Source organism: Neoarius graeffei, chromosome 11 (assembly GCF_027579695.1).
Source record: "Neoarius graeffei isolate fNeoGra1 chromosome 11, fNeoGra1.pri, whole genome shotgun sequence".
NCBI classification, from domain to species: domain Eukaryota; kingdom Metazoa; phylum Chordata; class Actinopteri; order Siluriformes; family Ariidae; genus Neoarius; species Neoarius graeffei.
In genome coordinates, this window is record NC_083579.1 from 80,619,144 (window position 1) to 80,691,232 (window position 72,089).

At 40.3% G+C, this 72,089-nt stretch overlaps 2 protein-coding genes across 2 annotated transcripts in view; one reads left to right on the top strand and one right to left on the bottom strand.

The window, feature by feature from the left end:
- Positions 1-1,973: 1,973 nt before the first annotated feature.
- Positions 1,974-48,313, top strand: ncmap (non-compact myelin associated protein). The gene is made up of 4 exons (XM_060933190.1): positions 1,974-2,179; positions 37,680-37,771; positions 44,168-44,252; positions 47,453-48,313. The coding sequence occupies exons 2-4, from the start codon at positions 37,693-37,695 to the stop codon at positions 47,712-47,714; spliced, it is 426 nt and encodes a 141-aa protein (XP_060789173.1). The 5' UTR covers positions 1,974-2,179; positions 37,680-37,692; the 3' UTR covers positions 47,715-48,313.
- Positions 48,314-55,722: 7,409 nt separating this feature from the next.
- jade1 (jade family PHD finger 1) overlaps positions 55,723-72,089 on the bottom strand; it is a 28,149-nt gene continuing 11,782 nt past the window's right edge. Inside the window, exons 8-11 of the mRNA XM_060934780.1 lie at positions 69,657-69,773; positions 68,562-69,035; positions 59,627-59,744; positions 55,723-59,233 (exon numbers count right to left, since the gene is read on the bottom strand). Coding sequence (XP_060790763.1) covers positions 58,374-59,233; positions 59,627-59,744; positions 68,562-69,035; positions 69,657-69,773 — 1,569 coding nt within the window. The 3' untranslated portion in view covers positions 55,723-58,373. The remainder of the gene's footprint in view (positions 59,234-59,626; positions 59,745-68,561; positions 69,036-69,656; positions 69,774-72,089) is intronic.

The following is a 72,089-nucleotide window of genomic DNA, read 5'->3' on the forward strand; positions in this document are numbered from 1 at the left end:
GATTCAGTTCATGGACAGATGTCCTGACATTTTCCTTTAGAATTCGCTGGTATAATTCAGAATTCATTGTTCCATCAATGATGGCAAGCCGTCCTGGCCCAGATGCAGCAAAACAGGCCCAAACCATGATACTACCACCACCATGTTTCACAGATGGGATAAGGTTCTTATGCTGGAATGCAGTGTTTTCCTTTCTCCAAACATAACACTTCTCATTTAAACCAAAAAGTTCTATTTTGGTCTCATCTGTCCACAAAACATTTTTCCAATAGCCTTCTGGCTTGTCCACGTGATCTTTAGCAAACTGCAGATGAGCAGCAATGTTCTTTTTGGAGAGCAGTGGCTTTCTCCTTGCAACCCTGCCATACACACCATTGTTGTTCAGTGTTCTCCTGATGGTGGACTCATGAACATTAACATTAGCCAGTGTGAGAGAGGCCTTCAGTTGCTTAGAAGTTACCCTGGGGTCCTTTGTGACCTCACTGACTATTACATGCCTTGCTCTTGGAGTGATCTTTGTTGGTCGACCACTCCTGGGGAGGGTAACAATGGTCTTGAATTTCCTCCATTTGTACACAATCTGTCTGACTGTGGATTGGTGGAGTCCAAACTCTTTAGAGATGGTTTTGTAACCTTTTCCAGCCTGATGAGCATCAACAACGCTTTTTCTGAGGTCCTCAGAAATCTCCTTTGTTCGTGCCATGATACACTTCCACAAACATGTGTTGTAAAGATCAGACTTTGATAGATCCCTGTTCTTTAAATAAAACAGGGTGCCCACTCACACCTGATTGTCATCCCATTGACTGAAAACACCTGACTCTAATTTCACCTTCAAATTAACTGCTAATCTTAGAGGTTCACATACTTTTGCCACTCACAGATATGTAATATTGGATCATTTTCCTCAATAAATAAATGACCGAGTATAATATTTTTGTCTCATTTGTTTAACTGGGTTCTCTTTATCTACTTTTAGGACTTGTGTGAAAATCTGATGATGTTTTAGGTCATATTTATGCAGAAATATAGAAAATTCTAAAGGGTTCACAAACTTTCAAGCACCACTCTATCTATCTATCTATCTATCTATCTATCTATCTATCTATCTATTTTATAAGATGTAACAATGTTCAACAGTACAATACTACATTTTTAACTGACCTCTATATCTATGTTCAATATTTTCAGAAAGAACCATAACTCAAAATACAGTATCCTTAAAGAAATACTCCAGCATCTTTACGCATCAAAAATGGTACAGTATTCACATTTGTATTTGTATATTTCTGTAGCACAAATTTTTGTATTTGTATTCATATGCTGAGTCCACCTGATGCCATTTCCTATTCTTTTCTCATATCCTCTTTTTTAGCCTCAGTGTTAGAAAGAACATCAGTCAGTTACTAAAAAAAAGCAGACTAAACCTGTAGTGAACTGAGTGTTTTAAAATAAATATGTGAAAAGATTAAGGTAAAAGCCAAACAATCCAACAAGAATGTCTGGGCAGGTGGCGTGCCATGTAAATCCCTGTTAGATTAACAGAGTTTTTTAACACAATTACTGTCCATCTGTTTTGTGTGTGTGTGTGTGTGTGTGTGTGTGTGTGAGAGAGAGAGAGAGGGAGAGAGAGAGATGACCACAGATATTGATTAATATACTGTACTATGCCAACAATCACAGTAAACCTGTTTACACAGTGACCCTGACCAGGATAACGTGTTCCTGAGGTTGAATGAATGCATTGATCCAATGAACTGGATCCAATTCAGGGTGCATTCCTGCCTTGTGCCCAATGTTCTTGGGATAGGCTCCCAAGGTAGGTGAAATCTGTGTGAGATCAAGAAGTGCGTGTGTGCCGGTGAGAGCACTATGAGATCAGCGTGTGTGTATTGTATTTCCAGTGTGGCACGCCTAGGGGGCCAGGCCAGACCTGAAAAACCAGCCACCTCCTTCTTTCCGATTCACCACGGCAGAGTACACCACACACACCTGTCAGCCAGGTAAACACGACACGACAGACACACAAACACACTTTTCTCCGTGCTTCTCCTGGTCCTTTTCTTTGGAGTTCTTCTGTCATCAGCCACGCAGTCTTGCTGGACTATGCCCTGCTCTGTGGACTGAGGGGCTTGTGCTGCAGGGAGACGTTTTTCCACAAGCAGGTGTGATCGAACAGGTACATTTACCCAACTTATAATTACAGTCTAATCTAGATCTAACCGCCTGTTAGATCTGTTCTGCATGTATAGTGTGTTTGATTATTCAGTTCAACAGCAGTGTTGAGGGGCTGTTCATGCTGCTTACGTGTGTGTGTGTGAAGACAGACACTTTGGTAGAAGTGAATAGCTAACATTCCTATATGCTGACTTTAACAGATGTGTATTCATGGCTTGATTACGTTTGATGCTGCTCCTATTCTCTACTCGACAATGCACTTTTTCAGCCTTGATGCTAAAAAAAGTGTCTGAACTTGCACTGAACCTTAAAACCTTAAGACCAAGTTTTCTTGAGGGATTAAATTCTGAACAATCTGATACCAATGTCCTTTTGTGACATTTTGGCACTTCCAGTTGGTACAAAAGTAGGTCCGGATTATTTACACCAGTGGGATCCAAAAGTCTGAGAGTACTTGTGAAAATGCTTCTATTTTGCATTCTTTTCTAATTTAATACAACACATTTAATTACAAATTATATTATTGACAACAATAAGTTGTGAAAAGTAGAATATGTGAAATATTTACATGAATTTTAGAGTTTATTAGTATTTGGTTCATCCCCTTTTTTTTTTTTTGCTTTAATGATAGCATGGACTCGAGTTGGCATGAACTCCACAAGTTTGTACCAAAACTTCTGATCCATTTTAGATCAAATCCATCAAGTTGTCATCTGATCACATGCTTTAATACAAGGGATTAGACACAAGGAAAATCTGATCAAAGCACTTAACATGGTCAGTATCATACATTTACTTACATTTAAAGAGGAACCTAGAAATAATTCCTATTTATTTGTTTGAAATATTTCAAAATTCTAAAACCTTCTGTTTTTATTTCCAATTCTAGATGACAAAAAATCCTAGATTTTCAATGTGAACTCAGACTTTTGGACCCCACTTTACACAGCTAAAGTCCGAGAAGACCACCCTTATGTCTTTCATCAGACGCTCTTTCAGTGCTTTGTTTCCTTAACAAAGGGGAAAAAATCTATAACCTGTAACTGTTTTATTTGTAATATTGAAATTTGTTGTTGAACTGTATAAATATGGGCTGGAGGGTGGGGTCAGGGCAAAATGAGTCCTGTATAGCAAAAGTTCATTGTGAGATATAGTGATATGAAATAAGAGTGCGTAAAAAAACCACATCTTTTTCTAATTTTGCCATAAATACATTCCTTAATCTCTAATGTATCCATTACCAAAATATTATACTGTAGAACAACCTATAAATATGACTTCGTAGGCCAATAAATGTGAGCTATGCATTAATTTCAGTTCACAGGTCACAAAGATTACAGCTGATTTTCTCCAAACTTGATTTTCTGTTAAGATGATGATATGATACATTAAACGTTTTCACTAATTTCTCTGGATTGGCTGCACCAAATTTAACAAATGATTTTTCCCTTGGGCGGCACGGTGGTGTAGTGGTTAGCGCTGTCGCCTCACAGCGAGAAGGTTCGGGTTCGAGCCCCGTGGCCGGCGAGGGCCTTTCTGTGTGGAGTTTGCATGTTCTCCCCGTGTCCGCGTGGGTTTCCTCCGGGTGCTCCGGTTTCCCCCACAGTCCAAAGACATGCAGGTTAGGTTAACTGGTGACTCTAAATTGAGCGTAGGTGTGAATGTGAGTGTGAATGGTTGTCTGTGTCTATGTGTCAGCCCTGTGATGACCTGGCGACTTGTCCAGGGTGAACCCCACCTTTCGCCCGTAGTCAGCTGGGATAGGATCCAGCTCGCCTGCGACCCTGTAGAACAGGATAATGAGATGAGATGAGATTTTTCCCTTTAAAGATGATTAACTGTAGATTTAGAATGTCCAATAAAACAACTTTTCTCTTTTTTTTGTCCAAATGAAAAGGGAATTAACACTGAACACTTTCTCCTCATTATTGTTTGTCACACAACAATTAACAGGCAGTGTTATGGCCATTTGATTGAAAACAAAAGAGCGGTCTCTGACTTTTGCACAGTGTAATAGCTATTGAGTTTTTAATTACAAAAAGGTTTCTGGTGGCAGAAATGAGAGAATGTGTTACCAAAACTGTACATATGGACGTCTGTTTAATTGAAGGAGCAGTACGCTAAAAAATAGCTCTGGCTTTATACACTTTCTCACAGATTCTGTGGTGTCCACGTGCCACCAGTCACACTGCGACACTGCTAAACAAAAATCTTTCCCTCTGAAAAAAGGAGTCCTGTCTCTAAAAGACAGATTATACAGATTTCTAAATTCATTTATACAACTTCAATAAACTTTAAAAAGAGGTTTAATGGCAGGATTCAGCAGCTGACCGTACACCCCCATTATCAGAGAGTTATAATATGCGGTTTCTATTCATTAAATAGGATTTCTGTTCTTTTGTCAGTAAAGAAAAATGTGTTAAGTACGTGTTAAGTGCATTTTTATGAAAACTGTCATTCAATTCATTTACCTCAATATCAATATGATAAGATCGTTCAAGGCTGTCCTGAGTCAAATGTAGAAGTTCTGATTTTAACAGTATTGAAATGATCTGTACTGAAAAGGAAACCATTCAAATCATTCTAAGGAAGCCGGTAAATATTTCTGCTCAGGGATGATTATTAGAGCTGCATATGTAAGATGAGAACCTTTCCTGTAAATGAATGCAGTAAATCAAGTCAATCAAATTACTATATACACACACAGTCCTGTACAAAAGTCTTAGCCCTCTATTTTTTTCATACAAACTTTGTTATAGATTTCTATTTTATGACTTCGACATTATTGAGTCAAAACATTACAAAAAAATTTTAGAGTTCCAAATGTTTGTGTTTTTTTTTCCAGCCCAAAATTAAATGTTACAGAAAACAAAAGTTTGTATCTGAGCAGCATATTCCATAAGAGAGCACTTTTCAGATGAAAAAAGAAACCATAATGAAGGCTGCTGGGTTTTGGTGTAAAATGAAGAAGTGAGTGTGACAGTCAAAGTGTCCAGAAGAACTGTGGCTGGTTCTGTAAGATGCTCAGGAAAACCTACAGATCATTTCCACATAAAACTGACCTCACTGGACCTGAGACGGATATTTTATTTTAAAGCAAAGGGAATTTCGTCTCACACCAAATACTGACTTTGTTTCATTTATTATGGCTCACTGATTTACTGTTTATAGTATTTTTTAATGATGTTGAAATGTTTCGTTTCATTATTTTTAAGCCATTTTTGATCTACAGCATTTCTTTGTGTGTGCATGCGCGCTTCAGGCTTGTAAGTAGCTCAGTAAGGGCTTTTATCATTAGAACATTAGGATACTCTACTCTTACTGAGTGCATGTTGCTGATATCCAGAAAGGAAAAGTTCAGGAGTTACAATACTTTAGTTTTGTTCCTCAAGGTTTTTCCTCATGTTGTCTCAGGGAGATTTTCACTGCTACTATTGTAGCTGGTTTGCTCATTAGAGAAAAATCTACATCTATATCTGGATATCTGTAAAGCTACTTTGTGACAATGTCCATTATTAAAAGATGTACAGAGCCCTCCACGATTATTGGCATGCCTTATAAAGATTAATTTTAAAAAATGGTTAGAAAAAAATCACACTGAAAAAAATGTGAAAAATCCAACCTTTAATTGAAATAAATTTATTCAGAAGAAAACCAAATCCCTCATCAAGAAATAATTATTTTCAACAAAAACACATATGCCACTATTATTGGCACCCCTGCATTTAATACTTTGTACAACCTCCCTTTGCTTAGCACTAAGTCTGTCCTATAACCTTTTATAAGGTTGGAGATCCAGAGCGGGGCATTGAGCCCATTCCTCTTTACACAATCTCTCCAGATCATCCAGGGTCCTTGACCCTGGGGACCGAGATGGCCAGGGCAGAAACTTTATTTTGTTTACCCCCCCCCAAAAAAAAACAAAACAGAGGTGTTAAAAACCAAAATATATTTAATATTTTAGATTCTTTAAAGTATCCTGCGTTTCCCTTGATGACACTTTGCACACTTGGCATTATCTTAACCAGCTTCATGAGGGAGTCGCCTGGAATGCCTTTCGATTAACAGGTGTGTCTCATCAAAAGGTAATTAGTGCAATTTCTTGCATTCTTAATGCATTTGAGATCAAACAGTAAATAATAAAAATACAGTAAATAGCCCTATTCCACAACTATAGCGATTCATATTATGTCAAGAACCATTCAACTAAGTAAAGAGAAACGACATCCATCATTACTTTAAGACATGAATTGACTTTTAATTAATAAAAATAAAGAAAAAACATTGAATTCAAAGGTGTGTCCAAACTTTTGACTTGAATTGAATTTTTCTTTCACCTAATACTTTTTGACTTTTTCATTTACTCTATCTCAAAAGAAAAATGTCTACTTTCTACTCACTACGTTCCTCTATAATCATATATTTGTAGAGTCATAAAGCGACTTTTCAGCATCAGAAAGCTTCAAGGAATTGATCACGAATGAGCAAGAATGAGACCCAATGCTCATCACTGTGATCTGTGTGCTGATATGCATACTTTGTATTTATCAAGACAGCTTTTATTGTGACTGCTAGCTTTCATCATTCAAATAATTTCTGTCATTATAAAGATCATTCTAGATAACATTTGCGAGATAAGGAATACAGCTGCTGTTTCATGTTTTGTTTGGCTTCTCTGTGGTTTTTCCATTACCTACTGAAAGGTGTGACAGAAACTGATCTGACACTACTGATTAATTTGGCCACATTCTTGTCAATTTTCCACTTCAGCTAATCAGCACAGGTTGATCATAATTGCCCTTTTAACACTCCGTAGTTTGTGTAACAAAGACAACAAGCCAGTAAGCAATTTACAGAAACCCTCTGGCAAAAACATGCTGTGGTTTGGATTTTTTAGTTTGTTATAAGAACATCTAGTCACATGATGTATAATTTGTGTATTCACAATTTTCTTTCCTGTCAACGATGTTTCCATTACAGGTTTTTTTTTTTTTTTTTTGCAATTTTGCACATATGAATAGAAACAGGTTTTGTCAATGAGCTTAGGTTACAATCTGCATAGTTCTGCGTGTCCTCTTGGGTTTCCTCTGCATTCTCAGAAAATAAAGTACATTATTGTGCCTTTAGGGTTACAGCAGCTTGTCACTGGGGCAGGACCCTCTAAGATACTTATTTGTACCCTTTATATACTGCTTAACATATATGCACATTTTTGGCCCAAAAAAGGTACACAGTTACCCTCCTCTTCTTCTTTTGGTTGCTCCCGATTAGGGGTCGCCATAGCGGACCTTTCGTCTCCATTGCTCCCTGTCTTCCGCATCCTTCTCTACCACACCTGCCACTTTCATGTCCTCTCTCACCACATCCATGTATCTCCTCTTTGGCCTTCCTCGTTTTCATTTGCCTGGCAGCTCCATCCTCAACATTCTCCTTCCCACATGCTCTGCATCTCTTCTCAGGATGTGCCCGTACCATCTCAGTCTCATCTCTCTTAGCTTCATTCCCAAGCTCTCCACATGTACTGTCCCTCTGATGTGCTCGTTCCTTATCCTGTCCAACCTCGTCACTCCCATCGCAAACCTTAACATCCTCAACTCCGCCACCTCCAACTTTGCCTCCTGTCTCTTCGTTAAGGGGACGGTCTCCGATCCGTACATCACAGCTGGTTTCACTACTGTCTTATACATCTTACCTTTCACTTCTGCTGGGACTTTCTGATCACTAATGACTTCTGAAATCCTTCTCCAACTGCTCCACCCTGCCTGCACTCTCTTTCTCACCTCACTATCGCAGCCCCCATTTTCCTGCACAGTTGACCCCAGGTCACCAACTTTCTTTACGTCTGCTCCTTGCATCTTCACTACACTCTCATCCCCATTCTCACTGATGCACATGTATTCTGTTTTGTCTTTTCATTCCGCATGTTAGATTTGGCACAGTTTTACGCCGGATGCCCTTCCTGATGCAACCCTCTCCAATTTATCCGGGCTTGGGACCGGCACCAAGAGTACACTTATGCATCCCCAGTGGCTGGATTGTACCAAAAAAGGTACACAGTTACCCTGAGGTCCAATAATGAGCCCTAGGGGGTACATTAGTGTAGACTGTACCTTGGGGGACAGAAATAGACTCCTACTGTACCCCGTTTCTGACAGTGTGGGCTCTCTTCTTTCCTTCTGCCTCACAATAACATGAGAGGTGGCTTGGCTATATTAAATTGCCCAAGGTGTCAAGTCAAGTCAAGTTTATTTTTAACAATAGACATTGTCACAAAGACTTTAAATATGAGCTAATTTTATTGCTAATCTATCCCCAATGAGCAAGCATGTGGCGACGGTGGTGAGGAAAAACTCCCTCAGACGACATGAGGAAGAAACCTCGAGAGGAACCAGACTCAAAAGGGAACCCATCCTCATCTGGGTGATAACAGACAGCATGATTATAACATTTTTTAACAGTTTTAACATGAAGTCAGTTTCACTGATGTTATAAACTGTTCATTGATAGAAATTTGAGTGCAAAATTGTTCATGACAACTGCAGTCCTAAAGTCAGCAAGTTAACTGTAGTCCTTGATGTGTGTGTGTGTGTGTGTGTGCGCGCGCGCACACGTGGTGCCCTACTATGGACTGTCATCCTATCCAGGGTGCATTCCAGATCCACCATGACCCTGACCAGGATATGGGCTTGCTTTATTTATTTATTTTTACTTTTCTTTGTAATTCTAATATACTGTATGTGTGTTTTGTGTCAAGTCTAATGCTGCCACTGTAACACTACAATTTCATTACACTCCATCTGTAAAGCAGTTACAAAAGAATGTATGAATCCCTCAAATGAAAACTAATTTATTGACTCTGTAACCTTCTGAACTGAATAATGGCCTTTGTGCACTATGGTGAAAATAGAAATGTAATTCAAGCCACCTGAAAGTGCAAAAAAGCAAGACTCAGCTTCTTGTGTACGCCCATCTAATCTGTTTCTCCGTCTCTTGGTTTAAGAGCTAATACCTTAAAGGAGCATGGCACAATATGCGCAGAATGCTAATTGTTATTATATATATATATATATATATATATATATATATATATATATATATATATATATATATATATATATATATATATATAATTATTATTTATATGCATTTGAAGAAATGCATCAATATGACCATAACAGAACTACAGTATTAGGATTCTCTGTCTATTATATACTCACCATTCACTTTATAAGGAACACCTGTACATTCATGCAGTTACCCCATCAGCCAATCATGTGGCAGCAGGACAATGCAAAAATTCATACAGATACAGGCCAAGAGCTTCAGTTAATATTCACATCAAGCATTAGAATGAAGAAAATCTAAAGTGTAATCTCTGTGATTTTGATCAGAGCATGGCTGTTGGTACTAAATGGGCTGGTTTGAGTATTTCAGAATCTGCTGATCTCCTGGGAGTAACACATAACAGTCCTATGAGCAGAGGGTCTGCGAGTTGAAACATGTTGTTGATATGAGAGATCAGAGGAGAATGACCAGCCTCATTTAAAAAAAAAAATCTACAGTAAGTCATATAATCATTCATTACAACCATGGTGAGTAGAAAAGCATCTCAGAATGCACAACACATCAAACCTTGAAGTGGATGAGCTACAAGAGCAGAAACCACATCAGGGTCCACTCCTGTCAGCCAAGAACAGGAGTCTGAGGCTATCATGGGCACACGTTCACCCAAACTGGACAGTTGAAGAATAGAAAAAGACCAGGTGATTTTTTTTCTTTTTCTAATCATGGGTATAGACTCACCCAAGCTGTCCAGTTTAGGTGAGTCTATACCCATGATAGCTTCAGATTCCTGTTCTTGGCTGACAGGAGTGGAGCCTGATGTGGTTTCTGCTCTTGTAGCTCATCCACCTCAAGGTTTGGTGTGTTGTGCATTCTGAGATGCTTTTCTGCTCACCATGTTTGTGAAGAGTGATAATATATGTGTTACTACTGTATATCCTTCCTGACGGCTTAAAACAATCTGTCCATTTTCCTCTGACCTCTCTTATCTATGAGGTGTTTCCACCCACAGAAATGTTGCTCTCAGTGTTTTTTGTTTTTCGCACCATTCTGTGTAAACTCTAGAGAGTGTTGTGCATGAAAAACCCCAGGAGATCAGCGGTTTCTGAAATACTCAAACCAGTCCATCTGGCACCAACATCTATGACATGGTTAAAGTCACAGAGATCAGCTCACTTCGAGTCTTGGAACTAAAGTCTAAAAGACATCCCACAGGCTGGAGGTGTCCGATGAATTGGATCATTGTCTGATCAAGGGTGAATGAAGGTAGAGAGGCAAGTTAATCGTTGCTACTGAAACAAATTCAATGTGATGACAACACAGTGGCTGAAAACACTCAGCACACCTCTTCTGTAATGAATTTCCCAGCTAGAGATTTACTAGTTAAATATTGACCAGTGGGAACGTTATTCACATCGTGTGTGTGTGTGTGTGTGTGTGTGTGTTAGTTGAGCAGGAACCCACAAAAAGGAACTCATTTGCTGCTTGCACAAGAGATAAAGGAATACAAGTCAGATGGATAAATACACGTGGTTGTGAAAATCGATATCACGTTTATAGGCTATATAATGGCCAGACAGTTTCCCACACCAAGAATAATTATAATCTCAGAATAATTTCTACAATTACAGACAGACTTTACAGAAGTTTAATCTGTTCTGTAAATGAACTGTAGTGAAGATCCAGCAGACTCGTAACCTCAGATCAGACAGCAGAGATGGAAAATTAAAGCTAAAATGAACCTGTCAGCCCAGTAAAGATGTATATGAAGTAGTAAATGAAGAGAAAAGCATGGCCACAGTCACAGCATTACAGGCAGATATTTATTCAACTTCTATGTAAAGATCCTATTTTGTGCATTTTTTTCTCCTCAAATAAGGAAATGTACCCTCAGAGGTATAATTATGGTTCTTGAGGATTAACTTTGTACATTGAATGAATTTCAAAGTTACGTTATATCTTTTCTCTTAACATACAAGAGACATGCCCTTAAAGGTAACACTCACTATGTTTATATGCACAAAATATTCTGGTTTTTGCCCTTGTTCAGAAAAATACAATATTCCTTCTAAGCTGTTTACATGGCTAATGAAAATTAATATTCCACTAATATTCTCATTTAGATGCAGTTCGTTTGTGTACAACACACAGAATTGACCGTAAACAGGCAAGAGGCCGGGTGTCGCAAACTGCCGTAAAAACCCCCAAGTGAGATACGCATTCCAGTTGCGCTGTATACATGTCCAAAGAATGATCCTAAAACCCAACTAATATCAGCATATCCCACATGTCTTAATTGCAATTCGGATTAAGGCCAAATTCAGAATATCCAAACGGAATATGCTGTTTATATGATCTGTATCCTCTTCAGGATATTGTAATATGCTGAATAATAGAAGAATATTAGTGTGCATGTAAAAGTGCTGACTGTTTAAGAGCTAATCAGCTAAATTATAGCTGGACATTTTGGGGCCTGTCAAAAAAAAAAGACAAAATAGTGTATAAAGATTTAAACACACACACACACACACACACACGCTATCCTTGTGAGGACCTTCTACTGACTAATTGGACTCTTACAGTAATGCTTTTATGGCTGAGGACTACAGTTGACTTGCTAACTTTAGGACTGCAGTTGTCATGAACAGTTTTGCACTCAAGTTTCCATCAATGAAGAGTTTATAACATCAACGAAACTGACTTTATGTCAGGACTGTTAATGTTATAGTCATGTTGTCTGTTGTTGCCCAAATGAGGATGGGTTCCCTTTTGAGTCTGGTTCCTCTCGAGGTTTCTTCCTCATGTCGTCTGAGGGAGTTTTTCCTTGGACCGTCGCCACAGGCTTCATCATTGGGGATAGATTAGGGATAAAATTAGCTCATGTTTTAAGTCGTTGAAATCCTGTAAAGCTGCTTTACGACAATGTCTATTGTTAAAAGCGCTATACAAATAAACTTGACTATACATCTAAATCAAGCCAAAAAAATTTTTAATAAAAGCTGCAGGGTTTTTTTTTTTTTTTTTGTGTGTGTGTGTGTGTGTGTGTGTGTGTGTGTGTGTGTGTGTGTGTGTGTGTGTTTTCCTCATGGGAAGCAGCCAAATGTCCTCACAAAGACAAAACAGTCATTCTATCGTGGTGGTGACATTTGTTCACCATCAAGATATAAAAGCCTGCACATGTGCACACACACGCACACACAAAGAAGACTGAAGAGGCCAGGTGTCAGAATGATTCTTCTATAAGGGAGTGAGAGAGAGAGAGAGAGAGAGAGACTTGTTCAATTGTATAACACAAAGTTTTAGTTATCAGCACTTGCGTATTAACTTCCTGTTTGGGAACTCCAAGGGTGTGTGTTCAAATTCACCCATTAAATATAACGAATCTTTTTTTAAATGGAAAAGAAAAGATGACTCACCTGTTGAGGGCTTTTTCCTTTACACACACCAGTCATATTAATTACTTAGAATGTAACACAAAACATAAAGACAGATGAGTTGATGTGGTAGCATGCCGGAAATCACCTGAGTGATAAACTAAACTAAAGAAATTATTTGATGTGGTGAAATTCTGATCCTACTGATTACAAACTAAATACTGCATATAACACACTTCTTACAATAACAATTTATGTTTAGTAGTGTACTGTATGTTAATGCATTACATGTTCTGTAGGTATAAATCAACTAATCAGTTGGGTTGATTTGGCAGGATGTTGTGTAAATTATTCTAATTACTACATTACTTTTAAATATTTCTTTAGTTTTATTTGAGATATAAGATAGTGTGAAATTATTTTCGTTTTTAGGCAAGTGAATAAACATATGATGTATTGCACACGGTTCAAGCGTTAATGTATTCATGACACTCACTCTTTGGTCAGTTTATTAGGAACACTTATTAATGTTCACTTCAAACATCGGGGGGTCGACTGTAATCATAGTGACTTTAGCTGTGGCATGGTTATGGTTATTGGTATCAGGTGGACTGGTTTAAGTACAGTATTTCAGAAACTACTGCTCTCCTGGGATTTTCACACACAGAAGTCTCTAAAGAATGGGGTGAATGGTGTGAAAAACAGAAAACATTCAGTGAGAGACAGCTGTGTAGGCAGAAACACCTTGTTAATTAGAGAGGTCAAATGAAAATGACTGACACGAAGGCTACAGTAACTCAGATCACCACTCTTTACAAATGTAGTGAGAAGAAAAGTATCTCAGAATGCACTACATGCTGACCGTTGAGACAGATGGGCTATAACAGCAGAAGACCACATCGGGTTCCACTCCTGTAAGACAAGAACAGGACTCTGAGTCTACAGTGGACACACACTTCCTCAAACTGGACAGTTAAGGATTGGAAAAACATTGCCATTTTTTCAGTCTTCAGCTATCCAAATGAGATGCTTTTCTGCTCAGTGAGATGCTTTTCTGCTTTCTGATTTAATCCCCAGCACCACCAAGCTGGCATTAGTTAGCCCTTAACTGTATCCGAAACCGTAACCGAAAAGATGTAAAAAGAAGATGTTGAGTTACTATAGCTTTCCCATCAGATTGAACCATCTCATTAACATTGTACAACCCCATTTCTAAGAAAGTTGGGACGCTGTGTAAAATGCAAATAAAAACAGAATACGATGATTTGCAAATCATAGAAACACTATACAGTGGTGCTTGAAAGTTTGTGAAACCTTTAGAATTTTGTATATTTCTGCATAAATATGACCTAAAACATCATCAGATTTTCACACAAGTCCTAAAAGTAGATAAAAAGAACCCAAATAAACAAATGAGACAAAAATATTAGACTTGGTCATTTATTTATTGAGAAAAATGAGCCAATATTACATATCTGTGAGTGGCAAAAGTATGTGAACCTCTAGGATTAGCAGTTAATTTGAAGGTGAAATTAGAGTCAGGTGTTTTCAAATCAATGGGATGACAATCAGGTGTGAGTGGGCACCCTGTTTTATTTAAAGAACAGGGATCTATCAAAGTCTGATCTTCACAACACATGTTTGTGGAAGTGTATCATGGCACAAACAAAGGAGATTTCTGAGGACCTCAGAAAAAGCGTTGTTGATGCTCATCAGGCTGGAAAAGGTTACAAAACCATTTCTAAAGAGTTTGGGCTCCACCAATCCACAGTCAGACAGATTGTGTACAAATGGAGGAAATTCAAGACCATTGTTACCCTCCCCAGGAGCGGTCGACCAACAAAGATCACTCCAAGAACAAGGCGTGTAATAGTCGGTGAGGTCACAAAGGACCCCAGGGTAACTTTTAAGCAACTGAAGGCCTCTGTCACATTGGCTAATGTTAATGTTCAGGATTCCACCATCAGGAGAACACTGAACAACAATGGTGCGCATGGCAGGGTTGCAAGGAGAAAGTCACTGCTCTCCAAAAAGAACATTGCTGCTCGTCTGCAGTTTGTTAAAGATCACGTGGACAAGCCAGAAGGCTATTGGAAAAATGTTTTGTGGATGGATGAGACCAAAATAGAAATTTTTGGTTTAAATGAGAAGTGTTATGTTTGGAGAACGGAGAACACTGCATTCCAGCATAAGAACCTGATCCCATCTGTGAAACATGGTGGTGGTAGTATCATGGTTTGGGCCTGTTTTGCTGCATCTGGGCCAGGACGGCTTGCCATCATTGATGGAACAATGAATTCTGAATTATACCAGCCAATTCTAAAGGAAAATGTCAGGACATCTGTCCATGAACTGAATCTCAAGAGAAGGTGGGTCGTGCAGCAAGACAACGACCCTAAGCACACAAGTCGTTCTACCAAAGAATGGTTAAAGAAGAAGAAAGTTAATGTTTTGGAACGGCCAAGTCAAAGTCCTGACCTTAATCCAATCGAAATGTTGTGGAAGGACCTGAAGTGAGCAGTTCATGTGAGGAAACCCACCAACATCCCAGAGTTGAAGCTGTTCTGTACGGAGGAACGGGCTAAAATTCCTCCAAGCCGATGTGCAGGACTGATCAACAGTTACTGGAAATGTTTCGTTGCAGTTATTGCTGCACAAGGGGGTCACACCAGATACTGAAAGCAAAGGTTCACATACTTTTGCCACTCACAGATATGTAATATTGGATCATTTTCCTCAATAAATAAATGACCAAGTATAATATTTTTGTCTCATTTGTTTAACTGGGTTCTCTTTATCTACTTTTAGGACTTGTGTGAAAATCTGATGATGTTTTAGGTCATATTTATGCAGAAATATAGAAAATTCTAAAGGGTTCACAAACTTTCAAGCACCACTGTATTTCATTGAAAATAGTACAAAAGCAACATATCCAATGTTGACACTGAGAAATGTTATTGATTTTGAAAAATTTTGCTCCTTTTGAATTTAACGTCAGCAACACATTTCAAAAAAGTTTGGACAAGGGCAGGTTTAACATTGTGCTGCATCACCTCTACTTTTTTTTTCTTCCAAACTTTGTTTATTAAGTTTCACAAGAAAATACAACTGCGTCACCAGTACCTTACAAAAAGTAGCATCACCTCTACTTTTAACAACACTCTGTAAATGTTTGGGAACTGAAGAGCAGTGTTGTAGTCAAGTCACTAAACCTCGAGTCTGAATCCAGTCTTGAGTCCCCAGTGTTCAAGTTCGAGTCAAGTCCAAGTCATTAAATAAAATTTCGAATCGAGTCCACTATTGATCCAAGTCGAGTCAAGAACAAGAGTCCACCCGCACCATGTGACGGTGTCTGTTGCTGCCTTTATGTGAAAGCGTCTCTGCTACTGTCGGACTAACGTTCCTGCTCCACTGCCTCATTTTAGTTAACAGGCTACAGATAAAAAGCTAGTTCATCGCTCAGCAAGCCCCGCCCACTATCAACAGGGCAATGAACACAGTGTGTCACTTCCTTCTCTGGATGGAGTCTTACCAAATGACGATTGAAGTTCGAGGTTGTCCTCGTCGTCTCCTCGATAGTTCTTCTACATATGGAACGCATAGCAGTGCATTTTTTTCCCACTGCCCGAAAAGTCTGTAGAAGCAAAGCGGACAATCCTAGGCGCGTTCTCTCCAGGCATTTTAACATCATTAATGTTAGTTTGCTCCTGAACATGATGTACAGTGGTGCTTGAAAGTTTGTGAACCCTTTAGAATTTTCTATATTTCTGCATAAATATGACCGAAAACATCATCAGATTTTCACACAAGTCCTAAAAGTAGATAAAGAGAACCCAGTTAAACAAATGAGGCAAAAATATTATACTTGGTCATTTATTTATTGAGGAAAATGATCCAATATTACATATCTGTGAGTGGCAAAAGTATGTGACCCTTTGCTTTCAGTATCTGGTGTGACCCCCTTGTGCAGCAATAACTGCAACTAAACGTTTGCGGTAACTGTTGATCAGTCCTGCACACCGGCTTGGAGGAATTTTAGCCCATTCCTCTGTACAGAACAGCTTCAACTCTGGGATGTTGGTGGGTTTCCTCACATGAACTGCTCGCGTCAGGTCCTTCCACAATATTTTGATTGGATTAAGGTCAGGACTTTGACTTGGCCATTCCAAAACATTAACTTTATTCTTCTTTAACCATTCTTTGGTAGAACGACTTGTGTGCTTAGGGTCGTTGTCTTGCTGCATGACCCACCTTCTCTTGAGATTCAGTTCATGGACAGATGTCCTGACATTTTCCTTTAGAATTCGCTGCTATAATTCAGAATTAATTGTTCCAGCAATTAAGGCAAGCTGTCCTGGCCCAGATGCAGCAAAACAGGCCCAAACCATGATACTACCACCACCATGTTTCACAGATGGGATAAGGTTCTTATGCTGGAATGCAGTGTTTTTCCTTTCTCCAAACATAACGCTTCTCATTTAAACCAAAAAGTTCTATTTTGGTCTCATCTGTCCACAAAACATTTTCAATAGCCTTCTCGCTTGTCCACGTGATCTTTAGCAAACTACAGACGAGCAGCAACATTCTTTTTGGAGAGCAGTGACTTTCTCCTTGCAACCCTGCCATGCATACCATTGTTGTTCAGTGTTCTCCTGATGGTGGACTCATGAACATTAACATTAGCCAATGTGAGAGAGGCCTTCAGTTGCTTAGAAGTTACCCTGGGGTCCTTTGTGACCTCGCCGACTATTACACGCCTTGCTCTTGGAGTGATCTTTGTTGGTCGACCACTCCTGGGGAGGGTAACAATGGTCTTGAATTTCCTCCATTTGTTCACAATGTGTCTGACTGTGGATGGGTGGAGTCCAAACTCTTTAGAGATGGTTTTGTAACCTTTTCCAGCCTGATGAGCATCAACAACGCTTTTTCTGAGGTCCTCAGAAATCTCCTTTGTTCGTGGCATGATACACTTCCACAAACATGTGCTGTGAAGATCAGATGTTGATAGCTCCCTGTTCTTTAAATAAAACAGGGTACCCACTCACACCTGATTGTCATCCCACTGATTGAAAAACACCTGACTCTAATTTCACCTTCAAATTAACTGCTAATCCTAGAGGTTCACATACTTTTGCCACTCACAGATATGTAATATTGGATCATTTTCCTCAATAAGTAAATGACCAAGTATAATATTTTTGTCTCATTTGTTTAAGTGGGTTCTCTTTATCTACTTTTAGGACTTGTGTGGAAATCTGATGATGTTTTCGGTCATATTTATGCAGAAATATAGAAAATTCTAAAGGGTTCACAAACTTTCAAGCACCACTGTATGAACAGGTGAATGTGCATTCTCTTGCACAAAATTAGTATAAAAATTAATGTATATATACATACCTTATGCCAAATTATCATGGCATGTTACAAAAAAAATAAAGAAAAAATCTGAGTCCTCGTCTCCAATTTACGAGTCCGAATGCAGTTAATGCACGAGTCCGAGTCCAAGTCTGAGTCATCAGTGCTCAAGTCCAAGTCAAGTCACGAGTCCTTAAAATTAGGGCATGAGTCAGACTTGAGTCCGAGTCCTGGACTCGAGTATTACAAGCCTGCTGAGGAGACCAATTGCTGTAGTTTTGAAAGTGAAATGTTGTCCCATTCTTGCCTGATTATAGGATTTCAGTTGCTCAACAGTTCAGGGTCTCCTTTGCCATAGTTTTCATTTCATAATGCATTAAATGTTTTCAATGGGTGACTAGTCTGGACTGTAGGCAGGCAGTTTAGCACCCAGACTCTTTTAGTACAGAGCCATGCAGTTGTAATACAGCCATGGCCATGAGAATGTATTCTGAACAAGGGATGCTGAAAAAGGGAGGGGGGAGCGGGGAGCAAGTGAACTGGGCAGAACTGGGCCTGGTAAGAATGACATTGAGTGCACATATAGATGCCTAACAAACAACATTTGATAAAATATACCAGAGCGGCTTGACTATATGGAGTGCTTGTATGCTGTCTGTGGTGTTGAACACCATGGCAACAGTAAAGAGACCAGAGGTTTAAGCTGTAACATGTGGAACGTGGGGTGGATGTGTTGCATGGTGAGTGGTAGTGCCAGTCTGACAGAACATGGGTTGATTACCTTTTTGATGAGGAAGGGTCCTAGGTACCTGGGAGCCAGCTTGCGGGAGATGGTTCTGAGTGGCAGATGGTGTGTGGAGAGCATGACTTGTTGCCCCACCTGGTAAGTGGGCTCCTTAGAGCGGTGTTTGTCGGCCTGCCTCTTGGATGCTAGGGTGGAGCGAATGAGTTTTCTCCGGGCCAATGCCCACGTCCTCCTGCAGCAGCGTATGAAGGTCTGGGCTGAGGATACGGCGACCACCTCCTCTTGGTTGGGGAAGAGTGGTGGTTGGTAACCTTGGGAGCACTGGAAGGGTGAGAGACCTGTGGCAGATGAAGGAAGAGTGTTATGAGCATACTCGATCCAGGGTAGGTACTTACTCCAAGAACTGGCATCCCGGGACACCATGCACCTGAGTGCAACCTCCAAAGCCTGGTTCGCCCATTCTGCCTGGCCGTTGGTCTGTGGGTGGAAGCCTGAGGTGAGACTACAGGAGGCCCTGATGAGTTTACAGAAGGCCCTCCAGAACTGTGCAGTGAACTGAGGGCCCCAGTCAGAAACGATGTCGGTGGGTAGTCCATGTAGGCGGAAGACGTGGTGGACGAGTAATTCTGCGGTTTCTTTGGCTGAGGGGAGCTTGGGCAGAGGAATGAAATGGACAGTCTTGGAGAAACGGTCAATGACAGTGAGGATCCATGTGTTGCCACCTGAGTTGGGGAGTCCTGTGACGAAGTCCAGGGTGATGTGAGACCAAGGTCGATGTGGAGTCGGGAGGGGTCTTAGCAAGCTGGCAGGGGGTTGATTGGCTGTCTTGTTCTGGGAGCATGTGTCGCAGGCTGCCACGAACTCCTGGACGTCCTCCTTGATGGATGGCCACCAAAAGCGTTGCTGGATGAGTGCCAGGGTTCAGGCAGCTCCCAGATGACAGGCCAGCTTGGAGCCATGACCCCACTGCAGCACCTGGGTTCACACAGGACAGGGAACAAACAGATGGTTAGGAGGAGTGTTGTTGAGGTTACCTTCACCGGGATCCTGCGCCAGGGCTTTCTGCACGAGGGTCTCAACCTCAACCAAATGAATAATCAAAAGGCATCCATACCAGACTTGGAAAAAACGTAACACATATAGCCAAAGCCCAGTCTCCAAAGACAAATGCATGCTGCATGGTGACAGTATTTTAAAAAATACCATTGTCTTACTGCCTGCATCATAGAACTCCAAATGTGGCCTTTCCCTGTGGCTTAGATAGACCATAGATAGTGTCAGCCCATGCACTGAACGCCACTGGCCTGAAACTACCATTAAACTACCATTGTGAAACTGCTAGTATAAAACTGCAGCTCTGCAGACAGATATTATAATAAACTGTTACTCTTATTAATGGCTTATTTTGGGTAGATAAATTTTTGGGTGCTGCAGCACCCCCTGCACCCCTACTTTCCCCAAATACAACCCTGCTTCCAGAAAAGTTGGGACACTGTGTAAAATTTAAATAAAAACAGAATGCAATGCTTTGCAAATAATGGAAACCTGATATTTCAGTGAAAATACTACAAAGGCAACCTATCAAATGTTGAAACTGAGAAATGTAATTATTTGAAAAATATATGTTCATTTTGAATTTGATGCCAGTTACATATTTCAACTCATCACATTTTGGTTTTATGTATGGTTTACACAGCATCCCAACTTTTTTGGAAATGGTGTTGTAAATTCTAGAGACACTTGTGCAGGAAATGCTCATGAAATACAGTTTCTGAAATATTCAGACCAGCCATCTGGTGCCAGCAACCATGCCACAGTCAAAGTCACCGAAGCCTTTCTGCATGATTTTTATACACTGGGCTGCTGTCACGTGATTGGCTGATTGGATAACTGCATGAAGGTTCCTAATAAATGTGGATAAACAAACACACACACTACCACCAGCAACCAATACTTCGACGCTAAACATCTCATCTCATTATCTGTAGCCGCTTTATCCTGTTCTACAGGGTCACAGGCAAGCTGGAGCCTATCCCAGCTGACTACGGGCAAAAGGCGGGGTACACCCTGGACAAGTCGCCAGGTCATCACAGGGCTGACACATAGACACAGACAACCATTCACACTCACGGTCAATTTAGAGTCACCAGTTAACCTAACATGCAAACTCCACACAGAAAGGCCCTCGCCGGCCACGGGGCTCGAACCCGGACCTTCTTGCTGTGAGGTGACAGCGCTAACCACTACACCACCATGCCGCCCCAATGCTAAACACAGGATTAAAAAAATCATCTAGTAAAGGTCTGCCAGTGATGCTATCAACTCTGTTAAATACAGAGTATTGTACAAAGTGGCACTGACTGTTTTTAAAGCCCTAAATGGTCTAGCACCACTGTATGTTGTGGACATGCTATGTCCATACACCCAAATACGATCCTTAAGATCTGCTTCACAGGCACTTCTTAATACTCCACGATCCCGTTTGACACAGAAAGGGGACTGTGCTTTCAGTGTGTTTGCTCCAAAGCTATGGAACAGTCTACCAAGCGAACTGAAGTCTGCAACATCTCTAACTAGTTTTAAATCTTCACTTAAAACACATCTTTTCTGCCTTGCATTTGACTGCCTCTGATTCTGTATGTGATTTCTGGTTGGAGGTCTCTCCTTTCTTGTATTGTATTATCTGTCAGTGTTGCTGTTATTTTCCTTGGTTGTTCTTTGTGTAGCTTTTGGCTAAAATTCAATGTGTCTTGTATTTTATTTTATGTCAATTTTAATTCATTTCATACACTGTTAAGCACAGGCGGCACAGTGGTGTAGTGGTTAGCGCTGTCGCCTCACAGCAAGAAGGTCCGGGTTCGAGCCCCGTGGCCGGCGAGGGCATTTCTGTGTGGAGTTTGCATGTTGTCCACGTGGGTTTCCTCCGGGTGCTCTGGTTTCCCCCACAGTCCAAAGACATGCAGGTTAGGTTAACTGGTGACTCTAAATTGAGCGTAGGTGTGAATGTGAGTATGAATGGTTGTCTGTGTCTATGTGTCAGCCCTGTGATGACCTGGCGACTTGTCCAGGGTGAACCCCGCCTTTCGCCCGTAGTCAGCTGGGATAGGCTCCAGCTTGCCTGCGACCCTGTAGAACAGGATAAAGCGGCTACAGATAATGAGAATGAGAGACTGTTAAGCACTTTGGTTGCAAATGTGCTATATAAATACATTTTACTTACTTAGCTGATAACTAAGGTTTATAAGTCAGTAAAGGTTTATGGTGTCATCAGGTACACAGAGAGAAAGAGAGAGAGAGAGACACTAGACCTATGGCTCACCTTTACAGTACATCCAAGTTGTCTTTTATGACTGTTTGATGTTCAGCTGCTTTGTAGCTCATCCCAAAAAACAGAACAAATTAGGAGTGCTGTGATGATAGGTGCAGACCACTAAACACTGTAAGAGGGGTGAATTATCTCATTAGGCTAATACTAAGTTAATGCTTCTACTTTTTTTCTACCACTGTTCATATCATCGTGTAGAATCAATGCTGATTTTCTTCATTATTAATATAAACATCACAGTACTGTTCAAAACACATCAAAATAAATTCACTAAACAGAAGATGCCTTCAAAATAGCTTGGAAACATTTTGTGTTATCCAAATGATTACTTTTCTGAATAGTAAACAATAAAACAACCAATAAAAATGAATTAAATCATCCAGATTTTCCTTTTGCATTTGAAATAACTAAAATAAATTCTCTCCAGTATATTGTGTTACAGTTCATCTCATCTCATTATCTGTAGCCGCTTTATCCTGTTCTACAGGGTCGCAGGCGAGCTGGATCCTATCCCAGCTGACTACGGGAGAAAGGCGGGGTACACCCTGGACAAGTCGCCAGGTCATCACAGGGCTGACACATAGACACAGACAACCATTCACACTCACATTCACACCTACGCTCAATTTAGAGTCACCAGTTAACCTAACCTGCATGTCTTTGGACTGTGGGGGAAACCGGAGCACCCGGAGGAAACCCACGCGGACACGGGGAGAACATGCAAACTCTGCACAGAAAGGCCCTCGCTGGCCACGGGGCTCGAACCCAGACCTTCTTGCTGTGAGGCGACAGTGCTAACCACTACACCACCGTGCCGCCTGTGTTACAGTTTTCTAGGGAAATTTAACTGAGAGTTTGTTTCAGGCTTCTTGAAGAACTCACTACAGTTCTTCTGTCTTTACAGGTAAAATCCCAGATACTGCCGATGATGTCTGATCAGAAACCTGATCTGTTACGTACCAACAATGTAGAAGAAGAAGCCTTTATTTGTCACATATAAATTATAGCACAGTGAGATTTGTTTTCATATTTCAGCTTGTTAGGAAGCTGGGTTCAGAGCCCAGGGTCCGCCATTGATACAGCACTCCTGGAGCAGAGAGGGTTAAGGGCCCAACAGTGTCAGCTTGATGGCACTAAAAGCAGCTCGTATTGGTGGCACTAAAAGCAGCTCATATTGAGCAGGATTCTAACCTGTGTGGGGAGATCTCAATGTATTTCTACTCCATCGCCTTAACCACTCGACCTCAACTACTGACACAATCTCGTCTCGTCTCGTCTTCTTCCGCTTATCCAGGACCGGGTCGCGGAGGCAGCAGTCTAAGCATGGAAGCCCAAACTTCCCTTTCCCCAGACACCTCGGCCAGCTCCTCGGGAAGAACACCGAGGCGTTCCCAGGCCAGCCGAGAGACATAGTCCCTCCAGCGTGTCCTGGGTCTTCCCCGGGGCCTCCTCCCGGGGGGACATGCCTGGAACACCTCCCCAGGGAGGCGTCCAGGAGGCATCCGAAAAAGATGCCCGAGCCACCTCAGCTGGTTCCTCTCGATGTGGAGGAGCAGCGGCTCTACTCCGAGCTCCTCCCGAGTGACTGTGCTTCTCACCCTATCTCTAAGGGAGCGCCCAGCCACCCTGCGAAGGAAACTCATTTCAGCCGCTTGTATCCGCGATCTTTTTCTTTCTGTCATTACCCAAAGCTCATGACCATAGGTGAGAGTCGGAACGTAGATCGACCGGTAAATTGAGAGCTTCGCCTTTTGGCTCAGCTCCTTCTTCACCACGACGGACCGGTAAAGCGACCGCATCACTGCGGAGGCTGCACCGATCCGCCTGTCGATCTCACGCTCCATCCTTCCCTCACTCGTGAACAAGATCCCGAGATACTTAAACTCCTCCACTTGAGGCAGGACTTCTCCACCAACCTGGAGAGGGCAAGCCACCCTTTTCCGGTCGAGAACCATGGCCTCGGACTTGGAGGTGCTGATTCTCATCCCAGCCGCTTCACACTCGACTGCAAACCGCCCCAGTACATGCTGAAGGTCCTGGTTTGAAGAAGCCAACAGGACAACATCATCCGCAAAAAGCAGAGATGAAATCCTGTGGTTCCCAAACAGGATTCCTTCCGGCCCCTGGCTGCGCCTAGAAATTCTGTCCATAAAAATTATGAACAGAACCGGTGACAAAGGGCAGCCCTGACGGAGTCCAACATGCACTGGGAACAGGTCTGACTTACTGCCGGCAATGCGAACCAGACTCCTGCTCCGTTCGTACAGGGACCGGACAGCCCTTAGCAAAGAGCCCCGAACCCCATACTCCCGAAGCACCCCCCACAGAATACCACGGGGGACACGGTCGAATGCCTTCTCCAGATCCACAAAGCACATGTGGACTGGTTGGGCAAACTCCCATGAACCCTCGAGCACCCTATGAAGGGTATAGAGCTGGTCCAGTGTTCCGCGACCAGGACGAAAACCGCATTGTTCCTCCTGGATCCGAGGTTCGACTATCGGTCGAATTCTCCTCTCCAGTACCCTGGAGTAAACTTTCCCTGGGAGGCTGAGAAGTGTGATTCCCCTATAATTGGAGCACACTCTCCGGTCCCCTTTCTTAAACAGAGGGACCACCACCCCAGTCTGCCACTCCAGAGGCACTGTCCCCGACCGCCACGCGATGTTGCAGAGGCGTGTCAACCAAGACAGCCCCACAACATCCAGAGACTTGAGATACTCAGGGCGGATCTCATCCACCCCCGGTGCCTTGCCACCGAGGAGCTTGCAAACCACCTCAGTGACTTCGGCTTGGGTAATGGACGAGTCCACCTCTGAGTCATCAGCCTCAGTCTCCTCAGTGGAAGACATGACGGTGGGATTGAGGAGATCCTCAAAGTATTCCTTCCACCGCCCGACAATGTCCCCAGTCGAGGTCAACAGCTCCCCACCCGCACTGTAAACAGTGTTGGCAGAGTACTGCTTCCCCCTCCTGAGGCGCCGGACGGTTTGCCAGAATTTCTTCGAGGCCGACCGATAGTCCTTCTCCATGGCCTCCCCGAACTCCTCCCAGTTCCGAGTTTTTGCCTCCGCAACTGCCCGAGCTGCAGCACGCCTGGCCTGCCGATACCCGTCGGCTGCCTCAGGAGTCCCGGAGGTCAACATGGCCCGATAGGACTCCTTCTTCAGCTTGACGGCATCCCTTACTTCCGGTGTCCACCACCGGGTTCGGGGATTGCCGCCACGACAGGCACCGGAGACCTTGCGGCCACAGCTCCAAACAGCTGCGTCCACAATGGAGGTAGAGAACATGGTCCACTCAGACTCAATGTCCCCCGCCTCCCTCGGAAGCTGGGAAAAGCTCTCCCGGAGGTGGGAGTTAAAGACCTCCCCAACAGAGTGCTCGGCCAGACGTTCCCAGCAGACCCTCACCATACGTTTGGGCCTGCCAGGTCTGTCCAGCTTCCTCCTCCGCCAGCGGATCCAACTCACCACCAGGTGGTGATCAGTTGACAACTCAGCCCCTCTCTTCACCCGAGTGTCCAAGACATAGGGTCGGAGATCAGATGACACGACTACAAAGTCGATCATCGACCTCCGACCTAAGGTGTCCTGGTGCCACGTGCACTTATGGACACCCCTATGCTCGAACATGGTGTTCGTTATGGACAAACTGTGACTAGCACAGAAGTCCAATAACAAAACACCACTCGGGTTCAGATCGGGGAGGCCGTTCCTCCCAACCACGCCCCTCCAGGTGTCACTGTCATCGCCCACGTGAGCATTGAAGTCCCCCAGTAGCACAATGGAGTCCCCAGTCTGAGCACCCCTCAGTACCTCTCCCAGGGACTCCAAGAAGGCCGGATACTCTATACTGCTATTTGGCCCGTAGGCACAAACAACAGCAAGAGCCCTCTCCCCAATCCGAAGGCGCAGAGAGGCGACCCTCTCGTTCACTGGGGTAAACTCCAACACATGGCGGCTGAGCTGGGGAGCTATAAGGAAGCCCACACCAGCCCGCCGCCGCTCACCATGGGCGACTCCAGAGAAGTGGAAAGTCCAGCCCCTCTTGAGGAGCTGGGTTCCAGAGCCCAAGCTGTGCGTGGAGGTGAGCCCGACTATCTCTAGCCGGTACCTCTCAACCTCCCGCACAAGCTCAGGCTCCTTCCCCCCCAGCGAAGTGACATTCCATGTCCCAACAGCCAGCCGCTGTGTCCGGGGGTCAGGTCGTCGAGGCCCCTGCCTTCGACTGCCACCCAATCCACACTGCACCAAACCCCTACTGCTACCTCTGTGGGTGGTGAACCCACAGGAGTACTGACACAATGCAACACTTTATCTGTAAAATAGTTTGGATATATAATTTCTTTTCTACTGACACTATTGCAGTCATCATAAAATAGGGATGTAAGATTAAGACTTTTGCACAGTACTGTACAGTAAAACTATGTAACTAAGATGGCAATAACTGTGATTAAGTTTGTGACTGGTTTGTGATTAATAGGATTATAACATGCAGTGATCATGTGTTTGACAGATAATCAAGTGTGTACTGGGTAGATGATGAATTGATCCAATGTGTGATGACTATTTATGTCGTCAATAGATATCCAAGAGTATATTACAACCCCGATTCCAAAAAAGTTGGGACAAAGTACAAATTGTAAATAAAAACGGAATGCAATGATGTGGAAGTTTCAAAATTCCATATTTTATTCAGAATAGAACATAGATGACATATCAAATGTTTAAACTGAGAAAATGTATCATTTAAAGAGAAAAATTAGGTGATTTTAAATTTCATGACAACAACACATCTCAAAAAAGTTGGGACAAGGCCATGTTTACCACTGTGAGACATCCCCTTTTCTCTTTACAACAGTCTGTAAACGTCTGGGGACTGAGGAGACAAGTTGCTCAAGTTTAGGGATAGGAATGTTAACCCATTCTTGTCTAATGTAGGATTCTAGTTGCTCAACTGTCTTAGGTCTTTTTTGTCGTGTCTTCCGTTTTATGATGCGCCAAATGTTTTCTATGGGTGAAAGATCTGGACTGCAGGCTGGCCAGTTCAGTACCCGGACCCTTCTTCTACGCAGCCATGATGCTGTAATTGATGCAGTATGTGGTTTGGCATGGTCATGTTGGAAAATGCAAGGTCTTCCCTGAAAGAGACGTCGTCTGGATGGGAGCATATGTTGCTCTAGAACCTGGATAGACCTTTCAGCATTGATGGTGTCTTTCCAGATGTGTAAGCTGCCCATGCCACACGCACTAATGCAACCCCATACCATCAGAGATGCAGGCTTCTGAACTGAGCGCCGATAACAACTCGGGTCGTCCTTCTCCTCTTTAGTCCGAATGACACGGCGTCCCTGATTTCCATAAAGAACTTCAAATTTTGATTTGTCTGACCACAGAACAGTTTTCCACTTTGCCACAGTCCATTTTAAATGAACCTTGGCCCAGAGAAGACGTCTGCGCTTCTGGATCATGTTTAGATACAGCTTCTTCTTTGAACTATAGAGTTTTAGCTGGCAACGGCGGAGGGCACGGTGAATTGTGTTCACAGATAATGTTCTCTGGAAATATTCCTGAGCCCATTTTGTGATTTCCAATACAGAAGCATGCCTGTATGTGATGCAGTGCCGTCTAAGGGCCCGAAGATCATGGGCACCCACTATGGTTTTCTGGCCTTGACCCTTACGCACAGAGATTCTTCCAGATTCTCTGAATCTTTTGATGATATTATGCACTGTAGATGATGATATGTTCAAACTCTTTGCAAATTTACACTGTCGAACTCCTTTCTGATATTGCTCCACTATTTGTCGGTGCAGAATTAGGGGGATTGGTGATCCTCTTCCCATCTTTACTTCTGAGAGCCGCTGCCACTCCAAGATGCTCTTTTTATACCCAGTCATGTTAATGACCTATTGCCAATTGACCTAATGAGTTGCAATTTGGTCCTCCAGCTGTTCCTTTTTTGTACCTTTAACTTTTCCAGCCTCTTATTGCCCCTGTCCCAACTTTTTTGAGATGTGTTGCTGTCATGAAATTTCAAATGAGCCAATATTTGGCATGAAATTTCAAAATGTCTCACTTTCGACATTTGATATGTTGTCTATGTTCTATTGTGAATACAATATCAGTTTTTGAGATTTGTAAATTATTGCATTCCATTTTTATTTACAATTTGTACTTTGTCCCAAGTTTTTTGGAATCGGGGTTGTAGATATGATGAGGTGATCATATGTGTGATGACCAGCTGTGTATTGGCAAGATAGTCAGGTGTGTATTGGGCAGGTGTTGAGGTGGTTAGGTGCGTATTGTTGAGGTGGTTAGGTGTGTATTTCGCAAGATAACCAGGTGCGTATTGTTGAGGTGGTTAGGTGTGTATTGGGCAGGTGATGAGGTGACCAGGTGTTTAGTGGCAAGATATTTTAAATCTCGATTTAGTCTTTGCCTTTTGATTAAAAAAAATAATTATTATATAATAGTTTACATTGAAGTTAGTTTGGGTATTATTAGTTTTAGTCTAGATTTAGTTAACAAAATGCCACAGTGATTGTATCAACAACAACTGAACAGTTTGCTCAAATGTCCCCAATGTGTTGTTTTTAAAAATTTACAAAATAGAAATGAATAATTTTCTAAGTTTTTGAATTCTTTAAATGAATGCTTTACAAATGCACATTGCTATTGTGGGTTTCATAAATGTGCCATTTTCTTGACTTTTCATTCATTATTATGTTATAATGTTATTACATTTCATTCTATATTTTGAGTAGAATGGTGAATTATTACCTAGCTATGGTTTAGTTTTCACTGGTGTGTAGCTGTTAGGTGAAGAGATCACTGGCTGTATTATAAATAAGTGTGCAGTGAACAGGTAATGAAAGAATTTGGCATGTGATGCTCAGGTGTGCTGTAGGTAGGTGATGAGGTGTAGTGAAGACCTGATGGCATACTCAGGTGAAGATGAAAATGTGTAGGGGTTATTAGGTGTGTAGTTAAGTGAAAAGGTGATGGTGTGTGATGGACAGTAAGGTGATTTAGTGAACAGGTTTATAAGGAGATCATGTATATGATGTTCAAGTGCATAATTCACAGGTGATGAAATGAAAGTTACAGGTCAGGCTTGTGAGACGAGGGAAGTAATGATCACGTGTAGCAAATGTTTATGTCACTTATCCTTTTTTTGTGATACATTAGCAGATGAATCGTAGTTATATGTTTTGCTGTCATTTTGATCAGATAGAATCAAACTGGCTGCCTGAGGGGCAGGGGAGGAAAAATATAAAGTGTACCTCCTATTCACAGAGGGGCCCCTAGAGGGCAGATTTTCTCACATGTAGGGGCACCTAGAGGACACCTAATCTCTTTTCACATATAGGGAAGCCTGTAGGGCACCAAATCACATTTTCTCCACTGGAACGGCACCTATTAGGGCACGTCTTCCTGCCATGTAGTAGAATCCTATACAGCACTGCATCATGTACTCTTCACTGCAAGGGCACCCCAGGGCATGTAGTAGCACCTTAGTGGGCATTTCAGCATGTTTCTCCATTTGAAGGGCCACCATTGGGACACTTCATTACCACTGTAATGGCACCCTTGAGGGCGCTTTATCACATTATATCTACCATAAGAGCACCCTCAAGGGCACTTTCACAGTTTTCACTTTTCGATCATTGAAAGCATTGGGTCCCTTGAGTTTGCTAGTGATCATTGCTTCCATATTTGTGTTATTTCTCAAAGAACAAGTCAAATAAATTAAAGGGCTTCATAGATGTTGGAAGTCAGGGTGCAGGGGTACAACAGCACACACACACCCCTCCCCGCCCCGGCTACCCCTTCCCCCAGACAGCCTCCATAACTGACAGGTTCCCTTTACTGCACCGACCTTTTTTGAAAATAAAGAATTGGTGCTTAAATTTGTCTGACTTTCATGTTTATTTACAACATAAAGAATCCAGTATATGCTTTTGTAGCCTAGTGATGTGATTTGTCAAAAATGATAAACCTCATGTAGACATCACATGTTGCAAGTGGGGTCAAATTAGACAAGTGGCTTGAACCACAATGTCACAAAAGCATATATTTGATTACTTTTCAAAACTGTTACCTGCCTCTGATCGAACCAAGCGCCTCAGAGAGAGAAAGAAAAGCCCATCCTACTCTGTAGTACCACTCTTTGTTCCCCAACTCCAGAGGCTACTCAAAAGGCAGATGCACTCACTGTCTTTCAGACCACCAGAGAATTATACGTTCCCTGTTCGAAAATTCACCAGACAGAGCTTCACTCACTCCTGCTAGGTCGCCTGGTTCAAAGAGTGGCAGTGACTAGAATACATTACAGACAGTGACAGCATTGTGTGCTGTGTGTTCAGGTCAGTGGTGGAATGTAATTTACTCAAGTGCTGCATTTAAAGTACAAATCTGAGGTTCTTGTATACTCCTCGAGGCTATATCACAGAGACAAATCTTCCACTACATTTGTCTGACAGTTTTAGCTACTAGTTACTTTTCAGATAACATTTTTTTTATTAGTAGTAGTAGTATTGGAAAATTCTCATTGTCACAAAGATTAAAACAGGGTCGTTTTTCTGAGCTCAAGAAAAGCTGACTTTTTAGAGATATAAAGTAATAAAAATTAGCTCAACTTAAACATCTACAGCAGTAAAATGCAACATACACATTAATGCAGCAGTAATATTAATCTGAAAACATTATACAACCCTGATTCCAAAAAAGTTGGGACAAAGTACAAATTGTAAATAAAAACGGAATGCAATAATTTACAAATCTCAAAAACTGATATTCATCTCATCTCATTATCTCTAGCCGGTTTATCCTTCTACAGGGTCGCAGGCAAGCTGGAGCCCATCCCAGCTGACTACGGGCGAAAGGCGGGGTTCACCCTGGACAAGTCGCCAGGTCATCACAGGGCTGACACATAGACACAGACAATCATTCACACTCACATTCACACCTACGCTCAATTTAGAGTCACCAGTTAACCTAACCTGCATGTCTTTGGACTGTGGGGGAAACCGGAGCACCCGGAGGAAACCCACGCGGACACGGGGAGAACATGCAAACTCCACACAGAAAGGCCCTTGCCGGCCCCGGGGCTCGAACCCAGGACCTTCTTGCTGTGAGGCGACAGCGCTAACCACTACACCACCGTACCGCCCAAAACTGATATTGTATTCACAATAGAACATAGACAACATATCAAATGTCGAAAGTGAGACACTTTGAAATTTCATGCCAAATATTGGCTCGTTTGAAATTTCATGACAGCAACACATCTCAAAAAAGTTGGGACAGGGGCAATAAGAGGCTGGAAAAGTTAAAGGTACAAAAAAGGAACAGCTGGAGGACCAAATTGCAACTCATTAGGTCAATTGGCAATAGGTCATTAACATGACTGGGTATGAGATGTGTTGTTGTCATGAAATTTAAAATCACCTAATTTTTCTCTTTAAATGATGCATTTTCTCAGTTTAAACATTTGATATGTCATCTATGTTCTATTCTGAATAAAATATGGAATTTTGAAACTTCCACATCATTGCATTCCGTTTTTATTTACAATTTGTACTTTGTCCCAACTTTTTTGGAATCGGGGTTGTATATAATAATAATAAAACACTGACACCATTTTACTGAACAATGAGTACTTTTACTTTTGATTTTACATTTTAGTACTTCAAATAAAACTTTGCTGATAAAGCTCACATACTTTTAGCTAAGTAAGGTTTTGAATACAGAACCTTTACTTGTAGTGGAGTATTTTCATAGTTTGGTATTGGTACTTTTACTTAAGTAAACGATCTGAATTCTTTTTTTTACCACTGGTGCAGGTCAAGAGTAGAAACCGAGAGTCTTCTTGAAAGAGAAAGGCTTTATACTTCTCAAATTATTTGATATTTGAAGTTAAAGCCTTGGGTCATGGTCATTAATAGCTCAGTCTAGTCAGCACTGCAGTGTTGGACAGTGTTGTCCTGGGTGGACACCACCAAAGAAGTGATAATGGTGCAACAGGTGAAGTAGTCCATCCCCATGGCCCATGCACCCCACTCCCTCCCCCTCCCAGAAAATAAGTTCCAATGTCCCTGAAGGTTTGGCATGTTTGAATTTTATCTGCTGCTTGAGAATCGCTCTAACCACTGTATTTCTGTGTGTGTATAGGAGGTAAAGAGAAGCTGTGCATGTGTGTGTATGGGTAGTTGTGGTTGAACTGGTCTTTCTTCCATGTTTGAGTTTTCAGCTTTTATAGCCAATGCAAATTTTGTTCTGCTTCCTACAATGATGGAACCTGAGGGTCCAGCTCGAGTACTCAAATTCCATTGAGCATACTTGAGGAAATCTGGGTTTGTTTCTTTCAGCCAAAGGAGAATTTATGCAGAATATATAATTATTTATCTCAAATAAATTCCTTCAGTATAAAAGCAGTTTGGCTGGAGAGAGGCTGTAAGACCTACTGAATACCACACCACTCTTAAGCTTGAATACATTTTTTAAAATTCAGTTTTATAGCACTTTTACCAGTAGACATTGTACCATAGCAGTTTTATAGAACTCTAAATGTAATAAGCAAGCCAGAGGTAACAGTAACAAGAAAAATCCCTCATGAGAAGGAAACCTTGAGAGGAACCAAATTCAAAAAGGAACTCCTCCTCTTCTGGATGACAGATTATAAATCATCCCTATATTCACTCATATAGAGAAGGCTTGACTATGAGTATCTGTAGGAGCTGTCAAGTGAACTAACACGGCCTCAAAGGAGATGAGATCAGTAAAGTTTCGAGTTAAACATGGAAATGGAAACATTTAATGAAACTCTAAAAAGCTAAAAATGGATCATGTAGCAAGCTAACTAGCCTAGACAGTTTGCTAACTAAGCAAGGTTGGCTAGTTATTGACAAGTTAGCATGTTAGTTAAGTCACACAAACCTTTAATTTACATCAGAAATAAGGATGCTTATTTCAGTTTTGTCAGGGACAAAGACCTAAACATTGATTTCACAGAGAAATTAAATATGTTGTTTTGTTCGATGTTGAAAGTACTGAGGAAAGCCTGCTTTCCCCAAAAAAACACAATGAAGTGAAATTATTGCATACATTTTTGACCACTGTTTGGCCTCAGGAAATGTAAAGGCAACACATCTAAAATAGATAAGTATTGTGGGTGGTAAACATGTATATTTATTTTAGCAGACCATTTTATCTAAAGTAATGTACAGGAGAGGAAGAATCCAATTCGAGTATATCAGAAAAAGTGATTTAAGTGATTTTACTTAAAGGGGGCATATTATGAAATACTCACTTTTTTTAGTGCTTGTACACATACATTGGAGCATCTGGAGTACCTACCAACCCACAAACTCTGAAATAAGACAGTCAGTTTATTTTGTGCTGCCTGTTTAAGAAAAATTGAGCTTCAACAAGCCGTTCAGATTTGGCTCCACTTTCTACGTCACAAGGAGCTCATTCGAATTATGACGCCCCCTCCGAGTATCTCCACTCATGGCTTGAGAAGTGCCTTTGCAAATGAATATTTTAGAAGAAAGTGCTACCTGATTGGCCAGTGGAAGAGGGGGGTGGAGTGAGCAGTGGCTCATTACCATTTAAAGGAACAAACCCTCAACCCGGTTGTTTTGAACAGGGCTGTTTAGACAAGGTGAGAAGGGAACTGTGGTGCTTTATCCTTGTGATATTTGACCAAAGCATGTCACAGAACTTTCATTAAGACCTCAAGGGATTACGTCAACTTGTGGAAAAGATGTAGGTCACATTTAAAACCTTTTCCGATTGTGAAACTGTTCTACATAGAAACTTTTAAGTCTCTCAGAGCGACCAACCATAGAAAATTGTAGGGTGCTCGATGAAACTTTTCTGTAAATCAGAGTATTTGAGGGTTAAAGGAGCTTCACTGAACATTTACTGAATTCTGACCCCTTTGGCCAATCTGGGATTTAAATACACAAACCCATCTCCAGCAGAATGGGAGATAGTCCCATTAAGACCATCCCCAAATAAACCTTGATGAGACTGTGTCTCAGGCATCATATGGACCAGAACCAGAGGTGGCAAAAATACCCAAATTATTTCTCATGTAACTGTGCAAGGACTCATCTAAATAAATCCTCTGGTTGAAATACAGTTTTAAAGTCTTCATTTAAGTAAAAAAAAAAAAGGAATAAACTTTTCAGTTTACTCAAAGTTTGAAAGTAAAAAGTACAAGAAAGATTTACCAAAGAGAACGATATCTGCTTGAAATTACATACTGACTTTACTTACTGATTGTAAATTAGTGTTCCTTAGTGAAAGGGGCACTAATTTACAATCAGTAACTAAAGTCAGTTACACTTCAAGCACAGTGAAATTCATCTGACCAAATAAACTATCTGAATTCTAAACACAAGCAGTCACAGCACAAAGTGCCTTGATAAATACAAAGTGTACGAAACCGCAAATAGGTTACAGTGATGAGTATTAGGTCTCAGTCTCAATGTCACATCTGTTGGAGTTGTTAGGAATTTAGATTGAAGCTGTCTGATGCTAAAGAGGTCACTTTGTGATGTTTTGTATGGTCATAGAGAAATATAGTAGTGGGTGAAAATATAGTTAGTAGAGGGTTTTTTTCCTTTAAAATGTGGCAAGTAAAAGTCAAAAGTATTAGAAGAAGAAAATTGCAAGTAAAGCACAGACAATTAAAAATCAGACTTTTTATTTCCCACTTCCTGACTAGAACTTGACTAATTTCATTCCTTCATCAAAAAATAAGCTGTGGTTAAATGTCATTAATAACATTTAGATTATTCTAAATGTTATTAATGACATTTTATTTTTAATTGTCTGTACTTTACTTGCAATTTTCTTAAATCTAAATGTTAATTTTTCTTAAATCTAAATGTTATTAATGACATTTAACCACAGCTTATTTTTTGATGAAGGAATGAAATTAGTCAAGTTCTAGTCAGGAAGTGGGAAATAAAAAGTCTAAATTCCTAACAACATTTCCCATAATTCACCTGCCATTGCCCTTAAGTGCCATTTGTTACAGGGCGGCATGGTGGTGTAGTGGTTAGCGCTGTCGCCTCACAGCAAGAAGGTCCGGGTTCGAGCCCCGTGGCCGGCGAGGGCCTTTCTGTGTGGAGTTTGCATGTTCTCCCCGTGTCCACGTGGGTTTCCTCCGGGTGCTCCGGTTTCCCCCACAGTCCAAAGACATGCAGGTTAGGTTAACTGGTGACTCTAAATTGAGCGTAGGTGTGAATGTGAGTGTGAATGGTTGTCTGTGTCTATGTGTCAGCCCTGTGATGACCTGGCGACTTGTCCAGGGTGAACCCCGCCTTTCGCCCGTAGTCAGCTGGGATAGCCTCCAGCTTGCCTGCGACCCTATAGAACAGGATAAAGCAGCTACAGATAATGAGATGAGATGAGAGATGAGACATTTGTTACATTTCCCATAATTCACCTGCCATTGCCCTTAAGTGCCTAAAGTTAATTATATTTAATCATCTGTTGTTGTTTTTATTTTATAACCTGTGTCAGTGAAGACAGACCTGATTCAAAGGTCCATAGAAATTAGATATAGATATATCTTTATATATATATTATATTGATCTATATATATTTATATATATAGATATTGATCTTTGGACAAACCTGGCAGAATACATGAACAGATATAGTTAATCTTCAAATAATCCAAGGAATTTTATTGAATTGCTTCATCATTGGAAAAAGTTCCTACATCATCAGAAATGGTGAGATATAAAAAGGATTATTTTTCCTTTACAGTGGTGCACAAGGGAATTGTGCATGTTCAAATGAGAAGCGCATGGGCCTTGGTTTAAAACAAAACAAAACAATGTTTTATAGCAATTTATTTCAAATTAATTTGTACTTGCCAATTCAGTTAAAATAGCACAAAAATATCTCCAAGAATAATAAAGAACCAGTGTTGAGCTCAGTAACTCCTCTTATCTATGCTATTCGGAATTAAATCACATCTCAGGATTGACATTATTGAGGCTGCTACGGTAGCATGCACGGCCTAGACTATAAATACCAACTACCCTCATAGTGATCAAACTTGCATTAAAATACATACACTCACTGACCAGTTTATTAGGAACATCAGTCAAGTTACAGCACATTTGTTCATCTCATCTCATTATCTCTAGCCGCTTTATCCTTCTACAGGGTCGCAGGCAAGCTGGAGCCTATCCCAGCTGACTACGGGCGAAAGGCGGGGTACACCCTGGACAAGTCGTCAGGTCATCACAGGGCTGACACATAGACACAGACAACCATTCACACTCACATTCACACCTACGGTCAATTTAGAGTCACCAGTTAACCTAACCTGCATGTCTTTGGACTGTGGGGGAAACCGGAGCACCCGGAGGAAACCCACGCGGACACGGGGAGAACATGCAAACTCCGCACAGAAAGGCCCTCGCCGGCCCCGGGGCTCGAACCCAGGACCTTCTTGCTGTGAGGCGACAGCGCTAACCACTACACCACCGTGCCGCCCAGCACATTTGTTATTTCATACAAATATTTAATCAGTGTATGACGAGGCAGCAGCTCAGTGCATAAATTCATTTAGGCATGGATCAAGAACATCATTAATATTAAAACTGGGGGAAATGTGATTTCAGTGACTGACCATAGCTTGATAGTTAGTCTCAGACAGGCTGACTCGAGTGTTTCACAAACTGCACATCTCTTGGGATTTTCACAGATAGCTGTCTCTAGACTTTGCCCTAGAGAAAGTTTGGGGGGCGGCACAAAACCCAGTAAGCAGTAGTTCTTTGAGTGGGCACACCTTGTTAACGAGAGGGGTCGAAGGAGAAGAGACAGGCTTGCTCATTGGGGATAGATTAGGAATAAAATTAGCTCATGTTGAAAGTCATTAAAATTCTGTAAAGCTGCTTTGTGACAATGTCTATTGTTAAAAGTGCTCTAAAAATAAACTTGACAGACTTGTTCCAGCTGACAGGAAAAGTGTGTGACTCAAACACTCTTTACAACAGTTGTAAACAGAAAAGCATCTCCAAATGCGCAGTGTTACCTAGTTTTAGGATGGGGTTCCTAATAATTTGGTCGCTGAGTATCTTTTCTTTAAAAATAAAATAAAAACCTGGCCATTTTCAGATAATTAACTAACAGTGGGTTTTCATGAAGATTTAGTCAAAGAAAACAAGATCAGGTCATTTATCAGTCACTGTTAATGTTCAGTTGAATGCCTTTCCTTTCTGGGCTGCTGATTTTAGCTTGTTAACTTAGAAGGTTAAATAATTAGTATTCCCACTTAGTAAATTTCTGTGCAGTTAAAAAGGAATAATGGAGTTTTTTGTATAACATCAAAAAAGCCAGCAAAAATATACTAATTATTTGGGCAGTATCAGCTTTACCGGGAAAACTTGGCTAGCATTCCCTTGATGGCTAACCAGATAAACCAAAACCATTCCAGCACTAAGCAGGATAAATTAGACAAACCACAAAGGAAATTATGTTTAAATAAAGGTTTTATGATGATATAAATTAATATTCAGTCACTTATCGACTCAAAGTTCAGTCTTGAATTTTTTTAGGAGTAAAACTGAGTTTTAAAGCACTTTATTTCTTGCTTGTTACAGCACACTGGTGAAAATGCAATCTACCACAGCTTCTCCTGTGACCAACATCACCACAGCTGTGACCAAATCAAGAGAACAAATCCTCATCCAGAGTAAGTGTGTGGGCCCTGTTATTTCAAGAAAATGTACATACAGTGGTGCTTGAAAGTTTGTGAACCCTTTAGAATTTTCTATATTTCTGCATAAATATGACCTAAAACATCATCAGATTTTCACACAAGTCCTAAAAGTAGATAAAGAGAACCCAGTTAAACAAATGAGACAAAAATATTATACTTGGTCATTTATTTATTGAGGAAAATGATCCAATATTACATATCTGTGAGTGGCAAAAGTATGTGAGCCTCTAGGATTAGCAGTTAATTTGAAGGTGAAATTAGAGTCAGGTGTTTTCAATCAATGGGATGACAATCAGGTGTGAGTGGGCACCCTGTTTTATTTAAAGAACAGGGATCTATCAAAGTCTGATCTTCACAACACATGTTTGTGGAAGTGTATCATGGCACAAACAAAGGAGATTTCTGAGGACCTCAGAAAAAGCGGTGTTGATGCTTATCAGGCTGGAAAAGGTTACAAAACCATCTCTAAAGAGTTTGGACTCCACCAATCCACAGTCAGACAGATTGTGTACAAATGGAGGAAATTCAAGACCATCATTACCCTCCCCAGGAGTGGCCAACCAACAAAGATCACTCCAAGAGCAAGGCGGGTAAAAGTCGGCGAGGTCACAAAGGACCCCAGGGTAACTTCTAAGCAACTGAAGGCCTCTCTCACATTAGCCAATGTTAAGGTTCATGAGTCCACCATCAGGAGAACACTGAACAACAATGGTGTGCATGGCAGGGTTGCAAGGAGAAAGCCACTGCTCTCCAAAAAGGACATTGCTGCTCATCTGCAGTTTGCTAAAGATCACGTGAACAAGCCAGAAGGCTATTGGAAAAATGTTTTGTGGACAGATGAGACCAAAATATAACTTTTTGGATTCAATGAGAAGCGTTATGTTTGGAGAAAGGAAAACACTGCATTCCAGCATAAGAACCTTATCCCATCTGTGAAACATGGTGGTGGTAGTATCATGGTTTGGGCCTGTTTTGCTGCATCTGGGCCAGGACGGCTTGCCATCATTGATGGAACAATGAATTCTGAATTATACCAGCAAATTCTAAAGGAAAATGTCAGGACATCTGTCCATGAACTGAATCTCAAGAGAAGGTGGGTCATGCAGCAAGACAACGACCCTAAGCACACAAGTCGTTCTACCAAAGAATGGTTAAAGAAGAATAAAGTTAATGCTTTGGAATGGCCAAGTCAAAGTCCTGACCTTAATCCAATGGAAATGTTGTGGAAGGACCTGAAGCGAGCAGTTCATGTGAGGAAACCCACCAACATCCCAGAGTTGAAGCTGTTCTGTACGGAGGAACAGGCTAAAATTCCTCCAAGCCGGTGTGCAGGACTGATCAACAGTTACCGCAAACGTTTAGTTGCAGTTATTGCTGCACAAGGGGGTCACACCAGGTACTGAAAGCAAAGGGTCACATACTTTTGCCACTCACAGATATGTAATATTGGATCATTTTCCTCAATAAATAAATGACCAAGTATAATATTTTGTCTCATTTGTTTAACTGGGTTCTCTTTATCTACTTTTAGGACTTGTGTGAAAATCTGATGATGTTTTAGGTCATTTATGCAGAAATATAGAAAATTCTATATTTCTGCATAAATACTCACCCATTTTTCCTGCTTCCAACACATCAACTTCAAGAACTAACTGTTCTCTTACTGCTGAATATATCCCACCCCTTGACAGGTGCCACTGTAATGAGATAATGTTATTCACTTCTTCATCTGTCAGTGGTCATAATGTTATGGCTGGTCAGTGTGTGTATAATGGTACATACAGTATTACAAAATGCAATATCCTGTGTACAAATGGCACAGCCATGATAAATCAACAAAAAGAGAGAAAAATAGAGCAGGCTTTAAAATAGGCTTTAACCATCTTGGCAAGTTGAAACACTCACCAAACGTGATGCTAATTCATTTGTGTCATGAAACTGACAAAAGTACAACGCTAACAGGGTGGAAAGTCATATTAGGGACAGACAGTAAACCATGAAAGGGGTCAATAAGGTCAAAGCAGGTCAACTGAGTAAAATGGAACATTTATGAAAAAGTTTTATGAAAATTTATATAAAACGCCCTAGATAGGAATTTGGAATATATTTACATTAGTACTTTAATACTTGTATGCAAATATTGGCAATATACTTTATATCTGAGATGCTTTTCTGCTCGTCATGGTTAAGAGTGGTTATTTAAGCTAATGTAGCCTATCAGCTTGAATCAGTACATATATAATAGAAATTATATTTAGACAAAAAGTGACATTTTGTACTAATACACTGTAGTAATAAGTTATTTCATGAAATCGAGTCGTACATGAGCTGATGGGTGACGAGGCGTGTAGCACCGAGTTGTCTATAATCCATGTACGATGAGATTGAGTGGAATAACTGTTTTATTCTATCCACATTCACTGGATTTTGAGAAACTTAGCATTTTTATTTTTTGCAAATTCGATAAATAAAAACTTTCTACAAAATATCCGACAAAATAATTTCCGCTTAGAATGTAAACAAACCGTCGAAATGACAGGAGCAATTTGTGAAAAATGTGATAACTCTTGAAAATTTTTTAAAAAGATACGTTCTTATCATCAAATACTTTCATTCTATATTTTGTTGTTTTTTTTGTATTTTGGGGAGTTTTGTTTTTGAGTAGAGTTTTTATTTCGTCCTCGGTTGGTTCAGCAACACGCTCCGCCATTTTGTTTTCCTCTACTCACGGTATATGGAGCTGATATACTAGTAGTAGAGTAGCCAATCAGAGCGCACGATTGCTCATATCCAGTGAATGTGGACAGAATAATTCTCTATATAAGAAAACAACTTTACATGTAAGTACAGTGGTGCTTGAAAGTTTGTGAACCCTTTAGAATTTTCTATATTTCTGCATAAATATGACCTAAAACATCATCAGATTTTCACATAAGTCCTAAAAGTAGATAAAGAGAACCCAGTTAAACAAAGGAGACAAAAATATTATACTTGGTCATTTATTTATTGAGGAAAATGATCCAATATTACATATCTGTGAGTGGCAAAAGTATGTGAACCTCTAGGATTAGCAGTTAATTTGAAGGTGAAATTAGAGTTTCCAATCAATGGGATGACAATCAGGTGTGACTGGGCACCCTGTTTTATTTAAAGAACAGGGATCTATCAAAGTCTGATCTTCACAACACATGTTTGTGGAAGTGTATCATGGCCCGAACAAAGGAGATTTCTGAGGACCTCAGAAAAGGCATTGCTGTTGCTCATCAGGCTGGAAAAGGTTACAGAACCATCTCTAAAGAGTTTGGACTCCACCAATCCACAGTCAGATAGATTGTGTACAAATGGAGGAAATTCAAGACCATTGTTACCCTCCCCAGGAGTGGTCGACCAACAAAGATCACTCCAAGAGCAAGCTGTGTAATAGTCGGCAAGGTCACTAAGGGCCCCAGGGTAACTTCTAAGCAACTGAAGGCCTCTCTCACATTGGCTAATGTTAATGTTCATGAGTCCACCATCAGGAGAACACTGAACAACAATGGTGTGCATAGCAGGGTTGCAAGGAGAAAGCCACTGCTCTCCAAAAAGAACACTGCTGCTCATCTGCAGTTTGCTAAAGATCACATGGACAAGCCAGAAGGCTATTGGAAAAATGTTTTGTGGACGGATGAGACCAAAATAGAACTTTTTGGTTTAAATGAGAAGCATTATGTTTGGAGAAGGAAAAGACTGCATTCCAGCATAAGAACCTTATCTCAACTGTGAAACATGGTGGTGGTAGTATCATGGTTTGGGCCTGTTTTGCTGCATCTGGGCCAGGACGGCTTGCCATCATTGATGGAACAATGAATTCTGAATTATACCAGCCAATCCTAAAGGAAAATGTCAGGACATCTGTCCCTGAACTGAATCTTAAGAGAAGGTGGGTCATGCAGCAAAACAACGACCCTAAGCACACAAGTCGTTCTACCAAAGAATGGTTAAAGAAGAATAAAGTTAATGTTTTGGAATGGCCAAGTTAAAGTCCTGACCTTAATCCAATTGAAATGTTGTGGAAGGACCTGAAGCGAGCAGTTCATGTGAGGAAACCCACCAACATCCCAGAGTTGAAGCTGTTCTGTACGGAGGAATGGGCTAAAATTCCTCCAAGCCGGTGTGCAGGACTGATCAACAGTTACCGGAAATGTTTACTTGCAGTTATTGCTGCACAAGGGGGTCACACTGAAAGCAAAGGTTCACATACTTTTGCCACTCACAGATATGTAATATTGGATCATTTTCCTCAATAAATAAATGGCCAAGTATAATATTTTTGTCTCATTTGTTTAACTGGGTTCTCTTTATCTACTTTTAGGACTTGTGTGAAAATCTGATGATGTTTTAGGTCATATTTATGCAGAAATATAGAAAATTCTAAAGGGTTCACAAACTTTCAAGCACCACTGTACATAGTTCAACTCAGACTGTTTTACCGTTATTATTGTAAGATTATGTGGTTTCTTCAGAGACAGAAAAGGCATCACATACAAGAAATAAGTAATTCAGAGCTCAATTAAATGGAAAATCCTCAACAGGATAGTAAAACAAGGGTGTGTTGTGTGTGTTCTTCAGTGTTAGAAAGTAACACTCGTCACTAATGGTCACTGTGTTTGGTTATTTGGTCACTATGCAGTTATGGCTTTATGGCAAAATAAAAGCACTGTTTAAACATGATTGTGTTTGTTTATTTTGGATTGATGAGCACACCACGCCCTCAGTTCAGCTGTGGGAGCAGTTCACCAGTTTGCGATCATTCAGATCCGAGTGCTATTAGTTCGTCTAAAACTCTCTGAAGCACCAGTAGTTAGACATTAAATACTTGAATTCAATGTTTTTCTTTTGTACATGTCTACACATTGTAGTTAAAGCTGTTTATTATAAATACTTTCATTTCATATGCAGCTGGAAAACTTGACCTCATGAACCCTGTATTATTCATGTGCTGTTTCCTGAAGACAAGGCTCCAGATGGTGCACCTATTCCCCCCAATAAAAATCAAAAAGACATGCACAGGGAAAAGCTTTAATTCGGTGCTGAACTCTCTCATCTCCTGCATCTACTTGCCCTGCTAAACAAATCAAATCCCATGTGCTCATGTACTGTCTGTTCGAAGTGTACTCGGCTGCACATGCAGAGAAGCAGTGGGTGACGTGAACTGCAAAAGAACTGAAGAGATTAACGTAATGTTTAATTGAGTACGGAAAACAGTGCAATGTACTGCTGATAAATTTGCAGAAAAGGAGATGAAAGAATTGAAAATGAAATTCAATGCATTCGCTAAATAATCAAGAAACAACTAGTTAACAAGTAGAACAGAACAGACAAGGCCTGCAGTGGAGGCAGTGTAAATAAATACTTTTTTGGTCGAAGAGAGGAGAATGAAGCAATAAGTAAGTTTTTTTTAAATTATTGATAGTACATGATTCCCATTTCTATACCGTATTTATGCTAGTGCTATTCTTATGTATAAGGCTGTACAGAAGATATCACAGACTATCACAGGCAGAGAAGATAACAGCAGATAACAACAGACAGCATGGAAAGAGAAAGGGTAGTGTGAAGAAGCCTTGAGAGAACAGTGATGCACACAATGTGCAATGTATATAAAATTATATATATATATTTTTATTTAAATGTATTTAATTTAAAATATGAAAATGTATAAAAAAATTCTCATAAAAATTTGATTTGGCTGTAATTATTATTCTATTTTTATTTATTTGAGCCTTAGCTATCCTTCTTTTAGATTTATAGTCACACGTCAATGAACTGCCTATTTTTAGAACTGGACCAAAATCCAGTTATAAAAAAAAAAAGCAAAACCTCAGTAATGCAGTTTGTCTGCATTGCACTCGATGCTGGCTGACACTCACCTGGAGAAATTGTCACTCAACACAGAGCATATAAAAATTAACAGCAGTACGTCAGGGTGAGCATCAGCTTGCATAATGTTTGATCAAAGTTTAAAATATAACTATTTGAACACTAATTATCTATAGTTGATTTTAAAAGTTGTAATACATAAATATGACTGTTCACTCTTTCAGTAACTCACTGTGTATGTCATAGTATTGAATGAAATATTACTTATTTTGCTCATCTTCATGTAAGTGTCAAATCTCAGTTATAGAGCTCATTCAAAATCTGGACATTTTGGTGAATTTGTTGATTGATTTGATACACAGCTCAGACATTTTCATGATCTCCTCCGAAACAGACTAGAGTGTTTTAGCAACTGAATGAAAACACATTTAAAAACACACTAACCAAGGTTCATCAAATCACAGACGTAGTAAGCAATAATCTGTAACAAAACATTTCCCCCCCTTCCAGGTTCAGGTGCCATGATTGCAGTCATCGTCATCGGCATCATCATCATCCTCAGCATACTACTCATCATCCTGAAGACATATAACAAGTAAATCCACATAAGACACAGTGACTGAGTGGAATATTATGGGCTGAATGTTTTATTGTAGGCCTGCATGTTCCCGTAGTAAATAAGCATACAACAGGTTAATAAGAAGAGGGTTTAAAGGTAAATCCCTGTATGCAGCCGATAAACATATTTAAAGACAGAAGGCGCACTTAAATTAGTGATGAATGTGTAAGCACATCAGTCTAATTGTTAAGGGACCAATTCAGTTTTAACTGGTGAGTACATGCTATAAAAGTATTTTCCTAAATAGGTTTGTGTCAAAGAATCAACCTTTTCAAAAAGCAGAAACTGTAGTGTTGTGGTTTTTATATATATATATATATATATATATATATATATATATATATATCATTATCTCTAGCCGCTTTATCCTTCTACAGGGTCGCAGGCAAGCTGGATAATATAATATGTGTGTGTGGGCGGCGCGGTGGTGTAGTGGTTAGCGCTGTTGCCTCACAGCAAGAAGGTCCGGGTTCGAGCCCCGTGGCCAGCGAGGGCCTTTCTGTGTGGAGTTTGCATGTTCTCCCCGTGTCTGCGTGGGTTTCCTCCGGGTGCTCCGGTTTCCCCCACAGTCCAAAGACATGCAGGTTAGGTTAACTGGTGACTCTAAATTGAGCGTAGGTGTGAATGTGAGTGTGAATGGTTGTCTGTGTCTATGTGTCAGCCCTGTGATGACCTGGCGACTTGTCCAGGGTGTACCCCGCCTTTCGCCCGTAGTCAGCTGGGATAGGCTCCAGCTCGCCTGCGACCCTGTAGAAGGATAAAGCGGCTACAGATAATGAGATGAGATATATATATATACACACACACATACACACACACTAGTGCATCTCAAAAAATTAGAATACCATGAAAAAGTTCCTTTTTTTCATAATTTAATTCAAAAAGGTAAACTTTCATATATTCTATATTCATTACATGTAAAGTGAAATATTTAAAGCCTTTTTTGTTTTAATTTTGATGATTATGGCTTATAGCTCATGAAAATCAGAAAATCAGAAATCCAGTATCTCAAATTGTTAGAATATTCCCTAAGATCAATCAAAAAAGGATTTACAATACAGAAATGTCCAACTTCTGAAAAGTATATTCATTTATACACTCAATACTTGGTTGGGGCTCCTTTACCATGAATAACTGTTTCAGTGCGGTGTGGCATGGAGGTGATCAGTCTGTGGCACTACTGAGGTGTTATTGAAGCCCAGGTTGCTTTGATGGTGGCCTTCAGCGTATCTGTATTTTTGGGTCGGGTGTTTCTCATCTTCCTCTTGACAATACCCCATAGATTCTTTATGGGGTTCAGGTCAGGCAAGTTGGCTGGCCAATCAAACACAGTAATATCATGGTCAGCAAACCATTTGGTAGTAGTTTTGGCACTGTGGGTAGTGTGCTAAGTCCTGCTGGAAAAGGAAATCAGCATCTCCAAAAAGCTCGTCAGCAGATGGAAGCATGAAGTGCTCTAAAATCTCCTGGTAGATGGCTGTGTTGACTTTGGACTTGGTAAAATACAGTGGACCAACACCAGCAGATGACATGGCACCCCAAATCATCACAGACTGTGGAAACTTCACACTGGGCTTCAAACACCTTGGATTCTGTGCCTCTCCACTCTTCCTCCAGACTCTAGAACCGTGATTTCCAAATTAAATGCAAAATGTACTTTCATCTGAAAAGAGGACTTTGGACCACTGAGCAACAGTCCATTTCTTTCTCTCCTGAGCCCAGATAAGACACTTCTGACATTGTCTCTGGCTCAGGAGTAGCTTGATATTAGGAATGCGAAAGTTGTATCCCCTTTCTTGAAGATATCTGTTCGTGATGGGTCTTGATACACTGACACCAGCCTCAGTCCACTCCTTGTGAAGCTTTCCCAAGTTCTTGAATCAACTTTTCTTGACAATCCTCTCAAGACTGCGGCCATCCCTGTTGCTTGTGCACCTTTTCCAGCCACCCTTTTCAGCAATGACCTTTTGTGGCTTACCCTCCTTGTGGAGGGCATCAGTGATCATCTTCTGGACAACAGTCAAGTCAGCAGTCTTCCCCATGATTGTGGTTGTGTGTACTGAACTAGACCGAGAGATACACTGTGTTCATACTGTTTTACTCAAACTCGAAATGAAATATTCTAATACTTTGAGATGGGTTTTTTATGTTTTTGTACTGTATGCCATACTGATTAAAATTAAAATAGAAAAATGCTTGAAACATTTTAGTTTGTGTAATGAGTCTATAATATATAACATTTTCACTTTCTTAAATAACTGATGGAAAATATTGAACTTTTTCACAATATTCTAATTTTTTGAGATGGACATATACACACACACACATATATATATAATGTATGTGTGTGTATATATATATATATATATATATATATATATATATATATATATATATAAACACACATACACACACAGGAACTTATTCTTGATTCCAAGATTCCTGTTCTTGGCTGTCCTGTCCTTCCTGGAAAGCTCGAACCAATCTGTCCATGTTCCTCAGACCTTGCGCATCAACAAGGCGTTTGTTTCCACCCACAGAACTGTCATTCGATCACTCGATGTTTTTTGTTTTTGGCACCATTCTGTGTAAACTCTAGAGACTGTTGTGTGTGAAAACCCCAGGAGATCAGCCGTTTCTGAAATACCCAAACCAGTCTATCTGGATCAAACCAACACCCATACCACAGTGAAAGAAAGTCACACTGTGAGATCACGATTTTTCCCGTTCTGATGTTTGAACATTGTGAACATTAACTGAAGCTCCTGATTTGTATCTGTGTGATTTGATGCATTGTGCTGCTGGCGAGGGATCGGCTGATTACAGAACTGCAGAGAACAGAACAACAGGTGGATGGATGTTCCTAATAAAGTGGCCTGTGCTTATATGTTGTATATAATTTCACTGGTCATTTTATTATTGTTTAGTGGAAAGGGTTATTTATTACAGCATTAAAGAAAGAAAAAAGTTCCTCAGCTTGAAGACCTTTAATAATATTTTCTCCCTTTTATGTTCTCATAATGGAATGCAATAAAATGATTCTGATAAAGGTAAATTGAAGAAAGATAAAAATAACCCTTTTATTTTTATTCTTAAATGGTAATTAAGAGTTGGCTTGTTTATTATTCACATGTTTAAAGACTAAATAAGGAGAACATTGTTTGTTTGTGCTACAGGAAGATGCACACGAGGAGGATGCTCAGTGGGACTTCCAGCAAACCACGGAAAAACACGACCTCAACAACAACAATGGCATTGCCGATGCAGAACATGCAAGGCAGCACCAGCTTGGGAGGTTCTGTACATATGCCCAATACCTTGGAGAATGGATTCCGTTTACCACAAATAGAGGTGTCCAACGTGGCTGAGCAAGTCAGCATGACCAGTGACTCCACTGTGGTCACGATACACCATGCGCCATCAATCGAAAATACGTAAAAAATAAAAATGTGACTTGAATGGAATCCATTGTGCTGGGTGACGAGAAGACACACCCCCAGAATGAACAAACTGATCAGAGGATGATGACCAGGACATGGAAAAAGAAAAGAAAGACTCAAACACTGAACCATTGGTATACTGAGAAACTTGAGCACCTCTGAAGCCCAAACGTAGCCAGTGGACCACTGGGGACATTTTAGGACCAAAAGAAGTTAGTGGTTAAATGGACCACAGGGAACTTTGACAGCCAAGCATGGGCAAACTGTCCACGGAGGACTTTTAGGGTTCATTATAGCTCTGAGTAAACCATTCCAGTGTTCTGTTAACACGTTGAAGGACGAGTGGCCATTTCACCTAATAATTCCACATTGTGGTCTCTGCAAATTGAAACTATCCACTTATATAACAGGGACCTCACAAAATGCCATGACTGAGTAAATAATAGTATATCTCAATCAATTTCGTTTGAGTCCAAGTGGAAAGACAGTAGTGAATACAGAATGAAGGCTGTAATGTGTAACTACTGCCAACACTACTAACAATAAATTATGTTTCCGTTTATTTAAAATAAAGAACAGAAAACCCTTTAATTGTAAGGGCAGTTGTTAAATTCTGCAGATGTTTAATAAGTGTCCACAGCATTGCTGAATTCTCGAAGCAGAAGGTGTTGTAGCATAAACGAAGGTTATATTAACCGTGTGTGTTGATCCAAAAGTTATTGTTTCTATAGTAACAGTTCATTCACATATTTAAAATGTGTTATTTAAAAGTATAATTATTGATAATGTGAGGAGATGTTTATTTAACATTTTTGGAAGGAATCACCAGGATCAGTACTTTCTAACAGTCAGAAGTTTTCTTCCATGGGAAAGTCTTCAGGATGGAGGACTTTGTGCTTTACAGTTTCTTGGCAACATGACATTTTTCTGTCTTATTAACTTCAAGAGAACATCAAGGAACAACTGGTTTAGTGTTGCAACGCAAGTGATTACAGGTACACATGCTGTATTCAACTAGAGCTCGTAATTTGTAACTCCAACCAAGAAAAGTAACAGAAATCAAACTGAATTTCCTACTCAGGAACTCAGCCTGGTCTTCACAACTCCAAGTTCCTCTGATTTCAGGGAATTACATCAAATCAACATGGTTCAGTAGTCAGCAAAGTAGCATTTGTTACCTTTAAATGAGCTATACTGTATATACACAAGTATTTGCTTGAGATCAAATAAATACACACATTCATTTGTTAACTCTATAAACACTGACCAAACAGTGTGCTGTTTTAAGGAGGAAAACATGCATCACTCACCAAATAGCTGGACAGCTTATTGCTAGTAAAGACAAACATGGAGGTGTCCAATTTTCCCCTTACTTCTTACCTTTAGCGCACAGAGGGCCAAGCTGAGGTCATTATCCACTCCGACTTCCCACTTCTGAGGTAAATCAAATGCAGCATAATTTGTTTTGTGGATGTTCCAGAACATTAAATGTAATTGTAAACAGTTAAAAAGAACATGTCATTCATTACTAAATTAAAATTTGCAATAGTAAAAGTTACAACAGGAATAAAACACTTCCAGATGTGCTGTTCTAGGAAAATAGTACTGCTCAGGAAATTTCCCTCTGCTTCACGTCAGGCCAGCGTTGATTATTTTCCTATAACAGCATGGCATGTTCCATTTCTTACATTTAACACAATTTCAAATCTACAACATGCTAAAGGTCTTATTAATGGACAGAAGTGAGAGAAAAATCTTAAAGCTGTTCTTATAGAGTTTTATCCAATTTTCAAGCCTGAGAGCAATACTGTAAATAAAAAACTAAAAAAATAAATAAATAAAAAGGGGGAGGGGAGAGGAAAAAATTGTTACTTAGAAACCCTACTTCCAGAAAAGTTGGGATATTTTCCAAAATGCAATAAAAATCTGTGATTTGTTAATTCACATGAACCTTTATTTAACGGTCAAAAGTACAAAGAAAAGATTTTCAATAGTTTTGCTGACCAACTTAATTGTATTTTGTAAATATAAACAAAGTTAGAATTTGATGCCTGCAGTAGGTAGTTTTTTTTTTTTTTGCCACACTCAAAATAAAGTTGGGACAGAGGCATTATTACCGTTGTATTAAATCACCTTTCCTTTTAATCGTATGGGCTCTGAAGATAATTGTTGCAGTTTTGCAATTGGAATTTGTGTCCATTTTTGCTTAATACAAGACTTCAGCCACTCATCAGTCCATGGTCTCCATCGTCTGATTCTCGTTTTCATCATGCGCCATACGTTCTCAATAGGAGACATATCTGGACTGGCAGCAGGCCAGTCAAGCGCACGCACTCTAGATCTACAAAGTCACACTGTTGTAGCCCGTGCAGAATGAAGCCTGGCATTGTCCTGCTCAGACAATACATAGAATTGATGAAGGTTTTCCTCCTTGTGTAAACCAGTTTCAGGTTGTATTTCTGGATGCAGCGGTGGACTGTGTTAAGTGACGACGGCTTTCTGAAGTCCTCCCGAGCCCACGCGGCTATATCTGTCACATTATCATGACGGTTTCTCAGGCAGTGCCATCTGAGGGCTCAAAGGTCACGCCCATTCAACAGTGGTTTCTGACCTCGCCCTTTACACACCGAGATGTCTCTGAATTCCCTGAATCTTTTCACAATATTATGGACTGTAGATTTGGAAAGACCTAAATTCTCTGCGGTGTTGAGAAATGTTCTTTTTGAATTGAATAATTCTCTCAAATTTTGGCACAAAGCAGTGAGCCACGCCCCGTCCTTGCTTGCAAAGACTGAGCCTTTGGTGCTGCTCCTTTTAAACCCAATCATGATGCCCTCACCTGTTACCAGTTAACCTGCTGATTGTGGAATCTTCCAAAATGGTGTTACTTGAATATCCTATAAACTTTTCAGTCTGATTTTGCCTCTGTCCAGAATTTTGAGTATGTTGCAGCGTCACATTCTAATTTAATTTTATATATAATTTTTTTTTACATTTACAAAATACAATTAAAGTTGATCAGTAAAACTGTTCAAAATCTTTTTTGTACTTTTGTCAGTTAAATAAAGGTCCATGTGAATTAACAAAATCACAGACCTTTTTTAATCACTTTTTGGAAAATATCCCAACTTTTCTGGAAATGGGGTTTGTACCTCTTCCTCAGAGGCTTAGTGTCTATATACAATCATGAAGAAACAAAAGCACTGCTCATCAAATTATACAGCTTGAAATACACATGACTGAAGAATTCATTAAAAGCAATCTACCAAAAAAAAGTATATATTTACCAAACACCCACCTGAAGTCCAATGACCGCCCTTATACTTCCATCGTAAATGTGTTTCACATAATGTCTTCTTTTCTCAGTGAAAAGAAACATTAAAATTGTCTATGGTACAAATCATATATGCATTGGATAGTGTGTAACTGAATGCATTTATTTAAACAAAAAACAGCTCGAACATTTTCAGACAGCAATTTGATGTAAAAGGTGGCATTTACAGTGGAATTTTGCACATTCACAATTTTGTAAATAAAGCTTATGTTGTTGGGATATGAAAAACAAAAATTATTTTAATTCTGCCATCACTGGTGCTTACTAAGAGTCCTCTACAAGTTCAACTTGCACACCACCAAGTCATGGAATTCTCAATTCTGATTGGTCAGAATGAGATTCATTTACTGTAACAGCAGCTCTGACAGTTTCAGCTATAATAAATTCAAGGCTTATATTAATGCACTTGTTCTGATACATTATCATTTCTGTAGTATAAACTAACAGAAGGATATGTAATGGTGAACAAGCCACGTAAATTGATTATATAAAAGTGTTTAGTGTAAAGTTCTGCAAGATGATTGTTTAGCACTTACAGTATGGCAGATTCTACCATAACAGAGGCCAGTTAAGTCCCATCTCCTTAAATTGCTGAATTGATTATTTTGATCATTCTATTAAGTTTTTCTAGTAGCATTTGGGGTCTTGGACATTCACAGTAAATTTTAGGACAGTAGTCCTGGTAACTAATTAATAAAAGCCTGACATGACAGACATGCTAAATGACAACAGAAACACATCGGTTTCTATCATCAAAATCTGACAAACTAACGTCTACCATCATATTCTGACAGACGCTCTAGATGACAATAGCAACAAAACTGTTTCTTACATTATCAGGGATGAGAGAGGCTTGTGATGAAAAAAATCTGAAAAATTCGCCTGGGGTCTGGGGGCGAAGCCCCGGTGGGGGCCCAGGGGGCGAAGCCCCTGGGAGCTCATGGATTTTAGAGATTTTTTACCCTAAAAACCATTTATTTTATCATCAAAATTTTACAAATGTTGTTGAAATACCATACCCTGTTTGCTTACAAAATTGACACTTATACAAAAGTAGAACTCTCAAGTACATACATTACTTAAACTTTCATTTGATAAAGATCAACTACACCTATGTAAAGGAAACATTGACATAGGCCTTTTGTGATAAATTTTGCATATACATTCCAGGTGAGCACCAACATGATACTTCAAATTTGCTGCTCTAAATCCAAACTAAAATAACACATTCACTGCTATATTAAATAATGGTTTATCACTAGTATTTATATAAAATGTGCAAATTTGATAGAAGCTGTAGATTCTTACCTCATACATGTACAAGTCCCAAACTGTTTATATGATTTATGAATACATTTTTCCTTTGGTTCTATAAAGTGTTTGTCTATTTACAATATATACAACTATTTACAGTTTCATGGTGCAGACAATTTATTTCTTCTTTATTTTGAGCTTTTTAGCAAGAGCTAAAAGCTTGTTGGTCCTCTCCCTCTTTTCAGCCGGAGTCCACGTGCTCCAGCCTTGCTTTCTTTTGCTCCCTGTCTAACTCCTCCTTGGCCTTTCTCTTGCTCCGCATGCTTCCATCGAAACTTGTTTTTCAGATCCGCATCTATCTCTCGCACTTTAGCTTTGTCGCGAGTCTCGATAACATTCGGCATTTTGATTGATACAAAACTGCAGACACGAGTATTGCTGCAGTCCTCCACACGTGCAAACAACCGATCATGTAGCGCGGGAAGGCGGTTTAAGAAGGTGAATACGGATTGGTTGTCATTCAGCAAATGCCGATACAGGGGCCAATCACAACACACGAGACATTGGTTATACACCAAATACAAACTAACGGCAAACTAACGTCTTATGAGAAAGTACGATTATTCTGCCCCCGCTCGTGCGTGTGCTTCCCTGGTTGCGTGGCAACGAGCTACGCAGATAGCTAACAACTTCTTCAATAAACTTTCAGAGTCCGTTGGTGGATTTATGAAGAATTTACTGAAGATTTATCTGTAAAACTGACATACAAGACATGCAAAGCGTATCTGGATTAAGCTATGTTTGGATTATAAATCACACAACACAAGAAAGAGTAGGCTACGTACAGGACAAATGAAAGCTGAGCAGTTAGCTTAAGGCTAACATCTATGGGAAACGTCATTTAGAAGCTAACGGTTACCATTTAATACATTAACTGTAAAAAGATATTCTCGCTTATGTAGGAAGATTCATGTCAGATCATTTCTTATTATTATTATTGAGAGGCAGATTAACATAAATTACTTACAGGCAAATGCTTTCTGGCCATAAACACAGATCACAAAACCATTGGCCGTTCAGCTTCTGAATAACGTAAATAACTGAATACATCTGAGTACGGCAACATCAAAGGCACAAAAGGAATAGAAAACTGCGTTGCTATGGAAAAATATGACCACTAGAGGTCTCCCTTGGCAAGATACAAAAATTTCTGGCCGCGCAGAAATAGTACCAGACCCTACCCTACCCCCCTAAAATTCTCTCAACGGATTTGCAACAAATATAAAAAAGGTCCATTTTGACTGAAAAAAAGAGGAATTCCGCCAAAAAGCGGAAAACTCTCATCCCTGATTATTAATCTGACAAATTTAGTAATGATATTAAAATACCTCATCACTAGAACCAAATAATAAAATACAGTGGCGTGCACAGACATTTTTGGGGGGCAAGTGCTCTGGGAGGAAAAAAGGGCACTTTTTTGCGCATGTGGAACACCTTATTATAAAAGTCTGAAATGTAAGCCTCCTCTTGTGTTCGGGTCGCCACTGACCCGTTTTAGTTTTTAAAGGTGTAAAACAACCACTTAATGTTAATTTATTACATCAAGGCTTTTTGACTTTGCCAGGAATCTCTAGTTGAACAAAATAGAAAAAGAAATTTTTGTTTTCCTAAATCTGAAAATGGTCTAGCAAAAAATATAATACTTATGTGCAGTTGTTTCTGTATGCGACGGGCTACTTCACGACAAAATAATTACAGCTTGGGCTTAAAGGGCAAACAATACATTTTCACTCGATTCATGTGTTAGCTGGCTGGTGGGGCAGGGGAAGAGCTGACTGACTGCCCGATGTGTTGTCTGCGCTACGACAAGGCCGTGGCTTCCAGGACGCTATGCTGCTGCAACCTCACATTGAATGCACTGCACGCTTGTTCACGTGACAGAGCAAGAGAGACAGGAGGTCCAGTGTGTGTGCGCGGAGGGGGCACACATCGGGACATTATTTTCACACACGCTTTTAATGCTGCGGATTTTCTAAAAGATCATGTTGACACTGGCCTCAGTAAACTGTAAAAAAAAAAAATTCAAAAGGGCACTTTTTTGGACAGAGGGGCAGGTGCTTGAGCACCACCTCGTGTCTATCTGTGCACGCCACTGGTAAAATAAAATATTGAAATAAAGATAAAATTTATTTTCAAAATTGAAATATCAACAATAATTGTCAGAACAGTGACGATAGACATGACTGTGTCACTTTCGCGGGGAAATAACACATTGAAATGGCCTGTCGGCTGAAAGGGTCACAAGTGGCTCTGATTTATCCCAACTTATGATAGTTTTCCTCCAGAAAAATTTTAATATGAATGCACAAATATATTCTCAATGTTTCTATCATCAAAAATTTCTATCATCAGGATAGCTGACTGAAAATCTTACCTTGATTTATTTGATGAAATCTAGCTGTCAGAACTCCAAGTCTTGCCCGGAAGTAAATGTCTGCTGTCACAAAAATCACGCGCAGTAGAATTTCCTCTTTGCGTCAGTCAACATGTGCGTGGTGAGGGCTTCAATTTTGCTATCGTCAGGTGCGTTTGATTGACAGACTGACGATAGCATTTTTTAAAAATAACTGTGGGCTTCTCTCGTGAATGAAATAGTTTTTTCGTGGTTAATCTATTTCAACTCTGTTGACACCCAAAAATGATAAAGCCTGCTTCCACACGATAACTACCAAAGATCCATAATGGCGGAGTCTATCATTCACTGACGATAGCAACAGGGATAATGAAAGGGATTTTTAAAATGGGAGTTATGTCTGTCAGATATGTCAGAGAAATAGAACTTTATTCTTTAAAAACCTTTTATTGATATACTCATTGTATTTTTAAATGACGTGCTGTTTTAGAAGACCAAATACCATATTTTCAATCTTGAAAATATTACCTCACTGAAAAAAGGACAAGAAAAATTTCTTATTTTATGGGCAAGTGGTTAATGGATCCAGTTACGGTAGAATCTGCCTTATGGAAGGTCTCTTCAGTGTCAGGACTGTAAAAATCAGTGGTAAAGTGGTTACTTCAAGGTTTCCACCATCAGCAAGATTTCAGACAGAGGAAATTTACACTTTAGTTTCTCAGTAACATGACGAGGAACTGGTCCTTTAGGGTTCTTTGGATAGTTAATGGGTTGTTGAATTCCTTTAAGGGGTTTCTACATAGAACCTTCACAGGGACAAGACAAAGAACCATTAAGGGGATTGGATTTAAATTTTCTCCACACTGCACACCCAGGACACCTATGATGGTGTACCAATATTGACCGCCATTTTAGGCATTGGCTTAGTGAAACAGCACCCCCTAGTGGATTTAGAAAGCAACAAACAAACAAAAAAAATCCTTTTATGAAGTAAAGACTTGCCAGTTTAATCTCAAAGGGGTTTATTCACAAAATAGATGCATAACAAAAAAATACAGCAGCACATGTTCATATAAAAGGTCTCTTTGTATGTGAAAAATAACTTTTTAGAGAACATAGTCAAGCTGCGCTGCATTGCTCTATTCTAGTGCAACATGTTAACCAAAGCCACACAGGCACGAGATCCACACAGACCTCTCAGAAGTCTGCTCGCAATTAGCATAAACGAACAAAAAACAAAGAAAAACATCCAAGTGCAAATCTAATTTTGTACTGACCAAAGGCAACGCTGACAAGTAGTGAAGCTTAAGTTTGAGAAAATATCCCAAAATTCATCATGATTTCAGTCATTTGTGGCACAAATTTTTAACTTTCTCTAAATCACTTTAACAACTTTAGTGCAACATGAACCCATGTTAAGTGGAGGATGCGCTTTTTAAAATACATTTTGAGTCCAATTTCATGAAGTCAAAGAATGTCTAAGGTGGATTAAATCAAGACTGAGCTCAGTCTTTAGATGTACTGTGGGTTAAACTCAGTCACAAGGACAGCAGGGAGACGGCTGAGGATTACGGAGTGATCTGACAAGATCAGCGTCAAGGTTTTGAAGAGGACAGAGCATCTTTTTAATCTGTTCTCACGTAGAGATCTTAAGTTACAGTGCTTTCTATGAATTTAGAAAAAAATTAAAAATGCTCATTATCTCCCCCCCCCCCAAAAAAAAAAAAAATCATACTTGATGGTTCTGGGATCAATTAAATTATTATTATAATAATTATTTGAAACGTGTGTTTAGGAAGCGTGTACACAAATATTTAAATGCAACAAAAGAAAGCATTTTAAAAATTTCTTCCCCAAAGAAAACACTTTTGCGCCAGTTTCCTTGAAACAAGTCGACTGGTGGACTCTGTTTCACTGCGAGTGCTGTTTCTCAGCGATAAAACAATCTGCAGTCAAGAATCAGGCTTGGTTGTTAATTTCGGGAAAATGGAAGTGCACAAAATAAAGAATTACCTGAGGAGAGAAAGATGCCATGACAACAACAAGAGTGCCACAGTCTCTTTTCATAGGAAAAGAAAAAAAAAACAAAAACATTAAAACAAAATAAATTAATTCATAAATACAGTTTCATGGGTAGAGCCTGGAATTAATCTAACTACCCTCTGAAAAGAGAAATGCAGATATCATTCTTGGTTTAAAAAAACAAACAAACAAAAAAAAAAAAAAACATTAACTAATTTGAGCCTAGTCTGGAAGGCCAAGACTACGTTCCGACAGGTTTTCCCCACATGCCCTGGTCACCTTCACCATGACTTTTCCCCCCTTATGAAAAATGGTTGTTCCAATACTTTAAGATTAAGTAAGATGTGCTGGATGAGATATTGAGTGAAGAGAAGGTGCATCAGTACAGCAATCCGATTCCAAAATTGAAGTGAGAAATGGTGACGCAAACAGTTTAAAAACAAACAGGAGCAATGTGAAATACTTTATATTTCAAAATACATAATGATTTGCTGCATTCGAATTGGGTTTTAATCTGGTAGCTGGTCAGAATACCAGCTACTTAGCAAGGCCAATATGTGCATATTTTAAAGCAAATACACTGTAAAATTTCAGAGAGACTGAATTTAAGTACATTGTGCTCAAGATACTCCCACATGCACACACCTTCCTCACCAAGTCAGGAAGGGAAGTCAACAAGGGCACGTTGAAAACGAGTGGAATGCAGGGCATCGTTTTCTATTTTAAAGTGTATGCATATACATTACCAAGTCAGTGGTTCTCAATCTCAGGAGCCTCAGAACATGACATTTTCCTACTTTACGCACATGACTCGACCAGCTAAAGGGCTTAACAGGCATGTCAGGATGAGAAAAACACAAATAATCTGTGCAGTGCAGTGCAGGAATTCCCTAGGCCTTGAACTGGAACCTACTGAACTAAGTGCTAGTCACGATTGTACACGTCAGCGAGTTTCATCACTTGATTCAGACCAGTGTTCAACACTACTGCTGTAAGCAATTCTTAAGGAAGAAAAAAAAAAAAAAAACAAGACATGATCCAGAAATCACGTTTGCGTTCGTTTCTGACAGGTATCCAACAGAAAAACGAGCTAATTAGCTAAACTAATTTCATTGTCTTTGATTACAAGCTTAGCATTCAGCCTCTGAGACCTTGTCATATGCACTACGCATTGTAGCAGGCGACGAGAGGAAAATAAAGGAAAGCCAGCTAAATTAAGTACAAAATAAAAAGAAGCAGCATCGAGAAAGATATGAAATAGAAAAATAAATACCTGTCCGGTAACAGAAGCTTAAAAGGAGCTACATGTAAGATTACTGTGAAGCAAAGTCTACTGTATTTTCATCACAGCAATACATTTTACCTAGAAACAAGCTATTTGAGTATAAATGTGTCTGCATGATCAACCTGTCCGGTTCCGTTATGTCTCAGGACTGGAATGATGTTTAAAGAACCCATTCAGGAACTAAATACTTTACTGTTTGTAAATAACACTAAACACGATGTCTGCAACCGATGAAATCCGAACGCAAAGGAAAATCTTACATGCGGCTCCTCTAAGTGCTGCTTTTATTTGGATTACACAAGAAAAAGTTATTTGACACATAACTTCACAAAGTTTTCATGGTGTCGTTTCATGACGCGAGAACTCCACGCCGCAAAACCTCCGAGCCGTACCGCTGTGTTACCGGGTCGTGACTCCGGAGTCGCTGGGTGTGGCATCTCTTCTTCTGCTGCTCTGATTGGCTGTGATCGGCCTCTGAACCGAGGTTACGGTTCTCCGCACCCGTCCTTAGCCGAGTTCTGATTGGAGGGGAGGTGGGGGTGTGGCTTGCATCTAGAGATCTGATGGGATGAGAATGGGTAAAGTCTCTCCCCTCCACTTCCTGCTCTCCTTCCGCTCCTTTGCTATCGCTTCGTTTTGGAATGCGGAAGTTTCCCCAGTTTTTAACATTGGACACTTTCTCCGACATCATCTTTCCCTGATGCTGACTCGAATTCATCCTCCTAAGAGAACCATTGTACACATTCTGCACTGTAACAGAAGTCTTCATTTCTGCCGCTTTGCTATCAGACATCATCATCGCATTATGATCCATTATACTCTTCTGTGCAGTCTCATCTACGAACTTTGACCCTGGGTTGTTTCTCTCTGGTAGCTGCTCCCAAATCCTGTTCCTCCTCCTTTTCCTCCGCTCTCCTACAGGCTGCTCTGTCTCGTTTGCTGCAGTTTCATTCCCACCGCAGCCAGCACTTGGGACCCCGTCTGAGCTGGACAGTTTGCTCAGTAGGGAGGCGTCCATCTTGGTGGACTCGTCCCCTTCGGTCTGGCCTCGTCTGGAGCCTCCATGACGTGATGCGCTCTTCCTCTGTGAGAGCTCTGTGGCACTGTTCTGAGCCATGTGACCTCTCAGAGGCTGGGGGGAAGTAGATGCAGAAGGTGTGACCCGGAAGTAGAACATGGCCTCCTCCAATTGCCTGGTGGAAGATATGCCTTAAATGCGCATATATAAAGGAAGAGAAAAAGAAGAGTGGTGAGTGCATAAAAGAAAAGGAGTTAAAAAGAGAGAGAGAGAGAGAGAGAGAGAGAGAGAGAGAGAGAGAGGAGTAAGACAGACTTGTCTCAAGGCACAGCAAACAGGTTACAGAAGGTGAGATTTCAATCCACCTGTTCTTATTTAAATTATACATCATATAAAATTTGAGTGACTGGCGTCCCTACATTAAAATCTGACCAGTCAACTGCAAACCTGGCTGAATGAAATCTCACTACCATGTTCTTATGCAGCAGACTTTATTTTTTTTTATGCTACTAAAAATGTGAAGAGACCGCAATTAAACAGGTCTTTTCACTGTGAAGTGACCTCTGGTGCAGTAGAGGGCTCACCAGAAAGTCTTCCTTGCTCCAGCAACCGGACGTGGTGATGAAAAATCTGCTCCTGCACTCGACACACAGAGCGTTTGATCTTCTCCCGACGGGTCACCATGTAGGTCAGGTTCCTCACCTGCATGCGCGCGCACACAGAGAGAGAGAAATTTACAGATTTGCCTGAATGCAGCGTGCTCACAGCGAGCTCAAAATTATTCATTAGTACCATACTGTTAAGCCAGTTCAGCTAATGCACTATGCATGTTATGTTTGACCACAGCCTGAAGGTCTTGGGGTCAGTACCCTGTCGGTGTCACTGTTGCAATAAAAATGCTCCACAACCCAAATATCATCAGTGGTCCTAGGACTGTACTTTTCCAACAATAGAAGGACCAGGAGCAGGCTGAAACTGGGCTCCACGTCAGTAACTGTTGGACCCTAAGTGTACCTCATACAACGACCAATGACTGAAGACACAAGGCAGATGTACCCAAGTGTCTATTCAGTGTATGCCACAATTAAATATCTACATAACTAGCATTTGAAACATCAGAGATGGGTCAGGATTCAGAGCACCATCACATTTAGTGACTTGTCAGTTAGTTAATTCCGCATCATGCTACACTATCCGTGTAATAAAAGGTCAGTGTTGTTTGCTTGTGGATTCCTACAATACTCTTTGAATAGTTCACAGTCTGGGTTACAAGCAATCTTTCCTAAAGAAAAGAAACAAACTTGAAATTTTTAAGGTGCTTCCACACCCATTAGTCCATCTACTGAATTCAAATCAGAGCAAATTTGAAACTGATACTTTGGGTTCACACAGCACACAAACGAACACATTCATTCCTTGCTCAGATGTTTGGCAATGGAAAAAAAGTGAACAAACCTTTGTGAATGTAGAAAAATCACCCAAGCACAAAATGTACAGTACCAGTCAAAAGTTTGGACACCTTTTAATTCAATGTTTCTTCTTTATTTTTATCAATTAAGGACATTTCATGTCTTAAAGTAATGATGGATGTCATTTCTCTTTACTTAGTTGTTCAGCTCTTGATATAATCTGGATTACTACAGTTGTGGAATAGGACTATTTACTGTATTTTTATTATTTGATCTCAAATGCATTAAGAAGGTAAGAACCTCATCCACTAATTAACTTCTGACGAGACACACCTGTTAATTGAAAAAGTATTCCAGGTGACTCCCTCATGAAGCTGGTTAAGAAAAGGCCAATAGTGTGCAAAGCATCATCAAGGAAAACACCGGATACGCTGAAGAATCTAAAATAAACGTTTTTTGGTTGTTTTTTTAAGTACTTTGTGTACCACATAATTCCATATATGTTCCAGATGTTATTTCATAGTTTTGATGTCTTCAGTTTTGTTCTACAGTGTAGAAAATACAAAATACAGAAAAACCTATGAATGAGTAGGGGCGTATAAACTTTTGACTCATCCTGTACATGCATGCACAAAAACGTGTTACCACCTATATATTTTTTGTTTGTTGGTCCAATTATGCAGAGCACAACAAGTTTCTGTAGCACTACAGCTCTGGCCGTCGGCTCAGTTCAGCAGCTCGCTCAGCAGTTGATGGTTCGATTCAATTCACGATATCGAGTTCACGGTTCAGCTTTCCCAAAATATTTTGGGGAAAAGAAAATAAGTGAACAAAATTTCATAGCATTTATTTTCCTATTCTATTTATTTTTCTTTCTGATTTAGCAACTTAAACATTCATTTATTAAATTTTAAAAAAAGCGTATTCTTTAATTTTCTTAACAACCAACAATTATTTACTCACATCTGTAAGTGTTGGAGTAAAATATAATGGCCCATTAACAAAATATTTCTTTTATTAAAAATGTTAAATAGGCCTTTTCTTAAACTTTCATGAACATTTGTTCTCCCTCCATTTGCTTCCTTTCTTTAGCTTTCAGCAGTCTGTAAGAAGGGAGCTCTGATTTCTTGTTAAATTTATTCATACAGTCAAATCACACAGCAGCTCTTTCCCCATGTTAAGTGACTAGAGGAGTTGTGCCTTTTGACATTTTGGGATTTCTGTGCTCCCCCCGTATATCCATGGCAACCAATTCAACTTAGGAAAATTTGGAGTAGGGTTTCATGTGGGGGCCAGGGGGATAGGTCATCTCCTGAGGACTTGTTTTGTTGTTAATTTTCGCAGTATTAGAACTGTGTTACTTCCACCTAGGCTCAAGTCATGCTCATTCCCACTACTGTACATTATTGCACCCTCTGCTGTTGAAACAAAGTGAACAACAGCTAGGAAAAACTAAGATAACACAGCCTGATAATCAGAATTTATTTTTATTTCACTGATTCAAATCATTATAGACGTCAGAATTTTGTTTAATTGACTATGAGACTCTTGAAAAAACTGTACAAAATCTCAGTTCTTCAACATCTGAACTGGACATTCTGCCCACCAACTTTTTTAAGTCTGTTCTTCATCTTATAATTACAGATGTGCTTCAAATTATAAATACATCCTTGGAGACTGGCGTTGTTCCTGTGTCCCTAAAAAAAGCTGTTGTAAAGCCCCTTCTTAAAAAAAATAATCTGGATCCTTCAGTGTTAAATAACTACAGGCCAATATCAAATCTACCATTCATCGGGAAAATCCTGGAAAAAATTGTCTTCAATCAATTAACTGCCTTCTTGATATCAAACAGCCGTTTTGATAATTTTCAGTCAGGATTTCGTGCCAATCATAGCACTGAAACAGCGCTGATTAAAGTTATAAATGACATACGTCTTAATACTGATGCAGGCAGAACATCGGTCCTGGTATTACTGGACCTCAGTGCAGCTTTTGATACTGTTGATCACAACATACTGCTATATCGACTTGAACACTGGGTTGGATTGACTGGTAAAGTTATCAATTGGTTAAAATCATACTTAAAAGATAGAAGCTTCTTTATTATCCTGGGAAATTGTTCCTCAACGTCAATGCCCTTGACCTGTGGTGTCCCCCAGGGGTCGATTCTTGGACCATTACTTTTCAACCTTTATATGCTCCCACTTGGGCAAATTATCAATAAAAATTCAATTTTGTATCACTGCTATGCAGATGATACCCAAATTTATTTTGCTCTATCACCTAATGACTATGCCCCCCTTGAATGTCTCTACCAGTGCATCGATCAAATCAATAGCTGGATGTCACAAAATTTTCTCCAGTTGAACACAGATAAAACAGAAGTAATTCTATTTGGAAGAAAAGATGAAAGACTCAGGATTACCACTATTCTTGACACAAAAGGGATTAAAACTAAAGAAATGGTTAAAAATCTTGGTGTTTTCATTGACAGCGAGCTAAACTTTGACAGTCACATGAAAGCAATCACTAAAACGGCATTTTATCACCTAAAAACATTTCCAAACTAAGAGGACTTGTGTCAAAAAATGATCTGGAAAAACTAATACATGCCTTCATCTCTAGTAGGGTTGATTACTGCAATGGCCTTTTCACAGGCCTGCCAAAAAAGACCATCAAACGACTTCAGCTGGTTCAAAATGCAGTGGTGAGGGTTCTCACACGAACAAAAAGAACAGAGCACATTACTCCAATTCTAAGGTCCCTTCACTGGCTTCCAGTAAGCTACAGAATTGACTTTAAAGCATTGCTGCTGGTGTACAAATCTCTAAATGGTACAGGGCCCAATTACCTCTCTGATATGTTGCAGCGGCCTAACCCAATCAGATCTACCAGATCGCAGCAGCAAAATTTACTATTAAAACCAGTTGTTAAAACAAAGTGTGGTGAAGCAGCTTTTAGCTACTATGCAGTGCAGCTATGGAACCAACTGCCAGAGGACATTAAAAATGCTCCTGCTGTTGGCAGCTTCAAATCTAGGTTAAAGACCAAGCTGTTCTCAGATGCTTTCTGTTAAATAATTAATATTTTTTACATTTTTTATAATCTTTACTTTCTCTGTATGTTTTAAATTTACTTTAATTTTATTCTATTTTATTCCGCTGGTTTCCTTTTCTCCTTTTTTCTTTTTGGCATTTTATTATTTTATTTCTACTATTGTTTAATTCTTATTATTTTCTTTTAATTCTTTTAATTAATTGTTTTAGATTAAAAATAAAATTATTTTATGTAATTTTATTTCTCTATTGTTTACCGTTTTTGTTTTTGCTTCTGTAAAGCACATTGAACTGCCATTGTGTATGAAATGTGCTATATAAATAAACTTGCCTTGCCTATAGATTTGTCTTACGATATCGTTACATGCCTACAACTCACGTCTACCCAAAAAAAAAAAACCACACACACACACAAAAAAAAAAAAAAAAAAAAACCCACACACCCCACCCCAAATCCAAAACACATAGTTTGGTTCACCTCCTGTACAGGTAGTCGTCGACTTACAAATGTGTTTGGTTACGACTGACCGGTCGTAAACCGATCTGGTCGTAAGTCGGCCTGTGTTAAATGAACGTAAGTATATTGTGATGTGTAATGATATTGTAATCATCTTAAAGTCTTATTTTATCAACATTTTCTTATTTCATTACCTTGGCTCATTATTTGGTTTAAGTCAAACACTGCATACTACACTGCGTACAGTACAATTCGTTTAAAGGAATACGCCACCCCCAAGTGAAATTGAGTCAGTCCCTGCAGTCCCTAGAGTTGGATGAGTGAGCCAAAGCATTTTGTAGCCGACCCAGCCATTGTCCTGATCTGGAAACGTCCTGGTTAGCTTTAGCTTAGCGTAGTCGCTGTAATCCGGCGTGTCCAGATAGCATTGTCGTTGCAAAAGTGAATCAAATAACTCAAGATTTTTTATAATTATTTCTCATGACCTGTACATTCACATCGAGTACACATATCAATGCAAATTAACACGAAGGGATTTACTAGACCAATTTATATCTGGAACTATTTTCAGCCACAGCACAGGCAAAGCACCGCTGCAGGCGCAAAGACACCACGCAGCACCACAACTTCCGTCAATACACCAGTGTTACCAGGGTTTTCAGGTGCTGCGTGGTGTCTTTGCGCCTGCAGCGGTGCTTTGCCTGTGCTGTGGCCGAAAATAGTTCCAGATATAAATTGGTCTAGTAAATCCCTTCGTGTTAATTTGCATTGATATGTGTACTCGATGTGAATGTACAGGTCATGAGAAATAATTATAAAAAATCTTGAGTTATTTGATTCACTTTTGCAACGACAATGCTATCTGGACACACCGGATTACAGCAACTACGCTAAGCTAAAGCTAACCAGGACGTTTCCAGATCAGGACAATGGCTGAGTCGGCTACAAAACGCTTTGGCTCACTCATCCAACTCTAGGGACTGCAGGGACTGACTCAATTTCATCTGGGGGTGGCGTACTCCTTTAATATGTGAAAAACAAAAAATATGAAATACAGGTGTGAAAAATAGAAAACATTTTAGTTTGAAACATACCAAAATACAAATATAAAACAGCTAAATACAAAACTTAGTGACCGCTGGCATCACTGGTGCTTGGCTGTGGGTCGTCTACATCATCATCAGCTGTTGCAGCGCTCGGGCTGGTGGGAGGATTTGCTCGTTTCATAAATCAGGAGCTGGGGCGGAAACTGTATGATGGAGTGCGCGAGGGCGCGCGAGAGAGACTGCGCATGCGCCGGGAGCTGGGGCGGAAACTGTTGTACGCGGCGAGAGGCGCTGCCGGGAGCTGGGGCGGAAACTGTCGTACGCTCAGCTGGGAAACACTTCCCAGTCATAACCAGACGGTCATAAAGTCGATCGGTCGCAAGTTGCATAGGTCGTAAGTCGACGACTACCTGTAATTGGCTTGAGTGTAGAGCAGCTGTGCTAGTACAGGTGAGAGCTCACTAAAATATAAAATACAGGAATCCTATATATTCAAGATTGGGGAACTACACTGATATGACTTAGCATTTAAAATGCTGACAATTTAACAATTCCAAGCCTCGATATGGTTTACAGTAACGAGGGACTGAAATGGACATTCAATTTTCCTTAACCTAATAGCAGAGGTGGATAGTAACGAAGTACATTTACTTGAGTACTGTACTTAAGTACACTGAGTATCTGTACTTGAGTATTGGTTTTTTTTGGAAACTTATGACTTGAACTTCACTACATTTGAAAGACAAATACTGTACTTTTCACTCCACTGCATTTCTATCAAGGTCCTCATTACTATGAATCAGCTTTGAAAGTGGAGGTTTTTCTCCTTTACAAAACGTGATGATTTTTTTTCTGCAGGTGACACTGAGAGCCTATCAGTAAATCACTCGGGTCACATCATGTCCACTGTATAAAATCAAGCTCAGTCATTTCTCAGCAGCGTTATTTGAACACAATCAGTTGATGGCAGAATGGAAGGAGGCGGTTCTTCTGGGGAACGCACACACACACCCAGGGCCATACCTACAACTCATGTTTCAGTTTTCTGAAAGGATTAAAGATTCGTTTCATTTTAAACGTTTGCTTTGTTTGCCTAAAACAAACCACATCACAGCCTACAAAAACTCGCCGTCCAACCTGCGGGAGCATATTGAGGGACATAAATGTTTTATTCCAAGAGAAAGCTCGTAATGAAGTTGTCTGTGCCTTTAGAGCTAGCGATAACGTTGCAATAGCGATGCAGTCTGGTTAGTCACATGACTTTCTATGGATCTGCCCACCAAGTTGCCATCGTCTTGTCCACGGCTAAGGTTTACACATGGCTAGTTAACTTGGACACTGTTAGTTAGCATGTAAAAACAGAGTTACGCTAACATGAATAACGTTAACTTATCTGAAGTGCTTTCAGAAATATGTTTTAGCATAATGCTGCCAAATAAACAATGTAGAAATCCTTGTTTAAAGGTGTTTATTCTACAAGTTAGCCAGTAAATCAAGTCGGTTGCTTCAGAGGCATTAGGTTTTGTAAGCGTTGTGGCAATAATACAACGCACTGACAGAAAATGTATTTTTAATCCTTAAGTATTTTTAAAATCGAGTACTTTAGTGCTTTAACTTAAGTAAAAATTTGACTGGACAACTTTCACTTGTATTGGAGGAACATTTGACCAGTGGGATCTGGACTTAAGTAATGAAGTTGGGTTCTTTGTCCACCTCTGCCTATTAGACATTATTATTATTATTTTTATTATTATTAACTACTATCTGGGTAGAATGTTAATAAGCAAAAGAGTTTAAGAGACTGGCTGATACCCAATCACATTCTGAGGGCACATCTCAATTTTTTAATCAAGAGATACGTGCATGATTTATACATTTACAAAACACTGTGTTTAGATATTGTGAGATGCCCACAACCAGGAAGAATAATCTCGGATGCCACGAGGAGCTGGAGGAAATGACCATCTGCCTAAAACCAGGCTGAAGGTTATCCGCAAAATCACATTCAGAGTTGTTTACTTACTTTCTTTGAATTAGTATCTCCTAATCAAAACATGATTAAGTACTAAAGTGAAGGCTAGAGACTCGACACCATCATTGATTCTCTATTAAGATCCATCCACAGCTTTTAAGCGAGACCCTACAGGTCAGCGAAGTGAGACATAATGGTAATGGACCGAACAGGATGAAGCGCTTACAACTTTTAAAGGAGGAATGACTTTGATGTGGGGAATCTGCAGCCCAAGAGAAAGCTTTAAATGACTTCAGCTCTGTAGCCAGGCTCTGACTATCTGACAAGATTACATTTTAGATGTTTAAATGCCTTCATTACATACACTTCCTAAATGCAGGAAGTTAAGAGCACACTTCGTGCACGAGCAAATCTAAATAATATTTACAGATGGCATCAGTAGATCAGTTACAAACTGTCTATATAACTGATATCTTTCACATTTGCTGACCCTTGGAATGTCTCCCATTTATTAGAGGAGCAGTTTGTAATTTTTAGAGACCTTTAGCTGACCGTGAATTGAAGTGCTATGAAAACAGCAGTGTCTTCCACTTACCCCCAACCGACCCAACACACAAAAATACACACAAGTTTAATTTTAAGGAAAAGGAGCAGAACTGAGCCAATTTCAGGGCCTGAAAACACAGATTCGTAAAATGGGGGGGGGGGGGGGGGGGGGGAGACTTGCGGTTTTTAAGGCCCGCAATGCAACACACTGTGTTAGACTGGCAGCACAGCGCGTCCTCGTTCTACCACCATCAGAAGGATACAGAGTGCCCACACACGTATACACTCAACAAATCTTACTGGTTTATCTGCCAATTCATTTCTGCTTACTATTAGTAAGTAGTATTACAAGCCTTAACCTGCATTCTTCTGATCTCATCTCATTATCTCTAGCCGCTTTATCCTGTTCTACAGGATTTTTGCCTTATTTCTACTAGTAGCATAACGGTTTCCCTTCACCTGCATTTCCCATTAGTTCACACAACACAAGTTTTGGCAATACCAAAAAAAAAACTGTTTCTTATGCCAATAAAGCATCACAGACTTGATCTCGCCTGACGTTCAGGGTGCGTTTCTGCCTTGTGCCCAGTTTTCATGAGATGAAGCACTTACTGAAGATAAATAAATTCATTTTTCTAACATTTGTTAGATCAATGCAACAGGTCTAGAAACACTTGCAAAATGTCAACATTTTTAACAGTCAAATCAAGCAGCCAGCAAAAGTTGTCATTTCTGGCACACATTCGCCAAAGCAGTCCTGCACTTCCTCAAATATCAAGCAGCATTCAAGCTCCTGATATTCTATAACGTGCAGCTGATTTAAAATAAACCAAGCCGGGCTTCCGACCTCCATGGAAAAAGCCTGCTTCTAATCTTTAGTTAGAGTAAGGCAGGGATTGTGTATAGCTCAGACTTCTTGCCTCACTTTCTCCATGTGGTGTCTAATGGAACAGCGAATCCCTCTGCTTCCTGACCATCACATGAGAAAGGGGGCGTGGCATTGGACTGAAACAAACAGTGTGACTCTACATACCCTCTCCAGGTCCTGGCGCAGGTGGGTAAAGAGGCGAAGCCTGCGAAGTAGCACTTCCTGTTCTCGCCGAGCGAGGCTTTCCTCCTCTTCTCGCTTGGGTGTAATGAGCGGCTGGTTGAAGTTTGATTTGCGTTTCAACTTCCAGTATTGAAACAGGAAGTCCACGTTCTCCAGTGGCACATGCAGGTGTTTGGAGACCTCCTCTATGTTGACGAATCTGTAGAACTCATCCTCCAGCTGCTGTACGCGGAGCTTTCTTTCGCTGAGCCGTGCTCCGTCTGCTCCTTTTGCCCTCCCTGCGATCCCTTTATCATCTATTATGCCGCTCTGCTCGTGCCAGTCCATACCCGAGTGCGTGGGACAATAGGATTTGAACTTGACTTCGTCCTCATCCGTCAGGATGGTGTTCATTTTTAGGCCGTGCTGCAGACCACAGGTAACATGGAAGGCCACACGGCAGCTCTTTGCTGAGCACTGGAGGCAAAGAGGAAGGAAGAAAGGAGAAAAGATGAGGAAATGTGGGGGGGAGTACAATTCATGTTAAGAGACTGGCATTACACTTTAAAAAAAAAAAAAGGCAAAAAGTCCTACCACAGTGAACACATTACACTGCAGTACTAAAAAGCTTGCATTATTATTATTATTATTATTATTATTAATGGGGTGGACAAGTCACTAACTCGGGCCCCTGGGACAAGCGGATTACATCTTCAGGCTATCAGTTTTCTAGATATAGTTGCACAGTGGACAAGCAGGTTCTGTAGGCTGCTGATTTACTGGCTACCAGCATTTTTCTCTCCTTTCTACCAACCAAAGAAATAAGACACTACTGACTTCATCTTCTCTACAGGAACTTGAGAACTCATTTTCATCCGTCTGTTTTAAGGTAATAACTAGTTCATTACATGTTGAGGTTAAATTACATTAGCCACCTTTTGTATCCTAGTTACTGATGCTTCCAAGCAACCAAAACACACACTGCTAATGAATTTATGATCTCTTCACCCCTCATTATGTATTAAGTTTAAAATAATAATAACAACCCATATCCTTTGTGCACATTTAGCTGTTTAGACCCCGTGTCTCATGGGTTACCTGTATGCAAGCTCCAGTCTTCTCTTTACACAGACAGCAGATTAGAGCCCATCGGTTATTAGGGATCTGAGACACACTCGTAATGGGTTCCATCTTCTCTGGGTTACCTATGCTCACCTGGAGTGTGTGTGATAGAAAGAAAAATCAGTACCTGAGCACTTTATTTGCAATAGATTTGTGGGTGCACTATATGGCAACTTTCCACATAATCTAAACACTAATAATGTTATTTAACAAAGAAGAATGTATAATCATTGAAGTTTCCTGTAAGGAGATGTTTATGTAATATTTTTTGAAGGAGTTTTCAGTGTTAATCCTTTGAAACAGTCAGATGTCAAATGTAAAGTTTTGCAGCTGCAGCATTTTGTGTTAGGTTGTCTTGAATAAAGGTTGTGTGTATTGTGGTATACAGTGTTGAAGTATTTATTACATAGATACAAGATAAAAGTTTCTTCTTTCTTCTTTACTGGGAAACTCATTTTTCATACAAACTACATCCAGGACACTGAGTAACATTTTCTGATCTCTTCACACGTGAGGAAATCGATGAATTTTGATAAATTTGGGGACTTTGTTTGTGAATGTGTCAATATAATATCACCACACGTTAGCTTGAAGAGATGAAGTTTATCTTCTCATGTTGAAAAACTCGCATTTTTCCTACGAAATACATCGCGGATCTGAGCGACATATTTCCCCGATATCTTCACTCCAATGACGTCGCTCCCAATGTTTTTTTCAGCCGACTCGACGCATGGTGTCACAACGGTGAGCTGGCTCATAATTAAAATTATTTTGATTAACTTGCTCATTTTTTGTGGAGGTGTCCATATAATATAAAGAACGCTACACGGTGGTGCAAAGATATGAAGTTTACCTTCTCGTGTTGAAAAGATTTTCACTCATTCACTTGTGAAATATGTTCACTGTCGTTGTCGTCACTGCCAAACCCGATCTGGGCTTGAGGCAAACTTATGTTGGGTTGATTTGGCCAGAATTGCAGCAGTGGCCAGTACCGTTCTGCGCACTCGCACACATTTATACATATGGGCAAGTTAGAGTAGCCAGTTAACCTAACCTGCATGTCTTTGGACTGTGGGGGAAACCGGAGCACCCGGAGGAAACCCACGCGGACACGGGGAGAACATGCAAACTCCACACAGAAAGGCCATCGCCGGCCACGGGGCTCGAACCCAGACCTTCTTGCTGTGAGGCAACAGCGCTAACCACTACGCCGCCCAATATGTTCACCACTCAAAGATAAACTTCATAACTTTGCACCACCGTGTAATATCCTCTATATGCTATTTTGGTAAATATTACACCACTTTATGGTCGTATATCAGGGTTCTAATGAGGCCTTTTCAGTGTATCGGGCCAATACGCAATGTTTCCTTACCGGTACGTTCATAATATTGCCGACACACCTGTAAAAGTTGCTGCTACACTAATAAAAAGACTTGCCAATCTTGACAATGTGGTCTTTTGTTTAATTAACCCCGCCGACAGTAGTCGGAGGGGTTATTATTTTCACCTGCGTCAGTCTGTGTGTGTGTATCTGTCTGTCTGTCTGTGTGTCTGCAAGATATCTCAAGAACCAATGGATCGATTTGGACCAAATTTTGTACATGTGTTGCCAATCACCCAGGAAGGAAACCATTAAATTTTGGAGGTCAAAGGTCAAGGTCATGGCAGAACTTCGAAATTTTCGCCCAATGTATTTTAATAGGGAAAAGGCGGGGTTTGCACTCGTTAGAGTGTCCCTGTCTAGTTTTCTCTTGATATCCCCACATGGCGGTGACGGCACACTGCCATGCAAACGTTCTATATTGGGACAGACTCCACCCCCCGTAAGCACCCAGTGTATAGCTGCCTGAGTAGTTCCGTGTGGAGATCATCACTGATCACGCTAGTCCAGTTTACCTCCTTCCTTATGCTGTGTTCACGGTAAACTGCCATCCATGCTAAGAGGCGCTTACGCACCATGCACGTAATACGCACCGGTCCCTGGCAATTTTTTTTATGACCCAACACAGTGCATTGAAACTGTCAGAGTAACTGTCAGTAAGAGAAGGTATGATAGGAGTTAGATCTGGACGGTCATGTCCTGTAATTGAATGGCTGAAGCTGAAAATAAAGCTGACACTTTGTGAACATCAACTGGTTGTTTTATTCTTATTCCAAAAATGTGTCACCAATAGTTGAATATTAATTATAATAAGTCTTCAATCAAAAACAAAATCACAGCAACTTTTTTTTTTTGGGGGGGGGGGAAATCAATATTACCAAAAAAGGGGGACTTTCAGGGAGGCCTGCAAGTACCAGGAAACGCACTAGAATGCACCTCTGAGCACGCAGAACCTGTGAGCTTTCGGGGGCCTAAGGTGGCCCCTGAACCCCCAGCTTTTATGACTACGCTGATATTTTGGTCTT

Bases quoted from the DNA above. Each gene is read 5' to 3' on its own strand.
- ncmap (XM_060933190.1), top strand. From the start codon at position 37,693: ATGCAATCTACCACAGCTTCTCCTGTGACCAACATCACCACAGCTGTG. The intron at 37,772-44,167 runs GTAAGTGTGTGG...CCCCCCTTCCAG, and splicing joins AGAACAAATCCTCATCCAGA to GTTCAGGTGCCATGATTGCA. The intron at 44,253-47,452 runs GTAAATCCACAT...TTTGTGCTACAG, and splicing joins ATCCTGAAGACATATAACAA to GAAGATGCACACGAGGAGGA.